At 36.7% G+C, this 72,089-nt stretch overlaps 6 protein-coding genes across 6 annotated transcripts in view; 5 read left to right on the forward strand and 1 right to left on the reverse strand.

The window, feature by feature from the left end:
- Positions 1–1,776, forward strand: part of LOC145039476 (uncharacterized) — a 2,768-nt gene extending 992 nt beyond the window's left edge. The window contains exons 2-3 of the mRNA XM_078987530.1: positions 741–791; positions 1,016–1,776. Coding sequence (XP_078843656.1) covers positions 741–791; positions 1,016–1,776 — 812 coding nt within the window. The remainder of the gene's footprint in view (positions 1–740; positions 792–1,015) is intronic.
- Positions 1,777–3,280: 1,504 nt separating this feature from the next.
- Positions 3,281–4,258, forward strand: LOC145039477 (inositol-tetrakisphosphate 1-kinase 5-like). The gene has a single exon (XM_078987532.1). The coding sequence runs from the start codon at positions 3,281–3,283 to the stop codon at positions 4,256–4,258; it is 978 nt and encodes a 325-aa protein (XP_078843658.1).
- Positions 4,259–18,247: 13,989 nt separating this feature from the next.
- LOC145039478 (hyperosmolality-gated Ca2+ permeable channel 2.5-like) lies at positions 18,248–37,403 on the reverse strand. Its single transcript, XM_078987533.1, has 11 exons — positions 37,313–37,403; positions 21,932–22,073; positions 20,844–21,272; positions 20,425–20,565; positions 20,266–20,329; positions 19,920–20,123; positions 19,546–19,844; positions 19,192–19,471; positions 18,824–19,102; positions 18,486–18,719; positions 18,248–18,403 (listed from the first exon to the last, which is right to left on the reverse strand). The coding sequence occupies exons 1-11, from the start codon at positions 37,401–37,403 to the stop codon at positions 18,248–18,250; spliced, it is 2,319 nt and encodes a 772-aa protein (XP_078843659.1).
- Positions 37,404–44,559: 7,156 nt separating this feature from the next.
- PSAF (photosystem I subunit F) lies at positions 44,560–45,497 on the forward strand. Its single transcript, XM_078989733.1, has 2 exons — positions 44,560–44,982; positions 45,102–45,497. Exons 1-2 carry the CDS (start codon positions 44,606–44,608, stop codon positions 45,409–45,411), a joined length of 687 nt encoding a protein of 228 aa, XP_078845859.1. The 5' UTR covers positions 44,560–44,605; the 3' UTR covers positions 45,412–45,497.
- Positions 45,498–49,180: 3,683 nt separating this feature from the next.
- On the forward strand, positions 49,181–51,267 carry LOC145041597 (phenylacetaldehyde reductase-like). The gene is made up of 6 exons (XM_078989735.1): positions 49,181–49,404; positions 49,781–49,950; positions 50,065–50,256; positions 50,375–50,540; positions 50,675–50,861; positions 50,953–51,267. The coding sequence occupies exons 1-6, from the start codon at positions 49,227–49,229 to the stop codon at positions 51,098–51,100; spliced, it is 1,041 nt and encodes a 346-aa protein (XP_078845861.1). The 5' UTR covers positions 49,181–49,226; the 3' UTR covers positions 51,101–51,267.
- A 19,033-nt stretch (positions 51,268–70,300) lies between these two features.
- Positions 70,301–72,089, forward strand: part of LOC145041599 (phenylacetaldehyde reductase-like) — a 2,282-nt gene continuing 493 nt past the window's right edge. Inside the window, exons 1-5 of the mRNA XM_078989737.1 lie at positions 70,301–70,853; positions 71,159–71,328; positions 71,428–71,619; positions 71,692–71,857; positions 71,977–72,089. The exon at positions 71,977–72,089 is cut by the window's right edge and continues 74 nt beyond it. Coding sequence (XP_078845863.1) covers positions 70,736–70,853; positions 71,159–71,328; positions 71,428–71,619; positions 71,692–71,857; positions 71,977–72,089 — 759 coding nt within the window. The 5' untranslated portion in view covers positions 70,301–70,735. The remainder of the gene's footprint in view (positions 70,854–71,158; positions 71,329–71,427; positions 71,620–71,691; positions 71,858–71,976) is intronic.

Here is a 72,089-nt window from a genome sequence, read left to right on the forward strand (position 1 = left end):
CCAAAATTTTGTAAGACTTTATTTAATAGAGTATCATCAATTTCTCGAGAAAATATTTATCGTACGTTTTTAATAAATTTAATTGAAAAAATCGAAGTTTATTTCCATCTATTTATGTATCAAATTCTTTGATCACAAATTATAATGTTTAGTTATAACTTTGCAATCAAAGTTGTTGGTTTTTATCAAATATGTATATGAATTAATACCATTTTTATTTTTATTTTTTATATAATAATACATAAAAGTTGATCTAGATTCGTTATATATTTATAATAAAGTCGTAAAAATATATAAAAAAATCGCTTTGAAGTTTTAAAAAATCAGTTTATTTAGATTTCAATTTATTTTAATAGCCCGCAGATATTAAAAAAACAAACAGTCTTCTTTTTTCAGACTGCAGACGTTTGGTCCACCTCTTCTACTGCAGAGGTCTACAGATGTGGTCCGCAGACTGCAGACATTTTGCCTCAGAAAAAACAAACAACACCTTAGTGAAGATCGGCTTATGAACTTAACTCTGTACGAGATAGAACAGATTTTACTTCATAACAACAACACTCGCAAAAATTATAAAAACATGCCTTACCCGGACGTTGATTTTGTTTCTTCTTCAAACAATCGACTTATCACCGAGTAGCTAGATTATGACATTTCCATTATAAAGACTGAGTTTGACCGTATGTTTCTTGCATTAACAAATGAGCAACGTGACATTTTCCTTGATATCATGGGTGCAGTTAAAAAAAATAAAGGAGGTGTCTTCTTTGTTTATGGTTATGGTGGAACAGGTAAAACTTTTTTTATGGAAGACAATATCTACAGTGTGATGGTCATATCATTTTAAATGTTGCTTCAAGTGGAATTGCTTCGTTATTATTGTCCGGATGTAGAACAGCCCACTCTCGATTTATAATTCCATTTGAACTTACTGAGGATTCTGTATGTAAAATAAATCGAAGTAGCGAGCTCGCTAGCTTATTGAGAAAAATATCTTTGATAATTTGGGATGAAGCACCTATGGTCCATAAGCATGCATTTGAAGCTTTAGATCAAAGTTTAAAAGATGTATTGAGGTCTGAAAATTCTACCGAGTCGAATATTCCATTTGGAGGGAAAGTTATTGTTTTTGGAGGAGATTTCAGACAAATTTTGTCTGTTATTCCGGGTGGCAGCAGACAAAATATTGTTAACGCTTCTTTAAGTTCTTCATATTTTTGGCAACATTGCAAAATCCATAAGTTAACAAAAAACATGAGGCTAACGGTTGGAAGGGATCAGTCTGTTGTAGAAAAAATAAGAGATTTTGCAGAATGGCTATTGGATATAGGAGAAGGCAAACTTGGTGGTCAGAATGACGGCAAAACGGTTATTGATATTCCGGATGATATTCTCATTAGTGATCTAAATGATCCTATAGGTTCATTAATTGAGTTTGTATATCCTTCGATTTTGGATAATTACAACAATACAAGTTATTTTCAAGAAAGGGCAATACTAACTCCAAAGAATGAAGTGGTTCAGAAAATAAATGATCGTTTGCTATTGAAGTTTCCAGGAGATGAGGTTGAATATTTAAGTTCAGATAGTATATGCCAATCTGAATTTGTCCATGATCAGTTTGATGCAGATTTATACTCACCTGATGTTTTAAATGGTCTCAAAGTTTCGGGTCTACCAAATCATAAGTTAGTTTTAAAAATCGGTGTTCCGGTTATGTTACTAAGAAATATTGATAAAAAAATGGCTTATGTAATGGAACAAGACTCCAAGTGATATCATTAGGCAAACGTGTTATCGAGGCAGGTATCTTATTTGGAACTAATATTGGAAATCGGATGTTTATTCCAAGAATGTCTTTAACGCCATCAGAAAAAAAATTCCATTCAAATTCAAAAGAAGACAATTTCCATTGGTTGTATGTTTTGCTATGACTATTAATAAGATTCAAGGACAGTTGTTATCCAGTGTTGACTTGTACCTCAAAGACCCTGTTTTTTCACATGGGCAATTATATGTTGCATTATCTCGAGTTCAAGGCAGAGAGGGATTAAAATTATTAATTTTAGATAAGGATGGTAAGCTAACCAATAAAACTTTCAATGTTGTTTATAAGGAAGTTTTTGGTAATTTATAATCAATTATTTTGTATCATCTTTTATTTATTTTTAGTATTAATTAATTAAATTATATAACTTGATTTAATTATATTAATATATTGTATTTGATTTATTCATGTTAATTAACTTATAATATTTTATTGTTTTTGCTTTATTCATGTTAATTACATTACTTTAAATAAATTTTTATAATTAAAAATTCATTATTGCTTAAAATTTATAAATTTTAAATACTTACAAATAACAATCTTAATAAAATAAATATACTATTATTATGTATTTATCTTTTTTTCTTAACTATGGTATCTTTCGGTTATTATGTAATCAAAATTATGATTCTATTTAAATTAATCAACCGTGATCTTACATGTTTTACACCTAGTACTAATATACATGGGTTTGGACTTTACAATATTTTATGAATCGTTAAGTTTGACCAATTGTCATACACTCATATGGGAAATTCAAAAGGGCACCTTATGTTAATTGTTATGGCCTTATCATCTTTCATGTACTAGGTAGGAATTTCGTTCTTTGTTAATTATAGAACTAGTAACCACAAAGTTTATTCTCGGTTATATCATTAATCATATATAAGATGTTTTGAGCAAACGTCTCTTACCATTTTACGCAAAATTTCACTCTTAAAACATTTTCCAATAAATTATAAAACATGGAAATCATTGAACGGCAATGGCAAGACGCATGTGTGATAATTATAGACCGATATTCACACGTCTCTTGTAGATATCTTTCTAAACGAATTGATTTGTTAGAGTCCCAATTCATTAATTCAAGGAAGCCCTTAATTATAGACAACTGTATCAACAATACATATATCATGCAACGAAATTTGTTGCCATAAACCAACATCTTCAAGCATCTATTCTATTCATATATGGGTATGTTTATAAATGTTTGCAGCTATTTTATATACGTCTCAGTACCCAAAAGAAAAGACGCGTAGAGATTATGGAGGGTATATATTCGTTTTTGTTATTCAAACGAATATGAGCAGACTTTAAATTTGGCAGAATCTACAATTTTTCATGAATTAAATATGAAGCTTATGAGTATAAAGCGCACCGATTTCATCGAAGAAAACTCATGATTATCGCTCCTTTTCTCGCTGCCTCTCTTCATTCGAAAACGACGAAGAAATGCCAGAAGTTGTAGGAGAAAGTAATCTTTTTTCAGTGGGCTATGCATTGCCTGAAAGAAAGATTGAAGCTTTCATGGTGCCATCATTCATCAACTACGCAAGAGAACGAGGGATTGATTTCATCCCCATTGACGTTTCCAAGCCACTCACCGAACAAGGTCCCTTCGACTGCATCATTCACAAGCTTTACGGGGATGAATGGGACCTCAATCTCAAGGATTTCTCCGACAACAACCCTAACGCCACCGTCATTGACCATCCCTCCGCCATACAACGCCTCCATGACCGCATTTCCATGCTCGAACCCGTCTCTCAACTCAACATACCTCAACTCAACATCCCAAACCAAATCCTTGTTCGAGATTCCGAGTCTTTGAAAAACGTCGAAACTATAAAGGATTTGAGTTTTCCGGTGATCGCGAAATCTCTTATTGCAGACGGGTCTCCCAATGCACATACTATGTCACTAGTGCTCAATCATGAAGGGTTAACCAAAGGGCTGGAAATAGAGCCACCATTGATACTGCAACAGTTTGTTAACCACGGTGGGATCATCTTCAAGACTTACGTAGCCGACGACTACGTGGAATGTGTGAAACGGAGTTCGTTACCGGACATTTCAGAGGAGACCTTGGAGAAGATGGCGTCAGAATCCAATGGCGTCATGAGCTTCTCCAAGATATCAGGTGCTGTAATGGCCTGTGATGACGGATGGAGTAATAACAATTCCGATGAGAAGCTTAAGATGCCGGCGCCTGAGTTTCTTAAAGAGGTGGCGAAAGGCCTGAGACAGGCCCTTGGATTGCACCTGTTTAATTTGGATATGATTAAAGATGATAAAGGAGATGGGTTTCTTGTTGTTGATATTAATTACTTCCCTGGTTACGAGAAATTACCTTCTTATGAAACTGTAATGACTGATTTCTTCTTGAATATAAAAAAGTCACAGGAAGAAAAGAAGATGACCACGAATTGAACAAGCTCGTCGAGGTTGACGAACCACAGGTTTAGAATTATGTTTTTGTGTGGATGATGGAATTCTCAATTAACCACAATCAGCATCTGATTCCAATACACTAGTTTTAGGTTTAATTTTTGGGCTCATTTATGTATCGTAGCGTAAGGGTATGCATGATTATGTACCATATTCGTTCCAGAATTAATCGATTGGAATTTATGTCGTCCGAGTCCCATTGTTTTCATGCTGACACGATCGTTTGAAACAAGCCCGAATCTTAATGGAAGTGGGGGATTCGTAACTAAAATTAATAGGGTTCGTATACATAAAAAGATTAAACAAAAATAAAGCATTAAAAAGTTTTCTGAACGTTTGAGAGTTTTTTGGACCTTTTTTTAGCAAAAATTGTTTAGAAAAGAGGGATTTTGAACAAATTGATGGTGACAAAAGGGATTATTTCGGGTAAATAGAAATATTGGAGAATTTTTTTTTTCCGGTAAATTATGGGGTGGGGTCCATGCACCCAACGTGTTCTATTCTGGCTCCGCCGTTAGAAGCAACCAACACCAAAATCTATGTATCAACCAAACATACGTATTTTTATCCGGACTCATAGGTATTTTTCATATATCATGTGATTTGTGTATTGTTGTAATCAATTTTAAAAAGACAGTTTTAAAAATTAATTTTATTATTTCTATCCCAACAATCATATGATAACACCTAACCCCTTAACTGGTTTACCAAAGAAACAGAGTAACGCCCGATTGAAGATCGGCCCAAATAAGTGAATTGCTATAGCAGGCTTGTTTGGTAATGGGAGGGTAAATCTGTCTTTTATTATTATTATTATTTTATTATTATTATTATTATTATTAGCTAGTATATGTTATGCTTGTGCAACTATCTCAGCCGGGGAAGCTTTTTGAGTGGGGGGACAGCAGCCTTTTGGTTGTCTTGGAATGCTTTTGTTCTCTTCTTCTAGAACCCGGTATTTTAACTATTTAGGGCAGTGAGAATTATATTGTAAAGTTCTTCTAGAAGCTGGAGATTCCCCCCCCCCCCCCCCCCCTCCTATCTTAATTAATTATTATCTGTTATTGTTCCATTGATTTACGTAGCTTTCTGAGGCCTTATTATCATATCATAATTAAAATATAACATCTACTTGTGGTATGGAGTGTTAACTTGAATGGGTTTCTGTATTTGCACCGGCGGATTCAGATCAAACTAAAGGGGTATCCCCGACAAAAAAAATCGTATCATACACAAGAAAAAAAATTCCGAAAAAAATTACACTACTAAATTTTTTTTGAGGGGTATCCTGGGCTACCCCGGGATACATACTAAATCCGCCTATGTGTATTTGTACACAACAAGTAACACAAAGGTATAAAAGCTTTAAGGAGGGAACACACGCAATCTAAGCTTCACGTGTTAGCTTGATTTCTGAATGATAAAAACTAGATGCCAAAAAGGCTTACATCAAAAAGGAAATTGCAGAAAAGAAAAGAAAACTACCCACTAACATCTCTGCCACTAACTAAGGTTTCGTTTGTTTTTCTACAAAAGTACTTTTTGAGCACCTTTCTCTTCTGGCGGGTAGACATTTCACAAGCGCACGTCTTCTTCCGCAAACTTGGACAGAGACAAAAGACATTTAACCACTTCCAAAACAAACAACACCTAAGAAAACTACATATAGATTAGGTCAATAGCTAACTGCAAAGCAAAATACTGCATACAAATAAAATGACAAATTGGAACTAACAAAAGCATGCATAACACATGCATATATCTGTTAGATAATAAACTAGGTGTTGTTCCAATATTCCCTCTCAACACCTGTTTCCACCATGCCTAAAATATTGAAAAATTCGACTAACTTCTGGCTTAATAAGCTTTTTGTAAACAGATATGCAACTTGTTTTTTGGTGTTTACATATTGTAAATCAATTTCTCCTCTAAGAACCTTTTCGCGAATGAAATGATAGTGGGCTTCTATATGCTTGGTCCGGGCATAAAACACAGGATTTTCAGCTAAACAAATTGAGAAGAGATTGTCACATAAAAGTGGAACCTGATACTCCACTTCTTGATTTAGATCTTTTAACAGCAGCAGGAGTGATGTGTGTAAAACTCACTTAGTTTTAATCCTACTTTAATTATCAAATAACACACAAAAGGCAGTGAACCTATCAATTGTGGTATAGCTAAATAAGCAGGGTATCGAACACAGGGAACGGAAAATTAAATTAAAAACTAATTCTATCTAAATTACTTTAGCAAATAAGGGTTTTTCTCTAGTTTTACAAGACTAGAAACTTACTAAACAAAACTAATGCAAGGCTAGAAAAGAGCAAATTAACTAGATTCAATAATGGGAAAGAAACTTCTGTTTAGTTCAACTCGGTTAACTTTATGGTTGCTTTTAAGGTAATAGTGCAATGGATTAATTCTTTCGTTGGTTACCGATTCAAGTGATTAAGTTGTGTTCACTACCCTAATCCTTAGTAAATAAACTAATTCAAACAGTGGCCAATTGCTTAACTTAATTATATTTACTAGATTAATTATTCGGGTTAAGTTAGACTTGCAATAGCTAATTAATTTGTTATTCTTAATTAACCTCTTGTTCGATAGTCATCTTACAAGCTTGCACATGAATTTACTCAATTTACCTATTAATCCTAGTTTCATATTCATTAATCCTAGACATATGATATAGTGGTCACTTATCATATGAGGTTGATAATTAATAGATGTTCATGCTAATTAACTATCTTCCTATTAACAGAAAATAAATTATCATTCATACACAAGGTTCTTTAGCAAGCTAAAATAACAATTAATCACCAACTTAGAATTAATCCTACCAATCAATCAAACCATATTGTCAACTTTGTATCCCCAAACAGAAGTATAAAGAAATTAGTTCATAACTAAGGTGAATAACAGCAAACAAATAAGTTCAAGTTGCTTAATCATATTGACAAAACAAAAGAATTAAGTAGAATGATGAAATTACGCCTCAATTACTCCCGGAATTGGATTCTAGCTTCTTTGGTCGACTTCTAGGGTTCTTCTGGCTTCTTATTCGCAGCTAAACACTTCTGAAACTTCCCAGAATTCTCTCCTTTTCGCATTATAGAGTTATCTTTATATATGCGTTCCGACTCGTCGAGTCATATGGTGACTCGTCGAGTCCCTCTCACATTAGTCGTAACCTGATAACTGTCTTGACTTCCGAATGCTTATCTTTCTGAATCCGCGACCGGACTCATCGAGTCAAGAGACAACTCGACGAGTAGAAGCTTTTTTTTTGGTTGTTTTCTTTCTTCTTTCCACTCTTGAGCTCTTAACCGCTTCTCTTGCTCCCTTTCGCTTCCGAGCTTCATCTTTGGACTGAAAAACATAATTTAACACTTTTAAGTACCTTTTGTCCATAATATGCAACAATTTAGCTAATATATGAATAATAAACTATACTTAATACACACTAAATATGCACATATCAAGGAGCCACACACTCTCTTGAGCTGCCATTGCAGCAACATGGTACTCAGGCTTTAGTAGTAGAGAGGGACACAGTTGGTTGGCGTTTACTGCACCATGACACAACACTTGATCTAATCATGAAAACATAACCAGTAGGGATTTGGTTTTCTTACTCTAGATGATCACCTTATAGGGATTTCGCCATTTGCCTCCACACGATGGAATACGCCTGACGGCCAAGGCTGTTGTGCATGGACTTCAATATTCTCTTCTTCAACCACTGTTTCACTTTCGTCTAGGTTAAGATTAACCTTAGATGAATCTAGATTCTCTTTCAATGTTTCTGATTCTGACAAAGTTTCACAGTTCGTTGACCACCAGGAGGATGTTTCATCAAAAATAACTTTCCTTGAAACATAACATATAGCACTGGTTGGATCACAACATCTCCAACCTTTTCTCTCTTGGTCATATTCCACGAAGATGCAATGAACAACTTTCTTTTCTAGCTTGTGGCGGAGATGACCTGAGACGAAAACATAGCAAACACATCCAAAAACTTGTAGATGACTCATATTTGGCTTCATGTTTAAGAGCTTTTCAACCGGTGACACATACTTTAAACCTTGTTGAGGAATTCGATTAATGACATATGCAACTGTCTTCATAGCCTCTGCCCAAAACCTTCCAGGGACATTAATTTCATGTATCATGCTCCCTGAGATATTAGTTAGATGCCTATTTTTTCTTTCTGAGACCTTATTCTGTTGTGGGGTATCGGGACATGTTAGTTTTCTTCTAATGTTGTGTTCCTTCGAATACTCAACAAAATCAGTATCAAGGTATTCCCCTCCGTTATCAAACCTTAAACAGCAAATGGTCTTCCTGGTTATTCTCTCAACTTCACTCTTGATTCTTTGAATTTACTAAAGGCTTCAGACTTCTCCTTCATAAAATATACCCAAACATGTCTTGAAAAATCATCAATAAAGGTGATCATATACTTCATACCTTGAATAGATGGTTATTTTACAGGACCGAACACATCTAAATGCACCAACTCTAATGGAACCTTAGATTGAAAACTTGATTTTTCATAGGGAAATTGGTAGGCTTTATCGTATTGACAACCAACACAAACGAGACCTTTATTCACCTCAAGTTGTGGTAATCCGTTGACCATCTTCTTTTTCATCATTAGCTCCATTTTGTCATAACTTACATGACTCCAACGCATATGCCAGAGATCCATATGCTGGTTCTTTTTCATCTTATCAACATATGTTGTTTCAACAGACATCACATAAATCGACTCTAAACGATGTCCACATGCTATTAGTTGTGATAGAGTTTTGAAATGTATGTATATCTTCACATCATCAAGGCCAAATAACACGTAGTGACCTGCTCTAGTTAGTTGTGAGACCAAGAGTAAGTTTTTCTTCATCCCGAGTATATGGTACACACCTTGTAACAAAAATTTTTTCTTGTTATCTCCTAGACAAAACTTAACATCACCAACATGAGCAATTAGAAGTTTAGAATCATCTGCAATTTCAACTACCTTGCTGCCTACATACTTTGCTAGACTTTGTATGATCACTTTCTCCCCTGTCATATGGTTAGAACAACCTGAGTTAAAGATCCACTCATCTAGCTTACTCTTTCGTTTTTCAGTTGTAGCTGTTAGAGCTAAAACGGTTTCTTCTTGAGCAAACAATCCCTCTGCATCCCATTCTTCCTCATTTTGAGTAGTCGCTGCATTACCTTCTTCTGGTGAACTTTTGGGACAGTTTCGAGCCATGTGACCTTGAGTACCACAATTGTAACATTTAAACAGAAACCAATTATTTAAATGTGGCTTTTCTTTTCTTCTGATGATTCCTTTTTTTCTCCCTCACATTGCTTCTTATCACCTTCATGATTTCTGTTTTTGTCCCCATATCTTGTTGAAATAGTGTCTAAGGCTGCAACTATATTAGGCAAGTATTTGATCCGGTTGTGCATGGTCCTTTTGGGTTGCCTTCACCATAGCAACTTGATGGATGATTTGTTAAGAGAGAGTAAATATTATAATGAATAATATATGGTTATTTGATTAATATAAGTCATAGATTAATTGGAATTAATTTGGTGACTTAAAGAGATTAATTAAATAAGAGGGTATAAACTGTCAATTGTTTGATAGTTACACTTTAGACTATAAATCCTTATCCATGATAGGATGGACGATTTCTAGGGCTTGGATAAGCCAAAATCGTCCATAGGGTTATCAAGGAAAGGATATGGATCAACTTAAAGTCTAAGTTATCCAATTAGGGTTAAAGCTGTAATCCTTAAGGAGTCTACAAGTATAAATAGACCCTAGGGGTGAGGGAATTCGACACACCATCTAAAGTAGAGATACTCTGGCCGAATTCCTTCCCTCTCCTCTCTCCTAAATCATCTTGCTTGCTATTGGTGTTTGTAAGCCATTAGAGGAGTGACATTTGTGACTCTAGAAGCTCCAAGACAACAAGATCAACAAGGAATCCAAAGGTATGATTCTAGAGGAGTGACATTTGTGACTCTAGAAGCCATTAGAAGTCTTGGACTCAAAGCATGTTTAATTAGAAAGCCTAGATCCGAGCATTAGGGTTTTGCATGCGCACATAGGAAAGTTCTTATGGCTAAAACCCATCAGTGGTATCAGAGACTAGCTTGGTTTTCTTTAAATTGTTGCTTGATTAACTGAAACAAACCTGCAAAATTCGATTTTTGGTTTTCTGAGTCATGGACTCGGCGAGTTCCAAAGTGGACTCGGCGAGTCCCTTTGTGTACTCAGCGAGTCCGGGCGTCAGGATTAGGAAAAACCGGGATTTTTTCATGTTTATCTTATGGAAACTTACCTTAATCATATTAGATCAACCCTAATCCGATTTTTTGATATATATGACTATAAATTTGATCTAATTAAAGATATTTATCATCTAATAAAATATTTAATTTCCTTATATGATAATTGATTAATTATTTTGATAATTATCTTAAAAGAAATCTTGGATAAATCAAATAAAGATAATTAGGACATTAATTGTTAATTGGAATTATTTGTTATTTGATCCTCCATGTTTTAAATGTTTAAAACTTACCCTCAAGTTTTGAAATTTATATTTGTGATTAAAAGGTTTTAATTTAGACAACTTAAATTTCAAAACCTACGTTTTAAAAGGTTTAAAACACAACCTTATACTAATATGATATTACTAGAATAATATATATATATATATATATATATATATATATATATATATATATATATATATATATATATATATATGTATAACTAAATGCTAGTCTTACCGTTAGTAGGCCTCATTCACGAAGCCGATCTATAAGGTGGGCATAAGGTTGCGGCCTATAAAATGGCGCTTAATGGGTGGACACTCACACCCACTGCTTGCTTGATTGGTGGAGGGTCGTTAGCCGAACGGGTAGGATAGGGCAACCTCATCCTCTCATTAAAAGTATAATAAGAAATACAAAGTAACTACACGTTTTAAAAAAATTCACAATCTTAGTTACTTTAGGAAAAGTGAATTGATGAAATCCCATGAAATTACACTTTGCACCCTTGCTAAGAAGTTAGTGGAGCGTGTGTGGTTTACCGGCACACTAATTGGTTCTAAGCAAAGGTGGCAAAGGGTGATTCATTGTTTATCATAGTTCGATGGAGCGTGTGTGGTTTACCGGCACATCAAATAGGTGATCGTTACAATGAAGGCACCATGTGAATTTGCATGGTAATTCACACCCGCTTTGTGATCCTCGGCATCCCAGTCACAAACGAGAGGGGCATATCGAGATTTAAACATGCCATTGAATAGTTTCAATGAATCTCATCCGAACCTAGGAATTCTCAATACACTTAGGACTAATAGTCTAGGTTTTGTAATGGAGAATTAGTGAATCGTCATTCACTTACCTTCAATTTATTTTCATGTTAGATTACGGTATCCCTTTTCTAATATGTAAATGTTATTGTTGGATCCTAACCCTAATTTTTCTTATTGGGTGATAATTAGGGATTCTTATTCTAATCTATCTTTGTCCTTTCTATAGATGTCGAACACAAACAACGCTGCTGCGAGTTCTTTCACGTTGATGAGCCTTTGCCAAAAGGTTACCTTCGATGGAACGAACTTTAGCGAATGGATAAGATACATTCGCACCATTGCTCGCTACAAGGATAAGGAGTATGTCCTCGATGAAAAGCTTGAGAAGATCAACCCCGAAATCGCTACTCCGGCTGAAATCACCGCTTTTGAGACTCATGAGCGAGATGCAACGAAGGTACATTGCATCATGATTGCCACCATGAACTCCGAATTCCAAAAGTCCTACGAGGACATGTATCCATACGAGATGCATCAAGACTTGTTGGAGAGATATCACCAAAACGCGAGACAAGAGCGTTATGAGATTTTCACTAACATGATCTCCGCTAAGATGGGTCATGGAGAATCTCTTACCGTGCACCTGCAAAAGATGCAAAGGTATGTTGATCGCCTTCGCAAGTTAAATGTTGACTTTGGGGAAGACTTAGCGATCGACATGGTGCTTCACTCTTTGCCTCCGATGTACAACCAATTTAGGATGACCTACCACATGAATAAAGAGTAGGTCACCCTAAGCAAACTCCAAGGTCTTTTGAGGGTCGCTGAGAGCAACTTCAAAGACAAGTCTGTTGCACCTACTCCCAATCCGTCTGCTGCTCCTGTCTTGGCAATTGGTCAAGGAAAGGGAAAGAAGAGGAAGGCTTCATCAAAGAACTATCGCAAGGTTAAAGCCCGAGATGGTGCCTCTTCTAGTGGGACCAAAGTTGATCCCTCTAAGCCCTATCCTAACCCGAAGGAGGCAGAGTGCCACCATTGCCACAAGATAGGACATTGGAAGAGAAGCTGCCCAGAATACCTGCAAGCAATCAAAGAAGGAAAGATCAAGCCATCTTTCGCAGGTATATACACAATTAAATCTAACGATTCTAATCATGCTATTTCTTGGGTTCTTGACACCGGTTGTGGTTATCACATTTGTTCAAATGTGCAGGGACTAAGAAGAAGTAGGGATGTGGAGCAATGAAGGATCAATCTAATCATGGGGAACAGAAGATCGTCGCCTGTTACCAAGATTGGAGTGTATTCTTTAGTGCTTAGGAATAATTTGTGTTTAGATTTGAACAATTGTTGCTATTCGCCAGAAATGGCTAGAAACATCATTTCATTTCATGGTTTATATAGACAAGGATTTAGATTTTCTTTTAATAATGAGAATAGTTCTATTATGGCTTATCTAAATAGTGTCTTTTACTTTGAAGCTATACCATGTAATGGAATATATGAAACTGTTATGATTGTTGATAACTTAGCAAAATGATGTTTTGAATATTGATTCTTCCACTAGTTTGGATAAAGCATCCTTGTGGCATTGCCGTCTTGGACATGTCAACAAGAAACGCATAGCCCAACTCCAAAAGGATGGAGTGTTGGAGTCATTCGACCTTAGGGAAGATGACACATGCGAGTCTTGTTTACTTGGAAAGATGACTAAGTCACCCTTCACAAATACTTGTGAAAGGGGTGAGGGGCTATTGGACCTAATACATACCGATGTATGTGGACCCTTTAGATCAACCACGAAGGATGGGAACCGCTTCTATGTGACTTTTACCGATGATTATAGTAGATATGGGTATATCTATTTAATCAAGCAAAAGTCAGAAACCTTTGAAAAGTTCAAAGAGTTCAAGAATGAAGTGGAGAATCAATTGGGCAGGAAAATCAAGATGCTTCGATCCGATTGAGGAGGAGAGTACCTAAGTCTTGAATTCCACGATTATCTCAAAGAGTGTGGAATAGTTTCGCAATTGACGCCTCCTAGGACACCGCAGTTGAATGGTGTGGCAGAAAGGCGTAATCGAACCTTATTGGATATGGTTCGCTCTATGATGAGTCGTGCTTCACTACCTATCTTCTTTTGGGGGTATGCCTTAGAGACTGCCGTCCATATCCTTAACCGAGTCCCTACTAAGAAGGTTGCCAAAACACCTCACGAGATGTGGACGGGGAAAGCTCCCTCGTTGGCACATATCAAGGTTTGGGGTTGCGAGGCTTTCGTAAGATGAGATACTCACGACAAGCTTGAACCTCGAAGTGAGCGATGTATTTTCATCGGCTACCCGCAGACATCCTTTGGATATCTCTTCTATAGACCGAAAGACAATGTTGTCTTTGTTGCGAGGAGAGGAGTTTTCCGAGAGCGAGAACTCATAAGCCAAGGAGACAGTGGGAGGCAAATCGAACTTGAAGAGATTCAAGAGTCGATAGATGAAGGAACCTCTACCGCTGGCATTCAACCCGAGGAGGAAACTCCAGTTGAACAGATTTACGAATCCTTACCTCTTAGACGTTCCGATAGAGTTAAATTTCATCCCCAGTTTTATGGTTTTCATATTACTACCGAAGGGGACACGTATATTATTGATGGTACACTAATAAATCTTGATGAACCTAATAGCTATAAGGAAGCCATGGCAGGCCCGGAGTCTGCGAAATGGAAAGAGGCAATGGATAGCGAGATCCAATCCATGTACGATAACCAAGTTTGGAATTTGGTTGATTATGTGCCCGGACGTAAGACCGTTGGGTGCAAGTGGATCTTCAAGAAGAAGACCGACGTGGATGGAAACGTACACACGTATAAAGCGCGATTGGTTGCGAAGGGCTTTACTCAAACTCCAGGAGTTGACTATGATGAGACCTTCTCACCAGTTGCGAACATTAAATCTATTAGAGTGATGCTAGCAATTGCCGCATTTCATGATTATGAAATTTGGCAAATGGATGTCAAGACCGCCTTCCTTAACGGAAAGTTGGCTGAGGATGTTTACATGGCTCAGCCAGAGGGGTTTGTGAATCCGAAGCATCCAAATAGAGTGTGTAAGCTTGAGAAGTCCATTTATGGACTTAAGCAAGCGTCTCGCAGATGGAATCTTTGCTTCGATGAGAAATTCAAAGAGTTTGGATTTGTATGAAGCGAAGACGAATCTTGTGTATATGTCAAATCCAGTGGGAGTGTAGTAAGCTTTCTCGTTCTATATGTCGATGACATATTACTCATAGGAAACGACATCCCGAATCTGCAGGAAGTCAAGTCCTGGCTCGGGAAGTGTTTCGCTATGAAGGACCTCGGAGAGGCTTCTTACATTTTGGGAATAAGGATAGTAAGAGAAAGAAGTAAGAGACTAATTGGACTTAGTCAGAATACTTACTTAGAGAAGGTACTAAAACGTTTTAGTATGGAAAACTCAAAGAAGGGAGAATTACCGATACAAGGAAATGCCAAGTTGAGTAAGACTCAAAGTCCGAGTACCGAAGCTGAAATACCAGAAATGAGCCGAATACCATATGTTTCCGCAGTTGTCTCAATCATGTACGCTATGACTTGTACTCGCCCTGATGTAGCCTTCGCTTTGAGCATGGTTAGCAGATATCAAGGGAACCCTGGCAAAGCACATTGGATTGCGGTGAAGAACATCCTTAAGTACCTTCGGAGGACGAAAGAATGGTTCTTAGTCCTTGGAGGGAGTGATGACTTGAAGGTGCGAGGGTATAGTGATGCCAGTTTTCAGACCGATAGGGACAACTACCGTTCGCAGTCGGGCTGGGTCTTTACCCTAAACGGAGGAGCAGTAACTTGGAAGAGTTCCAAGCAAGAAACCGTAGCTGATTCAACGTGTGAATCAGAGTATATCGCAGCGAGCGAAGCGTCGAAGGAGGCAATATGGCTAAAGAACTTCATTGGTGATCTTGGAGTTGTGCCGGCCATAAAGGAGCCCATGGAGATTTTCTGTGATAACGAAGGTGCAGTTGCCTTGACCAAGGAACCGAGGGATCATGGTAGATCTCGACATATCGACAGAAAATATTACTTCATTAGACATCGTGTAGAGGAAGGACAACTCAGAGTTAAAAGGATATCATCAGAGGATAACCCAGCAGATCCGCTTACGAAGGGACTGAGTAGGGTTAAGCACTTGCAGCATGCTAGGGGTATTGGGCTGAAGGATGATATTAGTATAGATTAGATAGTATTTAGAAACATATAATAGACAAATGTAATTAACATTTGATGATTAAATAAAGGAGTTTTATTTATAAGTAAAGTTACTATCATATGTTAATTGTTTAACTATTGTTTCACTTTGCATGTTTTGACTTCCAGAATAATTGAGTTTATTAGGAATAATCGAATTATTCAAATTGTCCACAATCGTTCATATGTTGGAAGTAGATATGAATGAAGATTGTCATGAATTGGTGTGTAGATTGTCTAAATGGTGTTAGACATAACAAGGGTTGCTGCAACATTCATGAGTGCTTATGAACTGGTTTTGAGCATTGGAACAAACCCGCGCTTGCTGGAATCACTTTATGGAATACGATATAAAAGGTGATCGCAAGACGATAATATCATATAGTCTTAAAACCTAGATATATGGTTTATTATTTGTTAATTGATTGTACATTGATAATGCGAAAACGCATCAGTAACTTGGTGTTATAAAACGCATTGTTGTGTATAGCTGGTTAATGAATAAGTAAATGCATATAAATCGAAGTTTATCTATAAATTTTATCCTAAGAGGGTAGAAGAGATATCTTGGCCACTCGATGATTTGATTTGACTTATGTGTCGGGCCCGGTCAGAACTGAATTGATGTGTTTGATTAAGTTCTATGTCGAATAAATCGGAGATCGAGAAATCAAATGCTAGACTAACCATTCCATAGGATTTTCAGCATGATATCTAACAGAGGACTGTACGATCCCTTATCTAAAGGACAAGATTGATTAGATCAGAGTTTGATAGCGTCTTTGAGAGCTACGATTGCAAACCGAATTGTACTTGTATAGTTACTAGACTTATCCAAGTGGGAGACTGTTGGAATAGTGTCTAAGGCTGCAACTATATTAGGCAAGTATTTGATCCAGTTGTGCATGGTCCTTTTGGGTTGCCTTCACCATAGCAACTTGATGGATGATTTGTTAAGAGAGAGTAAATATTATAATGAATAATATATGGTTATTTGATTAATATAAGTCATAGATTAATTGGAATTAATTTGGTGACTTAAAGAGATTAATTAAATAAGAGGGTATAAACTGTCAATTGTTTGATAGTTACACTTTAGACTATAAATCCTTATCCATGATAGGATGGACGATTTCTAGGGCTTGGATAAGCCAAAATCGTCCATAGGGTTATCAAGGAAAGGATATGGATCAACTTAAAGTCTAAGTTATCCAATTAGGGTTAAAGCTGTAATCCTTAAGGAGTCTACAAGTATAAATAGACCCTAGGGGTGAGGGAATTCGACACACCATCTAAAGTAGAGATACTCTGACCGAATTCCTTCCCTCTCCTCTCTCCTAAATCATCTTGCTTGCTATTGGTGTTTGTAAGCCATTAGAGGAGTGACATTTGTGAATAATAATTCTTTTCATTCTAGATTCTCCGATTTGGGCTTGAGGATCAAGCTCCAAGATTTCCTGACACACGGTTTTAATCTTGTGAAAATATTGAGGAATTGACATTTCTCGTTGAGACACCGACATCAGTTCGTTCTCAAGGAGTTGCAGCTTTGTATCATTTTTCTTGGAAAACAAAGCAAGTAGTGTATATCATGCTTCATTCGGGGTTACTACATCTCGAATGTGTTCTAATATATCCTCCTTAACTATAGTTTTCATAATAAACATAGCTTTCCCTACCTTGATCTTCCATTTCCTTAACATTCCATTGTTGATTTCAACTTCTGTCTGACTTGTCTCAGTTCCATCTACAACTTCCCAGAGATCTTGGCCCTGCATGTACGACTTGATACAGGTTGACCAGATGTTGTAGTTACCATTCTTGAGTTTCTTAATGCCGCCTACTACTTGAAGATCGCCCATGAGTTAGGCTCTGATACCAGTTTGTTAACTTGAAATGGGTTCCTGTAGTTGTACACAACAAGAAACACACAGGGATAAAAGCTTTGAAGGAACACACACAATCTAAGCTTCAAGTGTTAGCTTGGTTTCTGAATGATAAAAACTAGATGCCAAAAAGGCTTACATCAAAAAGGAAACTGCATAAAAGAAAAGAAAACTTCCTATTAACTTCTCTGAGGCTAACTAAGAAAAGGTCAATAGCTAAACTTCAAAGCAAAATGTTACATAAAAATAAAATGACAAATTGGAACTAACAAAAGCATGCATAACACATGCATATATCCATTAGATAATAAAACTAGGTGTTGCTGTTTCAATATGGAGTTCTTTACATATTTAGTTGAGTTACTAGTAGCTAAAATTGGCATCATCATATTTCTAGAATATTGCTTTATCCAAATCCTTGCATACATAACCCAACGAAGGCTTGCCCCCCCCCCCCCCACCCTAAAAAAATAGAATAAAAAAAATACAACTAAGACATCGATGATAATAAGGGTTGTGTTGATGTTGATTCTTCCATTCCAACATATGCTTGAGGCAAAGAAGGTGGACGATAAGCACATATGGCTTCACGGCAATCAGCATCACTTGGACCATCTTTGTCAAATTCATCATTATCCTTTGCATCCTAACCAAAAAAATAAAAGTACAACATTCATGAGGGCGTTAACGTCTTTTCCACAAACACAGTCCAAGAAATCCAAATGTACCTTTACGGAGCATTTGTTAAACGTAGGAAGAAAACGGAACTTGGAATACTCATTGTAAGCAATAGTGACAACAAGGATTGGTATCGTCGCAAAAGATGCAAAGGGCTTTGACTTTAGTCCAAACAGACCAATCATGGTGATTTGCATGATAATGATGGCTACAACCACATGGTGATGAAGGTGGGGCCAATACTGCCCACATGTCTCGTATGTAGTTTCATACACATCTTGCATCTATATGGATGGATATAATTATAATACACATTATTATATTATAAAATTTTAATCACACCTAAATTGACAAAAATATCATTGTTATTTACAAATAAAGAACAAACCTGATTGATGAATACCACATATCCAAGAAGAAAGTAGATAACTAGAAAAGGAAGAAGCAATGGTGCAATCACAGAGTACACGATTCCAACAAGAAGAAAGAGAGAAACAAATGGAATAACTCTATAATAAGGAAATGAATAAAGATAATTGGATTTCTTTTTTCCTCGACCCCATGTATGCATTTTTAAAATATCCCATGTAAGCAATCCAGGTTGAAGAATCTCAAGAGAAAAACCAGATAAACCACTCGTCAAAATGTATGTCATAAAGAAATCTGCCTGAACATATATAAAAAAACAAATTATTAAATTCATATTCTAAAACAAGAATATAAATCTTGAAAATGTTATTATTATTTATTACTCACCCGAGCAGACACAGCCCTAGCAAGTCGACTTGGTATGTCTTTTGGGTTAATGAAAGATTTCCCGATTTGATCAAGTAAAGAACCAGATAAAACAGTTAAAAAGAAAACATTTCCCATTAAAAAATAAAAAACCATGTTGCTAGCTTTTTGTTCTTGTCGACTTCTTGAAACATATCCTGCTAATCTTGCCATTCCAGACATAACAAAAGGAACAACATAAACAAATCCACTAAGAATCACACTTGGAAGATAACCTGTAATAACTGAGCTCAATCCTGGTCTGTAGAAGTGTAACACAAATTATTTTTTTCAATAAAATGGAAAAAGATTAAATGTATACAAATTAAAACGTACATCAATTGAACAGCCATGGCTGGAGGGAACCATTTTTTAAGTTTTTCAAACTGTGCTATTCCTTGGACTGCAGTTACTGGAATAGCAAAGAATATAGTGAAAAGAATTTGTGTGACAAATACTCCAATTCTATAAAGTACCAAATGTTTATAAGGAATTGAAAGATTCTTCCACAATACATCTCTAGGTTCTGGAGCCATTTGAGTGATCCACATTAATGGATTTGGATGTTGCTGTGTTTGGGAGGCAAGGGCAGCATCCCAACGTGACCTAAATGTAACAAAAGCAACAGGTAGCTCCTACAAAGTAGAAAGTAAACGGGGGTTAATATTGTAAATTTTTTGTATGTGAGAGTAAATTACGAAAATTAGTACCTCAAGGTGGTTTCCAGCATATAGAATTTGATAGGAATGAAATGCATTAGGGTGGTATTTGGAGAAGAAATGATCAACATTGCAACTAAATGCTTTGTGTTCATCGCATAAAGGAACTCGGCGAACAAGAACAGTGAGTTGACTCGGTTGATCCCTTAGGTTACGAAGTTGCTGAATTCTTTTCATAAGGACAACCTTGTATTCCTAGAGATCACATGGGTAGGAAGGAGGTCACCTGTTATGAATTTCAACCTCACAAAAATATTCAAATGAAATAAAAAGTTTTGAACTTTATAATTCCACTAGTACAACATAGGTAAAAAAGAAAGTAAATGAGTGAGTGTACCTTGTGAAGCAGATATATTCCCAAAAAAGATATAAAGCATAATGATGAAAAGTGCACCCAAAGCCTGTGGAACAAAAAGAAGTGAATTATATGCATTTCTTGAATAATAATAATAATAATAATTTGGGGTCAGATAGTACTTAAGTGATTAAGTCATACCTATTTGATCCTTTAGGTATGTTGGAAATAGTGAAAGAGTCCATGGAACGAGCATTTGAAGATGGTCCATGGGAGACAGAACAGTTGAGTGGTAGAAGAACCATCAATCCAACAGCAGAGCATACCACAAAAAACTTTATCCTGTCGAGTGAATTCATGCAACAATTTTAATACATTAAGATCAGTAGTCTTGAGTGACATGAATATTTTATTTGAATTTTAACACTTAAAAGGTTACTAACAAAGAAGCAACGATTACTCATCAGTGACAGTTAGATACTAAATCTGATTTCAGATGCAAACTAAAAAAAAAAAAAAAGAAACATCGAAGAAATTATTCTAAATTTTGTGATCAACGCCAACAATTTACAAAAAGACAAAAAAAAAAAGGTGGGGAAAGGAAAGGTAGTTTTGGTTACCCGAGTTTAAAGAATCTTATGAGAACGAGTGCATCAAGGCCGAGGCTACAAAGGATTTCGTCCTCCGTCACTTTAACAGCATCGCGGATCCAATCAAGCGACGGGAAGAATCGGGTGAAGGAATGATCGAAGGAAATTGTATGTTGATGGCGAAGAGAGAGACGACGAGGGTAGTATATGTTGGCATTGGAATGGTGTTTCCGGAAGATGGAGAAGAGACAGATGATGACAAGTGCAAGGCCTATGTTGATGGTCGCCGATGCAATTAAGCTCTCCGCGTTCCTTTCATTGATTTTCCGGCTGTTCGACTGGAGGATGAGGATGAGGATGACGGAAGAAAATTGCAGGCTGAGACTGAGATCTGAGGTCTGAGGTATGAGGCCTGAGCGTGTATGGGGTGCTTGCCACCTTTGATACCACGTGGCGAAGCTTAAGCGAGTATTAATCAATGTTTTTTTTTCTTTTATTTTTATACAGAAATGATTTCATATTACGTTTTTAGTCATTTACATATATGTAATCTGGTAATCTCCATTGAGATCAATATTCTTATGTTATTGCGTTTGATTTTTATCAGTTAGGGATGATTGCGTTTTGCAACGGTTTTACTCATTTAATTTTTTGATATTATTTTTTATCAGTTAGGGATGATTGCGTTTTGCAACGGTTTTATTCATTTAATTTTTCGATATTATTTTTGTGGGTAAGTTAAACAAATGGTTCTTATGGTTTTGGGTAGTCTGTACGTTTGATCCCTAGAAAGAATTTTTAACTTGAACCATCCTTGATTTTTTTTGTTGGTTGCAATTTTGGTTCCCAACCAATATGAAAAGACCAATATACACTTATTCATTATTTTAGCTTATTGTTTATTATTAACTAAATTATTATAAGATTGTTTTTATATGTGTGGGTCTCACTTGTTCTTTTCTTCCTTCCTCATCGCCTCAGGAACTTCATCATCGACACCCCCTCCTTCCCCAACTACCGCCCCCCGTCGTACAACTTTGATCCTTTTTGTTTCCGATGATTACATACACAACACAAGGCTTTGAAGCAAAACTGGATTTCAAGCTCTATTCTCAAACCTGCAAATCTCACATCCTCTCCGTCCAATAGATCCCAACACCACATCACTTCTACTCATCATCTCCACCACAACCTGTCGGCACTGGCAACTTCTACCATTGCACCCGATGCCACCTGAACATCGTCTATCGTCACCAAAACCTGCAAAAACAACATAATATTATTGAAAAACTCTGCCACTTGCAGATCCGATAGTTTAGTAAAATAAATCAAAATCCAAACAATTTAGGGAAACTTGGTGATTAAAGGATTGCGAACATATCATGATTCATGTGCATCTCGATCTCTCTTATGTCCTTCTGCCATCTGGGAAATTGAATTGAACGAGTGGCGAGAATCAATTTTCAGAAAATCCACCAACCATCGATAGGTTTGCCTTCGTCCTGCCTTCTACTTTCATTATGTTTCATATTAGTTTGGTTCTCAACTGGGTTGAGTTTCAAAACGGGTTATCAAATTGAACGATTGAGTATGAACGAACGATTGGAGAGGGTATGAGGAGGAGAAAGATCGGGTCACCAGAATCTAGAACAGAAAAGAGACGAAGAGAATGAGAGGTAGAGATAGAGGGATATGAAGTTATGGAGGGAGGTGAAGCATGAAGAACTGGGAGAAGGAACGATTAGCTTTAGGGTTTTTATTCTTTATTATTTTCTTTTATATTATATTTAGTTTATTTATAAATAATCAATAAATAAAAAAATATTAAAATAGTTAAAAAGTATAAAGGCATAATAGTCATTTTAGAACGGACAACGACTAATTGTGCAATAATAATATAAACTAGGGATGGTCCGAATTAAAAAAAAAAAAAAAAAAAAAGTTGTTAGGGACCAAACGTCGAGATTACCGTAAACCACAGGGACCATTCGTGTAATTTACCCTATTTTTGTAATATTGATTTATACGTGGTCAATGGGAGCATTACTATGATATTGTCTTACACATAGAGCGTTGGATAATGTGTCAAAATCAATAATTATATTTGGTATATACTTGATCCAGTGCAACATGGTTCATTTGGGTTGCATTTTACCGGAACAATTTGTGGGAATGGACTTTTGAGAAGAGATTATTTATGTTTTATTAATATATTATAATTTCTAATATATTAATATGAAATCATATTATTTAATTAGCATTGATCAAGAATTAATTTGGAATTAATTTTGTGATTAAAAGAGACTAATTAAATATATGGAGATTGATTGTGTAAATCATTTATTCTTATATAGTGTGCTTGTGATCCATAGTTCTCTATGTTGGGCTAAACCCATGTGGTGATCCATGGATACTCCATGGAGGTTAAAACCCATGGAACCTAAGGAATGTGGGAAGTCATGCACATTAGGGTTTGCATGGTGTAACCCTAATCATGACATACTATATAAGAGATCCTCTAGCACATAAAATCGGCACTAGTGAGTCTTTAGAAGAGCATATCTGATTTTGTGAGTAAGAAATATTCTCTCAAGTCCTCCAAATTATTCGTGGTGATTTGTGGTTCCATTTAAGTTATTCACATTATTGGTGCTAGGCTCTTAAAGCTTCAAGGTTTCAAAGCTACAACAAAGGTATGTCATCTAACTAGAATTTTGTAGTATAGATACTCCCTTGTATGCTAGTTAGGATGATGCTTTGGAAAATTGAAAATTTTCATGTATATTAGAGAAAACATAGATCCAAAGCATCTAGGGTTACATGTACACCATAGGAGTGTTAGAATGCTCAAAACCTATCAGTGGTATCAAAGCCTAGGATTGTTTTCCAATATACTTGATGCTACTTGCTTTCTAATACTTCAAAAATTGATTTCCCGCTTTCTGGACAGTGGACGCGCCGAGTCCACTGGGGAACTCGTTGAGTCCCCTCACAAATCTGGCCAACTCGCCAAGTCAGTTCATGCACTCGACGAGTTGGTGCTCCAGAGTGCAGGTTTTTGATTTTTAAGGCTGGATCTGGACTAAGATCATTACCCTAAACTGTTTTTGAACTTATAAACGTATTTTTGATGTGGTAATGATCATGCTAATCCAATTTAAAAGATAATTGTCAAAGTTTCATGTTTTGTATTAGTTTATATGGTTAGGCTAATTACATGAAATTTGTTTGATATGAATTGTCTTGTTTATATGAGTTTAATCTAGATCATGGACATTACTTGGCATGCTTGTTAGTTTAATTGATGATCTTAATGGCATTTGATGTGCTCCATAACCTGTCCTTAAGTTATGAAAAATGAAAAGTCGCTTCTTTAAGAGGCATTAAAACTCATAGGTTATGGACTTGAAAAGTTTTGACAAGTTTCAAAACTTGCCCTCAAGTTTTGGAATTTGTAGAGTCACTTTAGAATACTTTAATTCCAAACCCTAGAATTTTAATAATTTAAAATTGACAAAACTGCAAAATTGGTCCTTTTGGTTTTGCAAAAATTGTGGATAGAAAGAAAAAAGTTTCCAACTTGGATAGAAGGTCCAAAATCAACAATTTTTTGTGGTTTTAGTCCTAAAATTAAGAAATTCAAGTGGTTTTAGTCCATGGAAAACCTAAAAGGATGATTTTGCCCTTTTGATTTATTTTATACATTTTTTATATTTATTTTAACATTTTTTAATTGAAAAATAAGAAATAAAAAATTAGCCAAACCCATCCTCCTCTCTCTTTAACTTTTCATTCTCTCTCGTCCTTCTTCTTTTTCTTCTTGAACCACCAAGTTGCAGCAAAGAACACACATATCTCGCATACCTGCAACTCAAAAACATTTCTTTCTTAATCTCCATCTTATATCTTTATCCCACCTTGCAAACTAAAACCCAGGAACTTACATACCCAATAAAACCCACCACCTAGAAAATCGGTGTCTCAAAAACCCCATAGCGATCCATGAAATTGATCGCTCAAAAAACGCATATGTATGAATCGATTTTCAATCCATCCTTATGTAGGATCGTGGTGGTGCCTATTCATCTATATGACAAATCGATTTTCAACCCATCTGTATCATTTTCTTCGTCCCTATCCACTAGCCACCTGTGTCGACCTGTATCATCTTCTTGGGTTTTGTAGATTCTACAAGATTTTGTAAACATATGGTTTGACAATGAACAAGAAATTATCTAACAACCTATTGATTGGAAATTGACATCTATCTGCAAATTAGAAAACAAAATTGAAATTAGGGTTCCATGGATAACACTTGATGGCATGGAAATCTACGGTGGTGATGGAGCAAAACCAAACGACGGTGATGATGGAACAAAACCAAACGACACCCAACTGGATTTATATTTTTATGGAGATGTAGGACGATGACTGTCAGATCGATTGTGAAAAAAATCATGTTTTACGATCCTGTGAACAACAATGGAAGAAGATCTAAAGAGATTATAGAGCTCGAGTAGAGAGAGAAGTCTTTTTTCCGTGAGATCTCATAGATTTCTCGGTGAAATCTCTTTGTTTTTCCGACAAGGATTCCAAGCTGTGAAACGACATGTGGGTCTCCAATAGTGGTTACTAGAATCTCCGGTGGTGATGAAGGGAATGTTACAATGATGCTACGTCAGACTAGTAAAGATTACACATTCTCGTTCTTCTCTTGTCAAAAACTCTTATTAACCATGAAGAGACTGTGGTTGCGAGTTTGCTCGCGAGAATAGGATTCTGGCGATCTGAGAACGATTGATTATTTTCGACGAACCAACAATATTGATTTCAAGATTTGAAATTGATGAGTGAGAGAGATAAAGAGAGTCAAAGAGAAAGAAAGAAAGTAAGATGGGGTGTGGGGTTGGCTATTTTTTATTTCTTATTTTTTAATTAAAAATATTTAAATAAATATAAAAAATACAAAAAAAGGAATTAAATGGCAAATTGGTCTTTTTAAATTTTTTAGGACCAAAATCACGGAAAATTCTTGATTTTGGATCTTCTATGCAAGTCGAAAACTTTTTGGACCATATCCACAGATTTTCGCAAACCACGGGGACTAATTTTGCAGTTTTGTCTTTAAAATTCAATCATTATACTTTATAGTATTATAAGTTTATATATATATATATATATATATATATATATATATGTGTGTGTGTGGGGGGGGGGGGTGTATAAGGGGGGGGGGGGGTTATATATAAAATCAAGTCAGTCTTACCGTTAGTAGGCCTCATTCACGAAGTCGGTCTATAAGGGGGGTATAAGGTTATCGCCTATAAAATGGCAGTTTAATGGGTTTCCACTCTCACCCACCGCTTCCTTGACTGGTGGAGAGTTGTTAGCCGAACGGGTAGGATAAGACTATAATTCTCATTAAGTATACTGATAATAAAGTAACTAAATGTTTTATTAAATTCCCGATCTTAGTTACTTTAGGAAAATGTGAAATTGATGCTAATCCATGAAAATTGTACTTTGCACCTTACCAAATCGTTGATGGAGTGTATGTGGTTAACAAGCACATTAACTTGGACTAGTAAGGGTGGAAAAGGGCGGATCGATGTTTATCATAAGATCAATGGAGTGTGTGTGGTTAACTGACATATTTGATTGGGTGATAAAGTTGAGAGTGCTAAGCACACATTTTGCATGGTTATTCACACATTGTTTGTGATCCTCGGTATCCCAGTCACAAACCTGAAGGGCATAATCGAGATTTAAACATGACATTGAATTAATCTCAAAGGATCTAGGAGTTTCAATCCAATTAAAACTTAATAAATATTTCGTTTTTCATGGTGGAAATTGGTAAATCGTCATCTACATACCTTCAAATATTTTCCAAGTTGGATTACGACATCCCTCTTCCAATTTGTAAAATGTTGTGTTGGGTCCTTGCCTTAATATTTCATTTGAGTGTTTTATTAAGGACTCTTTATATAATCTAAACTTGTCTTTCTTTCTTTTCAGATGTCTTCCAACACTGCTTCTGGCTCAAACCCAACTGGCTCCTTCTCTCTCATGAACTTTTGTGGGAGAGTCATCTTTGATGGTTCCAACCTCAATGATTAGATTACGAAAATCAGGATGGTCACTCCCTATGAGGATAAGGAATATATCCTAGAGAAGGATCTTAAGGAAATTGATGAGTCTTCTACTACTCTTGAGGAGATTGTTGAGTTTAGGTTACATGAGAAGGATGCCACCAAGGTAGCTTGTATCATGCTTGTCACTATGTCAGCTGAACTCCAAAAGTCCTATGTAGACTTTTACCCTTTTGAGATGCACCAGGATCTGATAGAAAGATACCATCAAAGTGCTCGTCAAGAGAGGTATGAAATCATCTCTTCCATGATAACAACCAGGATGAAGGATGGTGAACCCATCACAGGCCACTTGCAGAAAATGCAAAGGCTTGTGGACTAGTTGCTAAAGTTAAATGTGAACCTTCGTGAGGAGCTAGCTATAGATATCATTCTACACTCCTTACCTCCATGTTATGATCAGTTCCGAATGACCTATCATATGAACAAGGAGGAGGTCACACTTAGCAAACTTCAAGGGCTTTTGAGGACTACCGAAAGTGGTGTCAAAGGTAAATCGGTTGTTACTACTCCTACCACCGCCCCTGTTCTGGCAATTGGACAAGTGGAAGGGAAGAAGAGGAAGGCTCCCTCAAAGAGCTGCAAGGGAAAGTCTCTTAATGGATCCTCTTCAAGTGGGACCAAGGTTGGTTCTGTTGCTCCCATTTCCATTCCTAAAGAAGCAGAGTGTTTATACTGTCATGAAAAAGGGCACTGGAAGCGAAGCTGCCCTAAATACTTGCAGGATGTCAAGGATGTGAAGATTAAACCCACCCATGCAGGTATTTATACTATTCTATCTAAAAACTCATCATATACTAACTCTTAGGTGCTTGACACAGTTTGTGGATTTCACATTTGTTCTGATGTGTAGGGCCTAAAAAGAAGTAAGGATGTGGAGCACGGGAAGATAAACTTGATCATGGGGAATAGGAAGGTTTCACCTATCACCAAGATTGAAGTTGACTCTTTATTGCTTAGTAGTGGGTTAGAAATAGATTTGAATAATTGTTACTACTCATCGGATATGGCAAGAAATATTATTTCCTTTCATGGTTTGTACAAACAAGGATATAGTTTTTCATTTGATAATGAAATTGGTGCTATAAATGCTTATTATAATTATGTTTTTTATTTTAAAGCATTACCTTGTAATGGTGTATATGAAACCATGAATGTTGTAGACAACTTAGGAAATGATGTGTTGCATATCGATTCTTCTAATGAATTAGATAAAGCATGCTTGTGGCATTGTCGTCTTGGACATGTCAGCAACAAGCGCATAGACCAACTCCAAAAGGCTAGAGTTTTAGAGTCATTCGACTTAAGGTCAGATGACACTTGTGAATCTTGCTTACTTGGAAAGATGACTAAATCACCCTTCACTGGTACTTGTGAAATGAGTGAAGGTTTATTGGATCTCATACACACCGATGTGTGTGGTCCCTTCAAAACCGCCATAAAGGATGCTAACCGCTTCTATGTGACTTTTACTGATGATTACAGTAGATATGGCTATATCTACTTAATCTAATATAAGTTAGAAACTTTTGAAAGATTTAAAGAGTTTAAGCAAGAAGTGGAGAATCAGCTGGGCAGGAAGATAAAGATGCTCTGATCTGATCGAGGTGGTGAGTATCATAGTATTGAGTTCCTAGACTATCTTAAGGAGTGTGGAATTGTTTCACAGTTGATGCCACCTAGGACACCACAGCTTAATGGTGTGGATGAGAGGCACAACCGAACCTTGTTGGACATGGTTCGTTCCATGATGAGTTGAGCTTCATTACCGATCTCATTTTGGGGGGTATGCCTTAGAGACTACCGCCCATATCCTTAATCTAGTCCCAATTAAGAAGGTTGCCAAACACATCATGAGATGTGGACTGAGAAGGCTCCCACATTAGACCACATCAAGGTTTGGGGTTGCAAGGCTTTCTTGAGATGCGAGACTCACGACAAGCTTGAACCTCGGAGTGAGTGGTGTATTTTCATCGGCCACCCACAGAAATCCTTTGTTTCTCTCTTCTACGGACCGAGTGATAATGGTGTCTTCGTTGCGAGGAGAGGAGTCTTTCGTGAGAGAGAGCTCATAGGCCAAGGAGAAAGTGGGAGGCAAATTAACCTTGAAGAGATTCAACCTTCAAGCGGTGAAAGAACCTCAAACACTAGCGATCAACCTGAGGAGGAAAATAATGTTGAACCAATCGAAAAGTTCGTACCTCTGAGGCATTCCAGTAGAGTTAGTGTTCCACCCGAGTTCTATGGTTTCCATATTACTGTAGAAGGTGATACGTTTACCAGTGATAGCACACTGGTAAATTTGGATGAACCTAACAACTACAAGGAATCCATGGCGGGCCCCGAGTCCGCTAAATGGAAAGATGCGATGGACAACGAGATTCGGTCTATGTATGACAATAAATTTTGGAACTTGGTTGACAATGTATCGGGTCGTAAGACAGTCGGGTGCAAATGGATCTTTAAGAAGAAGACCGACATTGATGGAAAGGTACACACTTATAAGGCGTGATTGGTTGCGAAGGGCATTACTCAAACTCCGGGAGTTGACTATGATGAGACCTTCTCGCCAGTAACGAAGATTAAGTCTATTATGGTTATGCTAGCCATTGTTGCATTTCATGACTATGAAAGATGGAAAATGGATGTCAAAACCGCTTTCCTTAATGGAAAGTTGGTTGAGGATGTTTACATGAGTCAGCAAAGGGTTTTGTTGATGCTAAGTACCCTAATAGAGTGTATAAGCTTGAGAAATCCATTTATGGATTTAAACAAGCATCTCGCAGATGGAATATTTGTTTTGATGAGAAAGTCAAAGAGTTTGGCTTTTCAAGAAGTGAGGATGATTCTTGTGTATATGTCAGAGCTAGTAGGACTATAGTTAGCCTTCTGGTACTGTATGTGGACGACATACTACTCATAAAAAATGACATCCCAACCTTGCAGGAGGTTAAGTCCTGGCTTGGGAAGTGTTTCGCTATGAAGGACCTCGGAGAAACTGTCTATATTCTTGGGATAAGGATATTGAGAGACAGGATTAAGAGACTAACTGTCTATATTCTTGGGATAAGGATATTGAGAGACAGGATTAAGAGACTAATTGGACTTAGTCAAAGTACCTACTTGGATAAAGTGTTGAAAAGGTTCAACATGCATAATTCCAAGAAATGTTACTTACCGATCCAGAGCAATGTCAAACTGAGCAAGGCTCAGAGTCCGAGTACAGAGGTTGAGATAGCTGAGATGAGTCGAATACCATATGCTTCCGTTGTTGGCTCAATCATGTATGTTATGACTTGTACTCACCCTAATGTGGGCTTTTATTTGAGCATGGTCAGCAGATATCAAGGGAATCCTGACAAGGCTCACTGGACTGCAGTGAAAAACATTCTCAAGTACATGCGGAGGACTAAGGATTGGGTCCTTACCCTCGGTGGGAGTGATGACTTGAGAGTGGTAGGGTATAATGACGCCAAATTTCAAACCGACATAGATAATTTCCCTCTCAGTCGGGTTGGGTGTTTACCCTGAATAGAGGAGCAATTACTTGGAAAAGTTACAAGAAATAGATTGTAGCTAATTTAATGTGCAAATCAGAGTACATAGCAGCAAGTGAAGTGACAAAGGAGGCGATATGGCTGAAGAATTTCATCAGAGAGCTTGGAGTTGTACCAGCTATAAATGAGCATGTGGAGATTTTATGTGACAGGGATAGTGCGGTTGCTTAGCCAAGGAACCGAGGGATCATGGCAAGTCCAGACACATGAACATGAAATATCACTTCATAAGACACAAGATAAAAGAAGGACTCCTCGTGGCAAAGAGGGTATCATCAGATGAGAACCCGACAGATCCCCTCACAAAGGGACTGAGTAGGGTTAATCATTTAAAACATGTGAGGCACATTGGGCTGAGGGATGATAATAGTTTTAATGATTAGATAGCTTTCAAAACTTTTAATAGTTGAAATGTAATTGACATTTGATGCTTAAATAAAAGGTGTTTTTTATTTACTAGTATGGCACTGTCTTGTGTCAATCATTTACTATTGTTTCACTTTGCATGTTTTGACTTCCAGAATAATTATATTATTCAAACTATCCACAGTCGATCATACGTTGGAAGTAGGTATTGAATCAAGGCTATCATGAATTTGGTTTGTAGATTTGTCTGAATGGTATTAGACATAGCAAAGCTTGTTGCAACATTCATGAGTGCTCATAAGGTCTGAGTATTGGATTAAACCCATGCTCACTTGTATCACTTCATGGAATTCATCTTGAGTGATCGTGAGACGATAATATCATATAATTCTTCAAAACTAGATATATGAGTTGTTGACTATGAGTTGGTTGTACATTTATAGTACAAAAACGCATCGGTAACTCGATGTTATAAAATGTGTTGTTGTGTATGATTTAATAAATAGTTAGTACAAGCATATACTGTCGAAGTTAATATGTTCCTTTTAGTCCTTGGAGGATTAAAAGTGATATCTTCGGCCCCTCAATGATTTTGTTTTGACTTATGTGTCGGGCCCGATCAGAACTATATTGATGTGTTCGATTAAGTTCTATGTTAAAAAAATCGGAAATCGGGAAACAAACTGTTGGATAATAAGATTGATTGTGTTCCATGTGTTTGTCCGACTGATATCTTGAGAACAGATGATTATATGATCACTTATCTAAAATGGTACGTCTAAGTTCGACAAAGGCATTTAAGAGCCACGATTGCTAGTCGGATCCTGAAGTTAAACTTACAACTATAGTTATTAGACTTATCCAAGTGGGAGACTGTTGGATAAGATGTCTAAGTCCATAACTATATTTGGTAAAACTTGACCCAAGAGTAGCATGGTCCATTTTGGTTGCATTTCACCGGAACAATTTGTGAGGATGGACTTTTGAGAAGAGGTTATTTATGATTTATCAATATATTATAAGTTCTAATATATTAATATGAAATCATATTATTTAATTAGTATTGATCAAGAATTAATTTGGAATTAATTTTGTGATCAAAAGAGACTAATTAAATATATAGGGATTGATTGTGTAAATCATTCATTCTTATATAGTAGGCTTGTGATCCATAGTTCTCTATGTTGGGCTAAACCCATGTGGTGACCCATGGATACTCTATGAGGTTAAAACCCATGGAGACTAAGGAATGTGGGAAGTCATGCACATTAGGGTTTGCATGGTGTAACCCTAATCATGACACACTATATAAGAGATCCTCCAGCACATGAAATCGGCACTAGTGAGTCTTTAGAAGACCATATCCGATTTTTTAGCAAGAAATATTCTCTCAAGTCCTCCAAATTGTTGGTGGTGATTTGTGGTTCCATTTGAGGCATTCACATTATTGGTGCTAGGCTCTTAAAGCTTCAAGGTTTCAAAGCTACAACAAAGGTATGTCATCTAACTAGAATTTTGTAGTATAGATACTCAATTGTATGCTAGTTAGGATGATGCTTTGGAAAATTGAAAGTTTGCATTTATATTAGAGAAAACATAGATCCAAAGCATCTAGGGTTGCATGTACACCATAGGAGTGTTAGAATGCTCAAAACCCATCATAGAGAAGATCATTTCTATAACTTTGTCTTACACACAGGTCAAATTGTAAATTTAATTTTTATAAGGACAATTTCTATAATTTCACTGTTAGACACTCTTATACTTAAGACCATTACATAATGTTGTTTACACATGTAATGACCATTTCTATAATATGTTTTGTAAAATCTTATTACATTTTGGTTCTTATAATGAAATACTTGTGGGTGGGAGGGGAAAATATTGCCACTTTTGGATTTATAGGGCGGAGCCACATACGTTGGGCGTACATTTTGTGTAAGCAGGGCGTACGGGGTAAAGTCCCAAACCCTAATATTTAGGGTTTGGACCCTATTTATTCATCTTTATCTATCAACATTGGTTCTTTTCATCAGCCTCCATCCTCTCAAAATGTATTTGTAGCCCTCATCCACCTTGTGAAGCATTTCTAAGCTTGAGTGTGTGTGTTTTTTGCCTTTAAGGAAGAAGGAAAAGAAGTAGAGACCATCTTGGAGGAGTGAAGCACTTTAGATCCAAAATCCCATAATCATTTGGCATCACTTAGAGGTATAAAGTTCTTAACTTGGTGAAGTTATACTTAGATCTTGTTTTAAGCTTGATTTTATGTTCTTTTGGTCCCATAAGCTTGGTAATATGAGTAGGGGTTACTCTAATCCATTAGAGTTGTCCTTGTAGAGGTTTTGGAGCCTCTTGAGTCATAAAAATGTAATCTTGGACTCTACTTTCTTCTCATGCATGGTCTTAATGGATTAAGAGGTTAGGATCTTTGGTGTTGGGCACTTATTAGCCATGCAATACCATAAAGTTGGAAACTTTATGGTCAAAGACATCATTTTGGACTTGGATCTGTAAAATAGACTTAAGGGCTTAAGGATTAAGCTCTTACTGAGGTGAGATAGAAGCTAGTTGCGTACGTTGGGCATATAAAGGCATACCCTACACGTATGTGGTCAATAGGCTCGTGCCTGGTCAAACATCATAGCTGAGTATGTTGGGCGTACTTAGTAGGGTTGACTCGGTTGACTTTTTGGGAATTTTTACTTTTACCTGATTTTGACCAAATTTGACCAAGGGGTATTTTGCGTATTTTGGATTATGTTTGAGAATTGGTCATTTGGATGGATAAGTGACAGTTAGAGCTAAGATTTGGAGTCAGGACCTCATCATCTATTGTTCAGATCGAGATGTGAGTTTTCCTTACTGTAGTTTCGGGTCGAAGGCACCAAGTTCGGCCTATTGGATTGATATCCTGGTTTTTAGTATGTTGCTATGTCGTAGTGACATGTTAGGTTTGTATCCTAGTTATAGGATGTTGCTATGTGGTAGTGATTTGTGGATCTGCTTATTTTCCTGTTGACTGGTTATATGTTTATCTATTATGTATATGTCGACATATTATGTTGGGTTGAGGTTGTACTGCTTTGTGTTATAGCCAACAAACACAAGATAGACTGAAGTCCCAATGGGGTGTACCAGTCAAGCGAAGGCCTGGAGAACGGTCCAGACAGGCTGAAGGCCCGGTAGAGCGGACCAGACATGCTGAAGGTTCTAAGAGTGGGTCAAACAAACTGAAGGCCCTGTGAGGGCGGTCCAGTCATATTGTAGACTCTATATGCATGTTGTTTGTTATGATATTGTTATTGTTTGTATGGAGTTTGTATTTTGGGGGAACTCACTAAGCTTCGGGCTTACCGTTTTGGATTTTTTTGAGGTACTTCGGATGATCACGGGAAGGCAAAGGATTGATCGTGCACCTCCTCACATTTTATGATTTTGATTTTTGGGATACTTTGATATGAAATTATTTTGAAAATATTTTGTAATAAATAATGGTTTTTGGATGCTTGAAAAAGTTTTAAATTTTCATGAATTTTATGGATGTTAAACAGACGTTGGGTGTACGAGTTGAGTACTCCCTGCATACTCAGCAGATGGACGTTGGACTTATCCATTCTTGGTATTGGGCCATAGTTTGGGCCTTGTTGGGCAATTAGACTTCTATTTTGGGCTACTGTCTAATATATTGGACTCCTTTGGATTTAGTCCCATAACGGGTTTTGGGCCTAATTTGAAAGATTGGGCCATATTTGGGATTTGGGTTGCCATGTAGGATTTGGGCCTTTTTAGTAGTTGAGTTGGGCCTTGGATTTTGGCCAAGCTAGATAAAGGGTAAAAATGCTCTTTTACCCTAGTTATGGGCTAAGTAGTTTTGTTGGATAAGGTGTCTAAGTCCATAACTATTTTTGGTATGTACCTGACCCGACCCGACATGGTCCATTTGGGTTGCATGGAACCATGCATTGGATAAACTAAATGAGAGAAATAATACTTATGGTTTATTAATATATTATAAGTTTTAATATATTAATAATATTATTTAATTAGTTTGATCAAGAATTAATTTAGAATTAATTGAGTGATCAAAAGATAACTAATCAAATATATGGGTTGATTATGTAAATCATCCATAACTTATATAGTAGGATAATAGGCTCCATGGATTATCAAGTTGGGTTCTACCCATAGGATGCTCCATGGAGTTAATCCATGGATCATGGAAATGAAGAGTCATGTTACATTAGGGTTTTACCTAATGCAACACACTATATAAACCATGTGACATCTCCCAAAATCGGCTATGCATGCATACTTGGGGCTAGAGCCGATTTTGAGTGTTATACTTTCTCTCCAAGTTTACTCCATAGCATTTGGTGTTGTGTGAAGCATTTGAGGCATCACACTTGGGGTGCTAGGCTCACAAGGTTTCAAGGAATCAAAATCAACAACATGGTATGTTATTCTATCTATCATTTAAGTTAAAATGTTCCCCATGCATGCTAGATAGGATCATGAACCTTGGAAATAAATTTTGCATGAATCTTAGACAAACATAGATCCAAGGTTTATTAGGGTTGCATGTACACTTAGGAAGTGTTATAATGCTCAAAACCATCAAGTTTAGACTCTTGATTATGGGTCGAGATCCAATTACTAATTGGATGTTATTTTGATGATGATAGCACGGGGATTTTCCAGACCAGCAGACAGAGATTCATTTAAGTGATTTAGTAGCTAGAGGTGAGTTTCTTCATAGTCTTTAGTGGGTCGAAGGCATCAATTTTGGCATATGGTTTATTATGTTAGGATACTAGATGTCTGCGTGACTCTTGCATGTGTTGTGTGCTTGTATGTTTACCGGAGAGGGTCTGATGACCATTCTGTATGCTATTTATCTTTGTGATTATTGCATGTGTTATGTGTTTATCTGTTTATATGTTTATATGTATGTCGGGTGGGTCCCGATGACTTACAGATCTATATACCGAGCGGGGTTCGATGTTGGGCGGGTCCTGATGTCGGGCGGGGTCTGTTATGTGTTTATTATGTATGGTATGTGGTATTTTGGGGAGCTCACTAAGTTTTTTGCTTACAGGTTTTAGTTTATGTTTTCAAGTACTTATGGTTCGAAGGGGAAGATCCCGGGATGACTGCAGTGCACACACCACCTCATTCTACATTTTGTGATTACTTTGATGTTTTATGATGTGTTTGATATACTTTGTTTCACCATGGTTTTATGATGATGTTTGGATAATAGTTTTATTAATTTAAAAACGAAAATTTTTGGTCTTAATTTTGGGACGTTACAAGTTGGTATCAGAGCCTTAGTTTGAGGGATTCGGGCATACTCTTAGGTGTGTCTGAACTCAAACTAGGATTTGGTATAATTTTTCAAAACGGAAAATGTTTTATAAAGAGGGTTTTGTAATAAAAGAATAGGGTGTGGTGCATGCAATTGACCGAGATCAAGTAAGGTTTCCCAAAATACTCATACATGATTTATGATATGCTTTGATTAATGAAACAGTGAATCACATGCTGGTTAAGGCTAAGGATCTGCTAAGGATTTGCATGATAAAATGCTAGGAGAGATGCCTTTATATGCCTACTATATGAGCTTGTATACTTGCATGCTAGTACTGATCAGTTAGTGATAGGATTGCCTGATTAGGTTATGCTTGATTCCGATTACTTAATGATCGAATGTTGCTTGCTTTGTGCTTTTTAGGAGTTCTCACTAACTTCAGCTAACTAGTAATCAAATATAATAAGTTACATATTAAGGAAACTAAATAATTTTAGAAGGTTAGGTTTTAACTCTATTGGCAGCTCTTGTTTGAGTCCAACCGTTGTAGTGAGAGACCTTTCATTCGAAGAATTATCTAGTGTCAGTAATATGTAACTTTATCCATGAGCTAATTAGAGGGTGTTAGTAAGAGTTCCTTCTGCAGCTCATGGCAGAGAGTGGCATGGTGGTTGCCCTAGGAGAACCTAGGAAGAGATTTAGTGATGGGAGCCTTGTCTAATTGAGGAGTGTATGTATGTGGATAAGGAGTGACTTACAGGATTCAAAGCAATCCTTGAGGAAAGTATGGATAGATATGGAAGGTAGTACATGCATGTACTACTAGAAGCAGATGATCTGTACTCGAGTCAAGGAGAACTGTGATGAAACAGGGAAACTTGTAGAGTTTGAGACTCCTCGATATATATATATATATATATATATATATATGTATATATATATGTGTGTGTGTATGTGTGTGTGTGTGTTATGATGGTTTATATAGTTTATTTTCAGTACGGTGACTCTTCGAGTCAGACCCGTTGGTGGTTCTGGTGCCGGCGAGGGTTCAGGCTCAGGTTTTGGACTCGGACAGTTGGATGATCATAAGCAAGAGTTCATTTTGTCTGAGATTACCTGCATCATACTTAAGCAGACTCTTGTGATCTTTGGTACGATCAATGAGGGTATCATGAAGGTGTTGGAAGAGTGCTTTGGCTCCATCCATTTAAGATGGTAGCTTTGATTGGGGCACGTTCACTGACCTCCAAGGAGTTTAGGGCATGTGGGGATCCAGATTACTACGGGGAGAAGGACCCGATCGCGAGCAGGCGTTGGTTAACGGATGTCGCTAATGCCTTCCATACTAGCAGTTGTCCCAATGGGGAAAAGGTCAAACTTGCTTTTTGTATTTTGAAAGACAGGGCTCGAGACTGGTGGGAGGATGTTGGGCGCTTGGTTGGTAATGAGGTTGTTGATTCGATGAGATGGGATGATTTTATGAACCGATTCCAAGCTGAGTTCGCACCAGTGATTGACGTGCAACAGTTGGCGAGGGAGTTCCAGGACCTTTGCCATACTACTGAGACAGTGACTGAGATCATTTTGATGTTTGATGATAGGGCGTTGTTTGTTCTGTAGTATGTGGCAGATGAGGAGATGAAGAAGGCAAGATACCATGAGATTCTGATGAGTGATATTCGGCAGTTTGTGAGCCAATCTAGTTGTAGGATACTGGAAGATATGATTGCGAGAATTAGAGAGAGGGAGATTGATCTTAAGATGGAGAGGAAGAGGAAATCGGATCAGGTTCAGGTTTGAGGGGGTTCGGGAAAAAGGCCCAAGGTATTTGATTCCAGGTCGAGAGGCCAATAGGGTCGGAGCCGTTGTGGCAAGTGCAGCAATACGCATGATGTGGCGCGCAGGGTGGGTGGTTCTGGATACTTCAAGTACGGCCAGATGGGTCATATTAATAGGGATTGCACTGCTACTACCACCACCACCCTATTATCTGATCGGATTTGTTTCCATTACAATCAGAGGGTCCACAAGAAGGCCTCTTGTCCGAGTTTGGCAGCAACGAGACCAGTGGTAGCACCCGCTCCAGTGACGCTGAGGATCACCGATGGCTGCCAGGACAAGGCGGATGCGCCTGTGGTGAATAGCATGGCTTTTCAGATGACGGCCGAGGAGGCTCGTACAGGACCTGATGTGGTGATGAGTATGTATCTTCTCCTTATCTATTTATTTATATTGAATTGTCTGGTTATATTTATGTGTTTTATTTTAGGATCGTTCCTCGTGAATGATATTTCTGCCTTGGTATTGTTTGATTTGTGGGGTTACCTGATCTTTTTTCATCGCTTATGCTTAGCAAGAGGTTTGTTGGAGCTCCAGGGGAGCTGTATCATCCTTTAGATGTCGAGATTGTAGAAGATCGATATGTTCTGGTATCGAGGATTCATCAGGGTTCTTTCCTTCATATGTTCAGCAAGCAATATCCGATTGATTTGGTTCCTATTCCTCTATGCGGGAACAAGGTTATCGTAGGGATGGACTGGTTCGAGGATCATTTGGTGCATATCCGGATCCCAAGGGGGAAGGTTGGTGGTTCGAGGAGAAAAAGCTCATCTTGATGCGATTTTATGTCTAGCGGCTAGGGTAAGACGCTATCTTCATCAGGGTTGTTTCGGATTTTTTGCCTATGTTATGGGTACCCGGGATAAGGGTAGGGCGACCATGGATGATGTGTCGATTGTTCGGGAGTACTCGGATGTGTTTCCGAAGGATTTTCCTGGGGTGCCTCCGGAGAGGCAGGTGGAGTTTAGGATTGACCTGGTTTTTGGTGTGGCTACGACAGCCAAGGCACCATGTCGGTTAGCTCCTACAGAGATGTAGTGTAACGCCCGTAGATCCGGGCTAGTCAATTTAAAGACGATAAGCATCAAAAACAACTTTTTTATGAAGATTATTTAGAAGGAATAATCTTAACCAAGTTGCAGTATATGTCACAAGGTTTCCGTGCATATAAAGAACGCCAAAATCCAAGTTATAACGAAGAAGTTATGACCTGTCGAAGTTTCGCGACAAAACCGGCACGACGCTGAATGACGTAAAAAGTGAATTTACGTTAGAGTGATATTTAGCCTTAGCAATCTAAATGAAAGTCGTAGAGTTCGTTAAGCCATGAGCGTGCATAAAAAGAACGTCCAAATCTGACTTCGTATGAGGAATTTATGATTTTTCTAAGTTTCGATTTAGCGGTATGCAACCCGAATAGTCGATTTGAGATCGAGCGGTTTTTAGCCGAAACAATCTAAACGAGAATCAAAGATCTCGTTAATAGTAGTGAAACGATAAAAAGATAGGTGAAAATGGACATCGGATGACGAAGTTATGAATTTATAACGGAGTTTTCCTGTCCCGGCCTACTAAAAATAAATAATAAAAATAAATTCAAAGTTAGCTGACGGAGTCTAAACGAAAGTTGTAGATCGTAGTCTCACCTACGTGGGGATATAAAGAACGTCGAAAACGGAGCTCGTATGAGGAAGATATGAATTTTTGAAGTTTATTAAATAATTAAAGTATTTAATTTATATAAAAAAATCGGATATTATCCAAGAGGGGGGGGGGGGGGGGGGGGGAGTCACCGGGCTTATCCAAAATTACGCCCAGCGTAATTCGAGTTTCAGCCGCCTATAAAAGGATGTCGAGGGCAGTCGATTCTTTTGCTCATTTCTTCCCTCTTTCTCGCGTTTTTGCATCGTTTTTCGTGCAAGAATTATCCCGAAGCCCCGGTATCATTCCGGAGCCCTGAGGCCCCGAAGATCTCGAGAAGTGTAATTCCCGAGCCGAAGCTCTGCCCGCGAAAAGTCCGGTTTTTGTGAAAATCTTCCAGATCTACCGAAGAATACTACTTCTACAAGCTGTGGTGATGTCTGATCATCTTCTGATCAAGTGAGTGTGTAGTTACCTTCTTCTAACGCATAAATATTAAGTGTTTTCTATGAAATACGTGCTATGTGTATAATATAAAGTTGTTTATATGTGTGGGTGTATAGTCCCTTTCATAAACACGGGTATAATACAAGTATTGTTTGAATGTATTGAGTATATGTTTGGGTGAATGTGTAGTTACTTTCTTCTAACACATAAATATGAAGTATTTGTTATAAAATACGTGCTATGTGTTTATATATTGTTGTTTATTTGAGATGAGTGTGGAATGGATGTTTTATATAGTTTTTAAATGAGTTAAACTGTATATGTATTTTATATCTACAAATATGTTGGGTAGAACATGGGTAGATGAGATAGTTGGTATGTGATAAAATGATGAGGTATGAAAGATGCGCTTAAGAATAATATCGGTAGATGCACCAAGTAGTGAATGTCGTAATCCTGGTAGATGCACTTGTAGGATAATGTCGGCAGATACGCCAAATAGAGAATGTCATAATACTAGCAGATGCGCTTATAGGATAATCCTGGCAGATGCGCTTATAGGATAATGCCGGCAGATGTGCCTCAAAGAGAATGTCATAAACCTGGCAGTCACGCCTCATAGTGTATGACGTAATCCTGGCAGAGGCACTTAAAGGATGATGTTGGTAGATGCGCCTTATGTAGCAATAGATTTTGTGCTAATTCCTTAGGTCAATCCTTAGGAATGAATGAATGACGGGTAGTTGAATTCTTAGGGTAAAATCCTAAGAAATAAACAAGATAATGGGGATGGGTAATTGGGTTGATTATTTGCTGGTTGAATATAATAATTATATTATTGTGGGTTGAAAACCCTATATGCTCACCAGGCTCTCAAGCCTGACCCACTCAATTTTCTTTGTATCACAGGTATCGATACGAAGATATATTTCACGGAGAGATTAAAGGAGATGTAAAATCTTTAGTGTAAATAATGTAAGTTCTGTTTATGCTTATGTGTCTGTATCGGAACATGACATCCCGAGATTTTGTTATATAATGAAAATACATTTCTTTAAAGAAATGCTTTGATAATTTTTATCATATTTTGTTTTGGGAACAAATTCCGCAACTGTTTTCTTTAAAAGATTACTCTGATTTTAAAAACAAAGCATAAACAAATCGGTCTTTTCAGGCCGAGAAATTGGGGATGTCACATGTAGGAGTTATCTACATAGGTACAAGAGCTGTTAGACAAGGGGTTCATTCGACCGAGCAGTTCGCCATGGGGAGCACCGATCCTGTTTGTGAAGAAGAATGATGGGTATCATTGGATGTGTATTGATTACCAGGAGTTGAATAAGCTAACTGTGAAGAACTGTTATCCACTCCTGAGGATTGATGATTTTTTTGACCAGCTTCAAGGTGCTTCTTGGTATTCCAAGATTGATCTGCATTCGGGTTACCATCAGATGAGGGTCAGATATGAGGAGGTGCAGAAGACGACCTTCCAGACTCGTTATGATCATTACGGGTTTGTGGTGATGCCCTTTGGGCTCACCAATGCTCCAGCTGCATTCATAGACCTCATGAACCGCGTATGCAGGCCGATGTTGGATCGGTCTATGATTGTATTCATTGATGATATCCTGGTTTATTCCAAGACCCAGGAACTGCATGAGGAGCACTTGAGAGAGGTTTTGGAGACTTTAAGGAAGGAGAGACTTTTTGTGAAGTTCTCCAAGTATGAGTTCTAGTTGTGTGAGGTGCAATTTATGGGCCACCTTGTCAACCATAACGGTATTCTAGTCAATCTGACCAAGGTCGAGGCTGTGATGAGATGGGAGGTTCCGAGGTCTCCATCTGAGATTCAGAGTTTCCTTGGGTTAGCAGGTTACTATCGGAGATTCATCCATGGTTTCTCCAAGATAGCGATTCCTATGACTCAGTTGACGAAGAAGACCGTCACTTTTCACTAAGGGCCTAAGTAGCAGGCAACTTTTGAGACCCTGAGGCAGAGATTGTGTGAGGTGCTGATTTTAACCGTGTCGGAGGGTGTTGAGGACTTCGTGGTTTATTGTGATACGCCAATCACGGGTTTAGGTGTAGTTCTAATGTAGAGAGGTTGCGTGATCACTTAGACTTTAGGTATTAAGTGCTTAATATGGATTTTGGGCTTTAGGGGAGTACGTTGAGCGTAACCTCTGGGTATGCTCAACGGAGCGTGTTTAGCCCCGACTTCCTTTGTTGTTAAGGCTTGTACACTGGGCATAATGGGGTGGTACGCTTGGCATACTTACCAAAAGGTATTTGGGCCATTGTTGGGCCTTAGATCTTTATGGGTTTGGGCCATGGTTAGATGGGTTAATTAAGAGAAGGGTAAAATGGTCTTTTACCCTTAGCATATTAGATTATAATTTGTACCATTTCTTATGTGTTATTAACATGATTATTTATTAGGGTTAATTTTGGATACGTTCAATGTGAGGAGTCGTGGTAGCAACAGCCCAGGAATGTGATTTGTTCATCTTCATAGTGAGGTGAGTTTCCTCACTGTGCTTATAGGTCAAAGGCACCAATGTCGACCTACTGGATTATGTTGCAGGATAGTAGTGGTCTTTGTGACACTTACTAATATGCTTGTATGTGCTTGTTGTCTTCGTGACTCTTGCTAGTATGACTATATGCTTAGCTGTAGGAATGAAATATTCTCGTACCCGTTGAAAGATACTGAAGGAGTCGGAAGGGACTCAGGGAGTCGGAAGGGACTCATGGGTGAAATAGACTCGTATATGTTATAGTATGATATGTATGTATCATGTATGATATGTGGTATTTAGGGAACTCAATAAGCTTTATACTTACGGTTTAAGTTTATGTTTCAGGCACTTCCGGTTCGAAGGGGAAGGGCCCGACCCGATCGCAGCGCATCCACCAATGTTTAGCATTATTACGATTTTGGGATTGTACTCTAATAACTCTTTTCACATTGACATACTTTTGATGGTTTGATATGAATATTTGATGGATTTTTGTTGACTTAAAAATGAAATTTTTACTTATGATTTTTGGGATGTTACATGTACACTATTGAATTTTACTATTATAGTTAACGAATGGAAAAAATAAATCATAAATTTAATTATAAAATAAATATATAAATCATAAAATTAAATATAAAAGAATTAAGGTTGTGCTTGACGCACCACAGCTAGCTGATAAAATAACTTATTTTTCGAGTTTTTTTAAGTTGTCATGTTTAACAAGCTAAAAAGTAGCCTATAAACTAGTTTTTTAAAAAACTATTTAGACTAACATTTTATAAGTTTTTTAAAAAATTTCCAAACATATCCGTTAATAATTATAAAAATACATTATTTTAAATCTCATTTTATATTTTTCAATTAGTTTACCAAATGTCATTTTTTATCGGTTAGTTTTTCAGTTATCAATTAGTTTTTTATTTAACAACTATTTTTTCAATTATCACACAACTAACAGCTAACTTTTCAATTAATACGTCAAATATAACATAAAAGTAACGCAATAATCTTTTTATGTAGAATATGGAAACAACAAATTTGACATTTAAGACTTTACAAATGGTATATCCGAATTAAAGACTAAATGTGCAAGTAGACCACTCATGCGGCTTACTCCATAACATATAAGTAGTACTCGTTGAAGTAATTAATCTTAAAAAAACCTTAGGCACCGTGGAATCCACACGACTGCAACTATCTGATTCAATATCATAATGAGACGTATATAAAACTGAACGCCTGAAATGGTTGCCATTGAACATTCAAGGCTTGTGGGAATCACACAACTCTCAACTCCCATCATGCCCTTGCTGATATTTAATTAAGAAAAACATAAAAATAAAAAAATCTAGATAAACATTAGTGTTAATATAATTAATGAATAATAAATTGTTTTTATTAGAAAATATTATTGTTTTAAAAATGTGTCATGAATGTGTGATGAGACACTTTTTTTTCCGCATAATACTACTAAACACATATTAAAATAATGGTATTTTGTAAGTATAAAGTTCAGTTATTTATCTTCATATATTATATTTATAAAATAATGGTATTTTACGAAAAGGAAAATTTGTTATCTATTTACAATATTAATCATTATTATTTTAAATATTTTAGCATAACTGGTTTTCTGTAAAATGTGGCTACCACCATGATGAAAAAAGAGTTATTACATATTTTTTTTAAACAGAAACCATTAAACATTTTATTATAAAGATATATTTTCCAAAATACAAAATGATTTAACATATTTTTTTTGCATGATCTCTTCAACAAAATATACACAATGGATTACGAGCCACCCACAACCACTAACAACACAATCATTAACCAATAAAAATCCGCCACCTCATCTTCACATCTTATCCAACGGATTCCACTCCACCATCCATTTCTATTTCTTCATACTAATTCCATCATCATTCTCTCAAGCATTTCAACAAACAGATCGGAGGAGATGGCTTTCACAATCTCCACAAGCTTCTTCCAACCACTCGAAATCTCCAAATCCTCGCAGTTCGGATCCAAATTGAAGGTGATCACCAGCAACAACATCGTCTGTTCTGGTGCCACAGAAGACAAAAGCAATGAAAAGGGATCGTTAAAAGCTTGGTCAGCAGCTCTCGCTCTCTCTTCCATCTTGGTTTCGTCGACTATCCCGGCGCTTCCAGCCTCCGCCGACATCTCCGGACTCACTCCATGTAAAGAGTCCAAACAGTTCGCCAAGAGAGAGAAGCAGTCACTGAAGAAGCTTGAAAGCTCTCTCAAGCTTTACGCCCCCGAGAGTGCTCCTGCACTTGCTATTAAGGCTACCATGGAAAAGACCAAGCGCAGGTAAGTTGTGTACATTTTATAACAACTTTTATGTTTCTTAAGTTAGATTTCTTACTTCAATTCGAATATTAGCACAGTCGATTTCTTAATTGGGGATGAAATTGTTTGTTTGAGTGTAGATTTGACAACTATGGAAAGCAAGGATTGTTGTGTGGATCTGATGGGCTTCCACACTTGATAGTGAGTGGAGATCAAAGGCATTGGGGAGAGTTCATTACACCAGGGATTCTGTTTCTGTACATTGCTGGATGGATTGGGTGGGTTGGAAGGAGTTATTTGATTGCAATTAGGGATGAGAAGAAGCCTACAATGAAAGAGATCATCATCGATGTTCCATTGGCTTCAAGTTTGGTATTCCGTGGGTTTATTTGGCCAGTTGCTGCTTATCGTGAGTTGTTGAATGGCGAACTTATTGACCCATCTGTCTAACTTCTTTGCTACAACTTTATATGTATCTAATGTTATGTATCTTGTGTTACTTTGATTTTTGTTAAATTTAAAGGACAATTTCGCAACTTGAAGTGTACATTTTTTTTGTATTGATTGAAAGTTTGGAACATTAAATAGTAGTTTTGAGTGTCCATAATCGTTTGCACTTTGAATTGATTGAAAGTTTGGAACATCAAATTTATTTATGAAACCTTTTTTTGGAGGAAGATTTTAAGTAATTCAAAATTTCTTTTAGTTTTTAGTTTATAAAATTAACTTGAAAAAGAACAAGAAGTTTTAAATCCAAAAGCTACATACGGTTTCAAAAGTATGCATTTATTTATATCCAATACTCATATATATATATATATATATATATATATATATATATATATATATATATATATATATATATATATATATATATATATATATATATAGGGTTAGGTTCATTTGAGACCACCTATATTTTGTGAGACCGTGAGACGTATTTTTTTATTTTTTTTTAGTTAATACATGTTCCGAAAATAATATTTAAAAAAAGAATTTTTTGATTTTTCCATTTATTTTGCATTTTAAAATTATTTTTAGAATATGTACAGTGTAATATTCTATTTAGAATATTTCATGTATTTTAAAAAAAATAGATTTTTTTTAATTTTTTTTAGTTAATTTAAGTTTCGAAAATAATATGTAAAAAAAGAATTTTTAGATTTTTACATTTATTTTGCATTTTAAAATTATTTTTTAGAATATGTCAGTGTAATATTCTATTTAGAATATTTTACGTATTTTTCAAAAAAAAAAAAACGGAATTTTTTTTATTTATTTTTATTTATTTTTATATTTTTTTATATTTTTTTTAGTTAATTCAAGTTCCGAAAATAATATTTAAAAAAAGAATTTTTGGATTTTTCTATTTATTTTGCATTTTAAAATTATTTTTAGATTTGGTCTCACGGTCTCACAAAATTAGAATGGTCTCAAATGAACCTGAACATATATATATATATATATATATATATATATATATATATATATATATATATATATATATATATATATATATATATATAAGTAAAAACTATAGTTTTATAAGTCCTAAGGAGTGTTAGTGTCAACTTTTATAAGTAAATATAATTTCTTGAATAAACCCCAAACATATAAAAAAAAATACTTTGATTTATATAAGGGTTATTGTCATTGTGGCCCAATAAATTTTCGTATATTGGTTTAAATGGTCCCTCGTGACTATTTTTTACATTTAAGGGGCACGTACTTGTGTTTTACAGTTTGAAAATGTCCTTTTACCATTTTAGCCGGTATTCCTGCCTAGTCACTTGTCAAGTAAGCAAGTTAGTGAATACATATAACCCAGTGAGTCAACATAGACTCACTAATGAGTCGACTCAATGATAGACTTATAGGAACACGGTCAACCATCCACATCTCTTTGACCCTTTCTTCTTAACCTATACATACACGTTTCTTTGTTCTAATGACCTTTTTTCTTCTTCGTGTGAATATACACATGGAGTGTTTGAATCATGGCTTCATCCATGACGAGAAAATTCATAGGTACAAAGACCATCAAGTGCAAAACATGATTAGGGTTTTAATTTTGCTCATAGGGTGGAAGACCTCCAGCCAGTGTACGCTTCTACCTGATCAACTCTTCCTTCTCCAAAATCAAGATATGTTACTATTAATTTAATGGAAATGGGTTTGATGAGCCCATTGGCGCTTGGTTCAACTCCACTGATGTCCCTTCTAACATCTCCGATGTGGCGGAACAAGGTGAATCATGTGACGCCGTTGGCGCTGCAATTTCCGGAGAGTAGGTTGAAGACGGTTCCGGCTATGGGTTTGATTTGTCGATGGCAGTTGCTCAGGCAGACATTGACGCAGATCAATCCCCCAACAAACCTCCACCTTTTCCGAATGGGGTTCGTCAGGGATGACATGCATTGACACTGGAATGCCATCATTTTGCTCTGATTACTTTGTAAGCGAAGGAATCGGTGAATTCGATCTTGAAACTTGAGAAATCTCTATACGTTCTCCATGATTTCTCTTTCCGATTCCGAAATCTCCATGTGACATCACATTCATTTGGATTTGGGGTGTTGACTAGTGTTTGATAGTCGAGAAACATTATTGATTTGATGTGTTTTAGGTTGCATTTCTTGATAGCCATCAAAACTCCCCTATCAGAACAGTTTACTAACCTCGTATCATCGCAAGCACCAAATCTCAAGCTCAAATTCGTATCATCGCAAGCACCAACGACAAAAGCGAACCCCAATAGGGCGTTTCCTCTTCTTTTCATAGCCGATACCCCTCAACTGTGCCTGAAATTCACGAACTTCCACTGAAAACCGCCACACTTCCACTACCACTGTTGGGTTTGGTTCTCTATGGTACAGTAATGTCGGCGATTAACCCAGTCACAGTCACCACAGTTGCAAATTAGGTGGAGGGAGATAGTAAAATCTGGAGCGTGAGATGTGGAGAAGGGAACAAGAGTACCAATTCGCTCCAAGATAGGATGGTCCAAATGAAAAACCAGGGTAAACATTATCACATCTACGTGACAATGGCATGGACTTATTTAATCTAGATGACAATGACTTGGAATTGACAAAATGCAAGATAGGTTGGGTGTCACCGGATGACCCCTTCAAAATTTTCAAAATGGCCTTTTAAAACATAAACACACAAGTACATGCCCCTCAAAAAAAAAGTCACGAGGAACTCTTTAAACCAATGTACTAAAGTTTGTTGGGCAACAATGATAATAACCTTTAATATAAAAAAAATAGTTACAAAACAATATTATTCACACAAAATTGCAAAGATAGATACAAATAATTGTAGATATGGAATATGTAAAAGTTCAAGGAAAAAGGAGTAACACACGTAGTTGTAATGTTTGACTTTTACACAAAGTTTAATCAACTTCCACGATGATACCCTCTTCATGTCCATCAGTTTTACCATTAAATGTTGATTCATTAAAGACCTTGAATCTTTAAAGATAGACTTGAAACAATATGTACATGATCGACAGTCTCAACTTCAGAACTCTAATGTAAGAGAAGTATATGGATCTAACTCACACTAAACTCAAATACCTACAACACAAATAATTCCTACATCAAACCAAGATAATACGTGAAACAATTTTAACAAAACTGTAGGTGCACCCTATTTAGTCAACAATAATTCTCAACTTCTGGTTGGCTTAATTGACTAATCTATACGCATGTCAAAGTTGAAACAAGTTTGCATAATTTTCACTATAAGCTTATTACGAATTTTCAAACAATTTACCTAAACTTATACCGCTTTCCAAGAGCAATCAAGTGAAATAGCACATGACCATGTAAGAACTATCATAAAATTTCTATTACTTTTAACTTTGGGAAACTAAATCTAGCTTAAGAAACCAAATTAAACGCATATGAATTTTATTATATACTATATACACGTAGGTATCCCAGAATAATTCTTACACAAACACATATATCAATTAGGTTTTACACAAGAATCCTAAAGTTATATTTCAAACAAAAAGCTCTTGAATACAAATAATGTATTTGTAATTACTATTTACTATTCTGCATACAAATAATGTATTTACATTTATTTTTTAGAGCTTGATCTGTTTTATCCAAAGTGTTACATATGAACGCCACGTGGATCATTTTGGACTCTTTCCTTACTTGTCCAGACGTCCCTTGGACTCTATTATATTGATTCTTCCAAACCATACACAAAAATACAAAGCATCACTCTCCACTCTCATACTTATTATGCTCCAGTGTCCAACACCTATCAGGCTATCACCTACCAAACTCGTTGATTTCATAGAGATGAGCGGAGAAGGCAAGGTAGTTTGTGTTACTGGGGCTTCGGGATACATAGCTTCATGGATCGTTAAGCTCTTGCTTCAGCGTCGCTACACTGTTCATGCCACCGTTCGCTCCCTTGGTCAGTATCTCCTTCTTTCGTGATTAGACTTTTAATCTGCTATCTTTCATTTATCGATCAAATTCTTTGTTTATGTAACCTACATCGGAGCCGTTTTAGGTCTAGTGAGCCTAATTCGCTATTGAAGTTTAATATTATTCTCTAAGTTCGAGACCAATGGCTGTTACATTGATTTTCCCTAAAAACTGACTGATTTCCATCTAGCAATTCCTATAATTGTTTGAATTTATCGGAAAATTTTGTGATAACTGCAATTGCAATGCTCAAGATAACATAAACTCGACTGATTCCCAACGACTTTGACCTCAAAACTATATATCGATCGGACTTTGGCTTTGCATCATAATTAAACTGGTTTCATTCAAATATGCTACAGATGATCCTAAAAAGACTGAACACCTACGTGCTCTTGATGGAGCTAAGGAAAGGTTATCTCTGTTTGAAGCTAACTTGACTGAAGAAGGATCTTTCGAGTCTGCTGTTAATGGCTGCGATTGTGTCTTTCATACAGCATCTCCTGTTCTGCTTTTAGTGTCTGAACCACAGGTTTTTTTACCCTTTCTTTTGCTCTCAAATTTCCATCCCTACATTTTGTTAGGATATATTGCATGTTCCTAACTTATCATTTGGTTCAAACTGGTATAACTTTTTCTCAAATAGGCTCAATTGTTAGAACCTGCAGTGAAGGGGACACTTAATGTCCTTAAATCAGCTGCAAAAGTTCCATCTCTCAAAAGAGTGGTCTTGACATCTTCCATGGCTGCAGTTATGTTTCCCGCAAAACCTCTGCAGCTTGGTGATGTGATGGATGAAACCTGGTTTTCAGATCCAGAAACATGTGAGCAAAAAAAGGTACAAGTCTTTTAAAAACTTTCATGTGCTTCAAGTTATCATCAAAGATTTAGTAAACCTAACTAACTTTTCAAGAAAACATATCTTTACATTTCCTTTTCCCTTTTGCATTTTACAGTCATGGTATGCCCTTTCAAAGACCCTGGCTGAGGATGCTGCTGTAAAATTTTGTAAAGAGAAAGGTTTGGAGTTGGTGGCTATAAACCCTGGCTATGTCATCGGTCCTATCTTACAACCAACTCTTAACCTCACTTCTGAGGGCATTATGGGCATGATTGAATCCGGTAATTATATCCTACAACTAATATTTATATGCATGATCAATTCTTTTCTGTACATAAAGTTTCTAAACAAACTCAAATCTTTGAAATGTACATTTGCTATGGATACATGATACATAGAGACATAATATATGCAGGAAAGGAAGTATTCCCAGATGGAATTTATAGACTTGTTGATGTGAGAGATGTTGCTAATGCTCATATTTTAGCATTTGAAAACCCTGAAGCAAATGGTAGATACTGTTTGGTAGGTGAAGTGATTCGCTCTTCTGAGATCATGAAGATTTTAAATAAACACTACCCTGTTCTTGGCCATTCTGAAAAGTAAGTATCTAATCCTATGAATATACATATAAAGTTATAAATAATCTATTTAGGGTCAATAATTTTGTTTTTTTTATTTAACTTTTGATAGGTATAAAGATGGAAATGGTGGTGAGCCTGTACCTTACACTGTATCGAGGGCAAAAGCGGAAAGTTTAGGCGTTGAATTTACTCCATTGGAGGTAAGTATCAAGGACACTGTTGAAAGCCTGAAAGAGAAGAACTTTCTGAGCTTCTAAAACACATGATGATGTTCATGAAGACTTGGATTCTTTTTAAAGGAAACCCGCAATGGAGAACTTGTAGTCTTTTGATCCTCTAGCATATTAATGTGTAAACGTTTGACTTATCAGTGACTCCATAAGTTTGTGAAAAATATTTGATAAAAATCATCTTTTTGCATTCACTCAAGCTAACAATTGATGCATGTATAACATTCTCAGACATTCACTCAAATAGACAGCCAATTTCAACAATTAATTTTTGAAAAAACTATCAACAAGGAATGTTATTACTTACAAACATGCACCAAACAAGACCAAGTGGTTCATAAAGGAATTCATAAATGAATGTCAGAATTATTGACTTGCAACACCGCTTGCATGCATTCGTTCACCATGCATATCTTTATCTTTAAGTTTATGTCCTAATGCATGTTTAATGTTTCAATTTTCTGACTTCATATTGTAAGTAGTGGGTAGTATAGATAGTAGTAGAAGTCATGTGGCACTAGAAAGAATGTCAAGACTAAGCATTCGTTGCTTGCAATCAAACAATGGGAGGAATATGTTGCTACTATGCTCTCGTAAATTACTTACAAGAGCACAAGAATGGTAGACAATTGATGTGTCCAAATACCCATTAGCAAAACGGAGTCTCTAAAGAAAGAACCATCACTTGGCTGATGTATGTGATAGTATGATATCTGAAAACAATATTTTTGGAGGTTTCTAGGCAGAAACTATGAGAACCGCTGCATATGTGATTGATAGGATTCCTCAACAAGGCTAATATGTGTCACCATTTGAAAATGTGTTGAACATCAAACCCAATGTAAGGCACCTTCGTGCAGGGTCGGAAGGGGGGCAACCTATGTAAGAACCCAAAATTTAGAGAGATTTGACATTGAGTCAAATATTGACCAAGTTGGCAATTTGATCATTTAGAAGAATTTTATAAGTTTGTGAAGTTGTAACTTCATAAAATTAGCCAAGATAAGTTTAAGTAATTTTATGAGATAGGATAAGTGAGTTTAGGAGAAGGAATGCAAGAAAAGATGCATTTATGCCAAAAGGGTAAAATGGAAATTTTATGCTTTTTGGGCCAAGTTTGTAACTTAATAGATTAAGACTCGTAATAAGTCAGTAAGAAGTGATTTAATGTTGTTGTAGAACTCATCCCCACCTTCACATGATTATAACGATCATAGAAAACGGGTTTAAGATGAAGAAGTTATGCATGTTAGAAGTTTGAAGAAAAACCATCCCAAGCTGGAAGGGAATCAGTCATGAAGGCTATTGTTATACAGCTATCGCAGCGTGGTGAAGACTTTGCCACAACAAAATGACATGCGGCGGTGATTCAAACGAAAGTCTCGTTGTAAATAGAGGGAAATGTACTTTACAACCATAGCATAGTATATGGGTACTTGCAGCAAGGTGGAGAAGGTAGGATGTTGCAAGGATAAGACATCGTCGCTCGGTTAGAGGCCTAATAACACGCACCATAGCGCGTTATACATACCACCATGGGCAGTTTCTCTATCAGAGAACAAATTTAATAGAGTTAAGAGCTCATACTCAACCAATTTCTCTTGGAATCGGTTAGAAAGCTTGGAGAATGCGATTTTGATGCCAAAATCATGCCAAGAAGAGTTAGTATAACACTCTAAATCAGGTACACCTTTGGAACCCTTGAAAATGAATTAATTGGCAAAAATGGTCCCTATCGTACGCTGGGCGTATCTAAGGGTACGCTTAGCGTACTATGGGAGAAGGATTGCGAAGGAACCTTGCGTACGTGGGGCGTACGTAAGGGTATGTCGAGCGTACGCAACAGAGGGTGAAAACCCTAAATCTCAGACTTGACACTTATTTAAATACCTTTTAGCCTCTTGGACCAAACACTATTAGTCTCTTTAGCCTCATTTCGTCCACCTACAACTGAGATATTGTGTGAGAGGGTTTTAAGCTTAAGGAGTGGGTTTTTGTGGCCACTTTAGAGTTCATTCAAGAAGAGGGAATTGCTAAGCAAGCTTAGGGTGGTTTGGTGCTTCAAGAATCTGCATCTAGTTCACTTTGCAAAGCTTCAGGAGGTATAAAGATATGACATTGCCATCTTATTCATTTGATTTAGCTAGTGTTTTCTAGTTTTGTCCCTTTGGTTGATTTTGGACCTCCTCTTGTGAGTTAAGCAACTCCAAAAGATGGAAATGAAAGATCTGAGGTCCCTTGGTCCTTTTGCAACATAAAAATGAAGTTTTGGTGGGTGTTTTGACCTCATGCATGGATTAAGAACCTTAGAAAGGTCTTAATGGGGGTGTTGGGAACATATGAGGCATGCAAAGGCATAAAGTTACCAACTTTATGCCCTAGGTCGTCTTAATAAGCGTAGATCTGACTTTTGGACGTAAAAGAATCGAGTATTAAGCACTTAATGGAAAAAGTGCTTAATCTGTTAGTACACTGGGCGTAACCCAGTGTACGGTGCACGTAAGTCCCAGAGCCTTAATACATTGCGCATACCAGGGTGGTACGTTAAGCGTACGCATCACAAATGGGCTTGAATCTGTTTTGGGCCTTTGAACTGTTGGGGCTCATTTGGTTATTGGACTTGGTTACATTCTGAGAATAGTGGGCCATTTTATCTGTATTGGGCCATTGGTGTTATGGAAGGGTCTTAATGGGCCAAGAGGCTCATTAATAATTTTGGACAATGGACTTTGGGCTTATTAACAAAGAAAGGATAATTAGGCCTTTTTGGAAGGACTTGGGGTTGGGTTCCCTTTTGATTAAGTAAAGTCCTAACATCGATTAATATTATTATTCAGCATGGAAGGTTATAGACTGTTAGGAGAGCAACTTTCACATTCAGTTGCAGAGGTGAGTCTTCTCACCATACCCATGGGTCTAAGGCACCAAGGTCGTCCCATTATGTGATTATGGTATATGTGTTAGTCATTTCTATGATTTGATATGCTATGTGATTGTGTGTTATTGCATGGAAGACCCCAGGGGGAGCCCGTGGCATTGGATGTAAGACCATGTGGGGTAGCCCATGGCATTCCTAGGTAAGACCATGTGGGGTAGCCCATGGCATTGGATGTAAGACTATGTGGGGTAGCCCATGGCATTCCTATGTAAAGACCATGTGGGGTAGCACATGGCACAAAGGTGTAAGACCCTAGGGGAGCCCATGGCATCCTTAAAGGTTTATGTATGCATGGATTATGTGATATAGGTTGCTTTTATAGCTAACGGGATATGTGATATGTGGATTGTGTGTGTGGTGTGCTCTAGGAAACTCACTAAGAATTAGCTTACATGTTGTGGATTTGTTTCAGTTACTTCAGATCCCAAAGGCAAGGGCAATGCGTGATGGCGCGACATGCACTCTCTTTCAGGCATTTTCACGGGACACTCTGATGTTTGGAATAAAAGTTGTATTTGACTTATGATTTGAAAAAAATTATAACTGGATTTCTTGATATTGGAAATGTGTTTGTTTATTCAAAAATGAATATTTTCTTTGTAAAAACCGGGTCGTTACAAGTTAGAGATGGTGGGTTGTAAAGATTAACATCCTTTTCCCCTAAAGGTAATGATTGTCCCTTAGATTAGGCTTTGAGCTTAAATGGTGAAATTGTTAGATTGGTTAGAATGGTTGAATTGATCAAACCTATAGCTTGATTATGATGTTATTGAGAGTGTTTAGAAGCTTTAATATTGTAACGCCCAGTTTTTCATACCAAGTACACCCCAAAAATTTCTTTTCTCATTTAAAATTTACAACAATTTTGGTGTGCATTAGCACTCTGGAATACAAGTAGTTATCATTAAGGATTTTATTGGCCTTAAGTACAAGATCGAACCGGGCGTCACAATAATCTACCTGCAAAAAGTGATGCAGCTCAGTGGTATCTTCCTTGCTTTATGAGTTGGTGGTGTTGGGTTCGACTCCCCTTACCACCCAATTTTCCTTATCAGTTTGATAATTAAGGAATAAAGCAACTATACGCCATGTCAGACACGGCTAACACATTACCAAGTCCTTCCAACTCATCATCCACGTGGCGTGCCAGCAATACAGGTTACCAACTTAACCTGTAAAAAGGGCAAAACCAAAATTTATTTTACAAATTTACGGTATAAATGAACCAAAATTCTGTCAAAGGGTAAAATCGCAAATCCCTGAAAAACTCAAGGGTTTTTATGCATTTTGCCATTAAAATTCATCATAGATTTGTCCTACTCACTAAGGATAAAATATACAAGACAAAAGACACTTCAAATGACTCTGAATGCATCCCTATTTCTACTTGAGGGATCAAACTTAAAACCCTAATGGGGCAAGCTCATTGGCCCATAGGCCCATGAATGGTGACAACTAATCATATTCTGCTATGCATCATCTTCTAGAACATTCTTCCATTTCATATAAACCATGATCATCAACAACGCATGTAACATTCTGTTTATTTAATAAATAAATAGATAAATTGATGAACAAATAGTCGCACTAAATCCATATTATTTAGTGGATTGTTGGTTTTGGGGAGCCGATTGTAATAATTTGGATTATTTGGGGATTAAAGTGTAATTTTGGGACTTGTTTCGCAAAGGATTTTAGAAGTCAGGGGGCGTTTGGTATTATTGGGACTTAATATGTAAGGATTTATGGATGCATGGGCTGATTGGTAACATTTTGGACTTGATTTGGAAAGGTTTTCAGAAGGCAGGGTTAAAAGGGTAAATTTTGGCCTTGCTTTGAAAGAATGCGATGACTGAAGGGCCATTCCTGCCATTATGGCAATAATTTGTAGGACATGGGTATATAACCCTTATGGGAATCCTAACCCTAATGGAAGCAATCAGTCGCCACCACCACCTTATACCTCCCATCCAGCTCCACACCACCTCATGTCTCCCACCACCGAAGCTACCATCACAACCCGTTGATGCCGGCGAGATGGTGCGCTACTGCTATTTCTTTACTAATGATGACAAGGACCACCAAAGGATATTCCTTCATCTACTGCCACTGCTACAACTCGCGTCGTCGTCATATGGATCGTTTATGTGCTCCGGTCATCGGTTGCCATCCCGAAGGGATATCACACCTGTGTGTCACTGCTATCCTCCGAACCATTGCTGCTGTCGACGATGTTGGTTGTAGGCGCAACCATTGCCGTCGTTCTTGCCTCGTCTTCCACTGTATGCCGTTCGTGAGCATGTTGACATGTTGCCGGGCAGAAGACTAAAGGAAACCACCGCCACCATCGTGAGGTGGTGGCTGTCATCGCAAAAACGCCGTTGCTTTCAGTGATAGAATCAACCGGCTACAGATGACTGGAGAGTATTTATTTTACTCTCATTCTCGTGTTTTATCGAGACCCTTCATACATCTAGGGAGAGCATGCGAAACTCTTGGTATCCGACACTCTCCATCCAGATGATTTATTTATTTTTGATATTCGGTCATTGGTTATCAAAAATAGGGAGAGAATATTATGTTATAATCTGTATATGTTCTTATGATTGTTTGAGTTTGGATTTTTAAGACTTCTAAAGAAGATGATTTATTTAGTGATGCGATGTGGCACTGGTTTTTGGTCTTCACAGATCAAACTTTTGGCATTACTAGATGTTTTTCGAATCCAGGTTATTTATTATTCAGACTCTACCACAGGATGTATCATTTGTGTTTGCATCCGGATAAGATCTTATGATTTCTCGAGTTTAAATTTCCAATATTTTGAAGACGAATATTATTTTGGCGATGTGATGTGGCACTTATTTTTGATCTTTCGATCAAATTTTTGGCATTACTATACCATGTCTTCAGACTCACATTATTTATTATTCGTACTTCACTTTTGGATGTTTCATATTTTTAGCAGGTTATTCTTTTGAAGAATTTTGGATGTATTATGATTCGAGAACTAGAGATGTTTCTGACTTCTTGAAGCCAAAGTGTTTTTCTGATTGGGTCTTCTACTTGAGCATTGGGCTTGTGATGAGTTTGAAGAATTGGATGTTATTTTTTTGTCTCGAGAGTGATGACCTTGAAGCCGAAGACCTTTACCGATTAGAGATTCATGGCCAAAATCAGAGATCACAAACACTTCAGAGTTTCAGAGACATTTTAGCATTTGTTTCTTGTTATGTTTCATTTTCATTACCACACTTGCTAGTGGGTTACTGTGTATTTTAGCCCTTTATCACTTATTTGTATCATTCATCATTTGTGAGCATTTAGGGAGAGATTGTTGGAGCATAGAAATTCTCTACAAATTATGAGTGATAAGTTAGGTTATTTTATTCTCTTTATTGTATTTTAAGGTGTCTCTCTCTCTCTATTTATAGTGTCACACCCCCAAACCGAATTGGCGGAAACATTCGGGGGCGAAGGACGTCATATAAAGTATCATAACAATGCATAATAGTAAACAAGCAAAAACATCATCCATTGCATTAATAGTATAATTCAATACAAGTGTGTTCTGTGCAATAATAATAAGACACCAAAAATGAATAATCAAAATAAAGACGAGTCTGGAAGTGCTCCGTCTTCTCAAAACCTATTATTTGTACATGTCTATTGGTGACCTGAGAATACAAGTTATTTTGAAAGAGATTATCAATATTTAAGCTGGTGAGTTCATAAGTATTTAGTATCAAATGTTTGTATAAGAAAGTGTTTATACATGTTTTTAAATGATTGTTGTAAAAGTTGTTGTAAATGTTTCTAGTAAATGTTTGTGTCACCTAGAAAATCCTATATTTTCTACTAGAAATGTAGCCTTCTACCAAAACCCGAACGTTCAGAATGTTGTTTGTTTGTAAAGTGTGCATTTTTCCCAAGTATGACTATCATTACCAAAATATAGTTTTACATTACCGTTTATGTGTGAAGGTCACAATGTGAAGCAATGGGAAAATAATAAAGTATTGTAGTATTGTATATAGTAACTACTGTTGTACTAACTACGTTAAACCAATTGTTAAATAAGGTATAATGTGATATGATTGTAACCATGCTTGATCGACTAGTAGTAAACACGACGCTCAAAGAAGTCTAAATGTTATGACATTCGTCACCCATAGACCTGCAGCTCCCACTGCAGCTAGCAGCAAGGTATAGGATGGTCAATCTAGTATAGATCTATACACAAATTCACGCTCTCCCTCCAGGAGACTCTGGTTACAAAACATGACACAGTAGTAAGATGCCATGCCATGAAGTAGTGGCTCACATTAATGTTATAGTGTTCTGTATTTGTATGGTATGCTCAATCTGTATAGTGTATAGTATGTTCTCTTTATATAGTGTATAGTATGCTCCTCCTTGTTTCTCATTATTGTATGTTTGAACTGACTCTTGTATGTTTCATTGTACTATAAATAGTGAATAGTAAATCTCCTAAACTATACCTATTATAGTCTACTAGTGATGGTGTGTGTATAATTGAGTATGTTTGTACACCTTTGAATACTCAAAGGCATTGAACTGATGTAAGAAACTTTTATATCTACACAGATATATATATATATATATATATATATATATATATATACACACTACTAGAAAAAAGGCCTTTTACGACGCTCATTGCGCGTCGTAAAACGCTCAGACGACGCGCAAATGCGTGTCAAGGAAGGCCATGTCATAAAGAGAGACGGCGCGCTTTTGCGCGTCGTCTATAGACGACGCGCATTTACGACGCTCATTTACGACACGCAATTACGACGCGCGTTTACGACACGCAATGCGTATCAAGGAAGGCCCTGTCATAAAGGAAGACGACACGCATTCGCGTGTCATAACCTTACGACGCGCGTGTTAATGACACGCATTGCATATCAAGAAAGACCCTGTCAAGAAAGGCCATGTCATAAATGAAGATGACACACATTTTTGCGTATCATAATTTTAAATGTTAAAAAAATTATTATTTATAGATTTACTAATTTTCAAATTAAATTTGTGTTTAATATCTCATAATAGAAAATAAAATATCATATACAAAAAATACAATCTATTACATAAAATTTAATATCATACAAATAATCGTTCCATGGAAAGATTAAACAAATTAATAGAAGTTGTTACAAAAATTTACAAACTAATTAGATACAAGAAATATAAAAAATAATATACCCTCAAATGCTTTTCAAAGTCTAATCTCCATGTCAGCTCTTCAACTCACTTCTCTAGTTTGTCCTTAGCTTCTCTAAGGGCTCCAACATCTCTTCAACTCACTTCTCTAGTTTGTCCTTTACCTGACAAGCCATTTGTTCAAGGAAGCAAGCCATTTTTTCCAAAAGATTTCCAAGTTATAGTCGTGTGTAATGTAATTACTTTACTATATTGTATTTAAAAAAAATGGGGATTTACATTTACTTACCAGTTCCCAAAATCGGAAGTAACGCCATATGAGGAAAATTTTGAGCCACATGAAGTTTAGGACCTATATGTGGTAAATGATGCAGGCAACATAAGACAGTGAATTTATGTATGAATAAGTGAGCAGGTTGTGAAAATAAGTCTCACCCCATATCCAATAATGAAGAGAGACATAAGGATTATGATCTGAGGAATAGTAGTCATACTGAAAGCTTATCATGCGTAAAACAACTGCCAGAAAGGAATAAAAGGAAATTGTGTGAGAAAAGAAAAAAGTAGCTCAAATAAGGTCATTGGACTATAAAAAGGAAATGGAAGTGTTATGCTATTTCTGTGGCATTTTTGGTAAAAATAAAGAAATCCAAATGTTCTTTGTTATGGAAGTAGCAATAAGCACAAGCATGTGGAATTTCTAAAAGTGTATAGAGCTAGAAAGAGGCAGATAGAGAGAGAGAGAGAGAGAGAGAGAGAGAGGTAATACCAAAGTTAAAGCAGATATGCCATCTAAAGGTACCCCTAAATTTGTCCAAGTAAGCTCAATGGTCTCTACAAGTGCATTCCTAAAATAAATACAAATCCATACATGATAACACAGCACAGAGTGATTAAAATTTTAAATGAAGCTACAAATGAGAAATTAACCCACCCAAAACTGGAAAATGAGTATCCCTCATAAACACGTTTACAAAGAAGAAATGATAAGTTTAAGACCCAAAGTATAAATGAGAAGTATTTTGTGCGTCCAAAAGGTTAGCTACCTCCCAAATAGATATAAGGGTAAAATGGTCATTTTCAAATTCTTTTAAATTAAACCACCATATCCATGGTAATCAGCAAAGCATTGGGACCTAGATTTTTTTTATATTATAATAAGTAAATACAATATATAGTTCTGACTCTACTGTGTCCGAAAGGTTAGCTACCTGCCAATATATAGTTCTGACTCTACTGGATTTGCAGACTCACTAGAGCTTTCAGCAGCCCTGAACACCACCAAATCAATAAATTCAGCTGTAGATTCATTCAATAGGAAAGATTCATTGATCAAAGACGTCAAGGCAGACAATTTTAAAGATTCCCAAAACATGGAAATATAATATGGGCCTTGTAAAGAAACTTAATCTTCCTACAAACTTTGGGTTTCATTGAAAACTAGCGATCTCCAAAAGCAAACGATGAGATGTACATCATATGATCAACAAGAGAACACCAAGTAAATTGCTGTCAGGAGGCCAAACCAAAGAAACCTTATTCATAAACCCCTGTACTAACATCTATCTAGAAGAAAATGCCCAAAGAAAAACCTTCCTTTGACCAACAAACCCCAATATCAATCAATGATCAGTAATTCAACGTACCTTTTTTTTAGCAGAACCGATCTTCATCTCCATGAGCATATCATCAGATCTTTCTTTGTTCTTCTTTTGTTATGCAGAAGAAACATTATTAGGCCCTGCACCAGTGTTGCCCACCAACTTCATTAACTCTTTGTCGTTGTTGAAATACCTAGCTTCTTTCTTGGTCAACACATCCCAGTAAAAAAGAACAAATGTTCAAAGAACATATATTCTTCCATGGCATCTTCATTATGCATGGCATGTGGAGATTGAAATAACTATACAAATAAAAGCACCGCATAAGATCAAGAAACAGTAAAAAAGAACAAATGTTCAAAGAAAAGCAAAAATTAAGTATCTGAGGCACCTTCCATATGGGTCCAGTCACTACTATCCAAGCACTTGACAAGGGTATGCAAAAACTTCATTACCAACCACAATTTATTCGATTACCAAGGGAATTTTGGTTGGGTAGCTCTGCATCAACAAATATGATTTATTACAAAAACGAATCAATCAACAATGATTAGAAAATATTGAAATAGATAATTGATTACCTGTATTAGTTTTAGGGCTTGTGTTCCCGTTTCTCTTATGCATTTTATACATGAGATTCATCCCAAATTAAGAGATTCGTGAAGATACTTTGAAACAACAAATCCAAAGTGAACAGGCTGCAATAATTTTTTTTAAATAGTAAAATTGGTGAGCAGAAAAGATCAAGTTCTTGGAGATTTCAAAAATATCAAATTTGAGAATTTGCAATGCTTAATGGCCATTGTTCATCGTCAATCTAGAATTTGCAATGTTCATTCAACGCAGTGCTAAGAACCTCAATATTAAACGCCTCTGTTGACTTCAAATTTCCACCCGATGCAGCAGTTGCAGATGCCATTACTGCAGGAATGTTGGCAGTTTTTTTACCCTTCCAACAATCCGTTTTCCCTGTTCCTATTTTTATTTCAGATAAAAGAGAGACAACGTCTGTAGTGGGCTGTGCTTTTTGCCATGTGTTTGCTTTACAAAGTTGCTCCTGAAATGTTTATGTTTGGACACAGTCAGTTTGTTAGACTTAATAAACTACAACAAAGTGAACCTTTTGAGACTACAGGCTTGTTTCTTTTTTTACTTAAACTGGACAGAATGACTTAACGAGTTAAATTTAAAATTGATGAATATTGTGAAATTTGTTTTTTTGGAATACAAGGGTAATATGGTCATTAAGTCTCATTTAAAAGGCTTGTTCAGTCTAGAATATAAGGGTAATATGGTCATTAACGTCACAAACCTGAAGAAGACCTTGGGTGGTGCATGGAGCATAGGATAGCGAATCAACAATCCACTCCTTGACAACGCTTTGGTACAAAGAGCGAACAGAAACTACTGAAGCAGGATCATTCACGAGAGATGAAGGTGGATCACCATTCACAGAGAACAAAAGAGAATCCAAACAAGATGATTTCCACAGAATCTGCACCCAATAGAATGTTACTTAAAGTAAAGGGCAAATCATTTACTCTTTTTACCATTATAGGTAATGTAATTTATTTTTTACAGGAGATAGCATATAAAAGCTCATAAATTTGTAATACAGGTCAACAGTTTACCTGTGGAAATCTCTCTCTCAATTGAGACAACAGATTAACAGATACATCCCGAATGTGTTCTTCTCTAACAGACAAACTCTTTATGAGAAAACAAGCATGGACAACCAGAGTTGACTCTCTGACCTCAGCAGCATCTCCTGTCTCGCATATTTGAGCCTCCTGCATCCATTACAAGATTCACCTAACATTCCACACATAAAAATAAAAATGCATAATATAAAGGAATTCATAAGAAAAAGAATCACCAGCCATGATAATGCAGTCTCAAAAGCACGATGAACAATTGCCATTAAGCATTCCAAGACAGCTGGCATAAGATTTGGGTTCATTCACGTGGAATCTTTCCAGTATGTTACATTTTCAGGTGGAATCACAACCAAAAACCTAAAAGACTTCATCATTACTAGCAAGTTCCTGCTACTTCCATGATCAAATAAGCAGTAATAGTGTAATAAAGCAACAAATTTATCCACATTAGAATTGACAAAAACTTTAGTTAACAGGTGAAATCATAAACACAAGTTCATAAGTACAAGTCAACAACTTTGACTGGAATATTATATTGAAATGTCTACATACAATTTAGGATGAACACGTTTTGGAGGGATGAGCTATAATTGCAACAAATACTCATACAAAAGGTAATTATGCATTGTTTCAGCAACAATGTTTGCAACCTGTACATATTTTTCATAGATAGTAAGTTCAAGTCTCCTCATTAGATTTGACAAAAACTTAAGTTAACAGGTGAGTGAATTGGACTATGTTTTAAAAAAGTTGTTTGAAGAAAGCTATCCTAATTCTCAGGATTTCGCCAAACTGTTTGAAGAAAGCTGCATAAACAGTGGAATAATTGAATCAATTTCAAGTTATAATAGATTTCCATAGAGCTCCTTTGAGGCATAAGATGTATAATTTGCTTGTGTATATATGAACACAAGTTAAAATGGCCATTTACACATACACACAGAGAATCAAATTACACATACACACGCAAAGATATCTGTTCATACCTGGTTTGGATTGAAGAAGGCCATGGTTCAGGGGAAGGGGCAAGCAGATAATGCAACAAATGTATCATACAGGGAGGAATGCTTAATTCCATTCCTTCACACACAATCACATTTAGGGCTTCACGCCCATAAACTGCCTCTCAATATTCAACATGTCCTTATCTTCACTATCTAGATGCGAGATTTAGACTTGTTGTTCATAGGTCTGGAGCAGTTGATGGTATCGTAGAGGCAGTGATCGACAATCTGTTGAACGGATGAAGCATAGAAGTCGTCGACAGATGCTCCTAGGTTGGGGAAAAGGGAAGGGTAGGGCTGGTCAAAGAAGGCAACAATGGCGACCACCGGAGAGGAAGGGAGGAGAAAGAATACCGATAAGAAAAGGAAGAGGAAGAAAAGAAAATTTGTACGTACCGTAGGTTTCTTGAGAGAAAAAGTGGTCTGAGGGTTGCGTTTTGCCCTGATTAGCTCCCAATTACCGTAAAGGGTTTGGGTTATGCTATTTATTTGAATCCCCTGGTTTAAGAATGTTGTATTTTACACACCATAAACTCTCTCTCTAGCTCCACCATCGACTGTGAGAACGTGGGTGAAGGCGGAGGCCCTAGGGCTTCTTCTTGCTAATTCAAAGATCAACATCGATGGTAGAAGGTGGAGGCATCAGTAGAGGGAACAATCTAAAAAGAGAGGAGATCGAACCATTTAGTGTGAGGTTCGATTTGGAAGAAATCTCAAACCCTTAACCTTAAACATGATGTGAAGCGATTGATCCATAATTTTCTTCGTCTACGTCAATTCATTGGGCTCGCATAATCGGATGATGGTCATAAATTTAGCATTCTTCGAGAAGGAAGGTGCATCGCCATAGTTTAAGTCTGGAAGAGGCAATGAGGATTGGAGGTAGTGGATGTGGACGAGGGGTGGAGACGAGGGAGAAGAAGGTGGGGTTTAAAAATTTTGGGGATTTCATTTTCCCACCGAGACGCGCGTTTCTTAAAAGAAAATATAAAACGACACTCACATACGGCGCACAAGTACCTTCCGTTTTTTTAATATTTTTACATGAGACACTAATTTAAGGGCACTCAGTAATGCGCGACCTAAATCCTTAAATTTTTTGAAGAGATGACACTTTTTTAAGGTCGCTCTCTAATGCGTAACATAAATCAAAGAGCGTCGTGTTTTGCTCATCGTAAAAGGCTTTTTTTCTAGTAGTGATATATATATATATATATATATATATATATATATATATATATATATATATATATATATATATATAACTAAGATTCAAACGACCTTCAGACAGACAACTGATACCCTAAGTCTACAACCAAACAAGGAACAAGAAATAAAGCGAGTTATTAGTCCTAAGTCCTTTCAATCTTATTTATATAACTATATCTTAATAGACATGATTTTGACAATATATAAGTTTAACAGAGCTTGATAAAGAATTTAGCATATAAAAGAGTTTGATAAAAGGGGTTGAAATAGTTTGTTTGATAACATAGTTTTGATGTATAAGAAATCCATATGTTTGATAGTTATTAATCATATGTGATTAATATAATAACTATAATGTTTCAACTTGTATCCCCCCCCCCCCATAAAATAATTTAAAATCATTTAAAAGGTAAGTTAGGGGTATGAACTCACCTGTAGTGAGTGGTTCGAATGTATGATCGGAAGAGGATGCTGAGTGCTAAGTGAAATCCCGAGCACAAACGGATCTTAATAAGCATATAATGACACATATATTGATATACTTAGTGTATAAGCAACTAATCAAGCAAGCAAACCACCTTAGGGACTAGGAAACATTTATATTGAAGTGTTACAATCACAAAGGATTGCATCAAAGGGTTTACGACCACACATTGGAGTTTACATTCATTGTGTTTATGGTCTAAGTGGTATGCGGTCATGGAGTGTATGGTCAAGGAGTTTACGGTCATACACTCATGGGGGAACTTGCAAACGAGGTGTTTTATGGCCCTAACAAGCATTCCCTAAGTGTTCACGATCCTAGGTTCGGACTTAAATGAGTTTGAGGCCAAAACATGCACCAACACAAGAGTTTACGGCCATACAAGGGTTTACGGTTGTAAACTCTTGATGTTCATGTATTTATTATGTTTCAAGGTTAGGAATCCAGTGTTTATCAAGCCTAACTAGGAGATAGAAGAGATATTCACGTTTTTTAGGCTTGGGAAGGGATTCACGGTCTAAGAACTAGTATATGTTCTTGGTGAAAGTGAAGAAGACTTGAAGATCTACCCAAAAGATGAATTTCATGGATGAAATCAAAGGGTGATACAAGATCAAGAATGATAACAACAAATAAAATAGAAGGATTGCTTACATTTTGGAAGATCAAGGTGAAAACTTGATGATTATTGAGAGAAAATTCGAGTTCTTGAGTTGATGGGGGGAAAGTGGTGAAGAATAAAGGAATATTATCTTATTTAAGGGATGAGATCATGGCCAAGGAGGTGTTTACGACCGTAAACTCTTGTTTACAGCCATAAACTCCTTATGATGGAGTTTCAGCTTGTATGCTGCACACTAAACTCTATATGATACTTCCTAACACTCATTCCTTGAAGGTACTATGTTTAGAACACTCAAACAGACCCTTAGCAATGCTAAAAGATAGCAAAACAAGTCTGACTTTGATTGAGTTGAATGGCTTGTACAAGATAGACATTTCGAGTTGTCACAGATAGTCATGTATTATTGTAAGTGTGCACCAAAATGTAGTTCTCTAGTGAGAGAGATTGTGGTGGGATTTCTACCACCAAGTGTTCTTGTATTGTCATATTTTATTACTCTCTTTTCTAGTAAAATTATCAGATTACTCATCTCTTTCGTGTTCTTCATATTTTATCATTAAATCTCAAGATGTTCTTTTTATTCCACACAAGCTGATCGTCAAAATGGGCAACAACATTATTTTTGAGGGAGCCAACTCTTCTCGAATCGACTGATTGTGATGTGTTTATTTTTAGTCTTGGTTAGTAGGCGTGATTTTGACATTGGGGGAGTCTCCGCTCAGATTTGGCATACGACCCGGTTTTGCAAATCTTTGGGTTTTAGTCATAGTTTTGGGCATCCGATGTGGCAATTGCTCAAGAAAAAAGTGATTGGTCTTCGAAGATCTCTCGAAAGGATTCGGAGGAAGGCCTATCGTAGAATGATTGGTAAGGATATATTTCGAGGACGAAATTTAATTTAAGTTGGGAGAATTGTAAACCCATTTTTTGGATTGGATCAGTGTGAGGAATTAAGAAGTCAGAGGCATGATTTTGGGAAAAGTCATGGGTCGTGACATGACTATATGGAGTTCACAACGTGACGAGCCAAATCAGGTCACGACATGACACTTAGCTGGTCACGACATGAAGAGGGCTGCAGCCCAATCCCATGATCTTTTAGAGTTTGCTTCGTAGTTAAGCACACTTAACTTGATTTTAGGGTTTATTTCTCAGTCTTTCTTTCTTTAAACCTTAGAAATCCTAACCCTAGTTCTTCATGGTGGCTTTAGGGCTCATTTGGGTGATTTTAGCTCTTTGATGAAGAAGAAGGTTTCTTTGGTGTATTGTTTTGGCAAGAAAGTCTTATCTTCACCATTTTGTGTTGCTCCTAGACCTTGGTAAGTCCTGAAGTTCTTGCCTTTCTCATTTAAGCATGCTAGATGTAAGTTTTACCCTCTTTTCCCCATGTATGGGTTGAGTAGAATGCATGAAATCCATAAAGTTGGAAACCTTATGGATCTTTCGGGTCTTTTGTTGTGCTTATGTCTGAGATCTAAGGATTAGTGGTGGTTTGGACCCCAAGTTTTAATCCTGGCCTTATTCTCCTTGTTTTGAGCTAGCTAGTGCTCAAGTCATGCATTGGACACGCATGACTAAAAAGATGTGATTTTTATAGTCCTTAGGGTTGAGGTTTGGAAAGTCTCAAGCAATGGCTTAATGGATTAAGAGCTTAATGCTTAAAGCTGTCTAGAATGGATCTCACAGCCCGAGGAATAACATGTCACGTCGTGAGACTTTTTTTTTTGTCCAGGTTCGGTCACGACGTGACTTATAGGTGGTCACGAGGTGACCATTGATGAATTTTTTACCATGGTCGACTTTTGGTCAAACTAAGGGTTTTGGAGTGTAGACTGAGAGGGTACTCTTTATAGTTGTTAGGCATCTTGTTGCTCCTATCTACCCTGTGTGTGAGAGTTATCGTATTCCTGGATGTTATTTGTAAGGTGAGTCCTCTCACTATACTTGCATGTATGGTAGTGTGTGAATGTTAACCGACTAGGTCTTAATTGTTGATAGGTATTATATGTGAACTGAGTTGTTGATAACTCTTGGGTTGTTGTAAGTCCATGGAATTGCTGCTAGTTCCTATGGTTGCTAATAACCTGTGAGGTGTGCTGTTAATCCACATGGTGTGCTGTTAGCCCACTAGGACTGTTGATAGTTCCTAGGGTTACTGAGAACCCATAATTGTTATATTGTAGTTGTTATACTTTGTGTTGTTTGTGATATTCGAAACTACTGATAGTTCCAACGTTGTTGTTATATGTTGTGATGTATGAGATATTTGAGGAACTCACTAAGTTTTGTATTTATAGTTTTGGATTAAATATTTTCCGGGTACTTATCAGATTGCGAAGACATGACTGTACACACATACCAACAACATTATGATATGAGATTCCGTATTGTCTTCATTACAACTCTAATTTCTGAATAATGGTTTATGAAGATATGATTTATCCTGAATTTAACTTTATTGAAAATGGATGTCATATTATTTTAAAAATGGAAATTTGAACTTTAGGTTTTTAGGATGTTATATTTGAAAACATCATTTTTTTTGCATATAAACTTGAGAAATACATATATAAACTGAAACTATTATCTAAAACTCATAAAAGTAGAGTTTTTTTTTAGATTCAAGTTAAATTGGGAGCTTTTGATACCGATAAAGACATTGGTAATTTTCTTACCCAGTGTCATAACCATCACACTTCAGGTACATCATGACATTTAGTTGCCACACATATATCCAATTGATGAAGTATATAATGTTCTAAGCCTTTTCATATTATGTGGAGATTATGCTCCTAGTAAGTTAAGAAGCATCTAGTAACACCTAGAAAGTTCAATACCTACATTATACTTTCAAAATACTACTTAGTTATAATGGTTTCATTCAAATTCAAACCAATTTTGAATACCTATGAACAGATTCCAATTACCATCATATTGTTTGTTTCATCCCAAAGACTTGTAGAGCATAAGAAGAAACCTCAAACATGCAAATCACTCATAGAAATAGAGAATGACATAGATTTGTCTGATATCATAGCCAATAAACGAAATCAACTTAAGAAACAAAAGACATTGAAAGTTAGAGGCGGCCTATCCTTCTCTAATGGTGTTGATGTCACTGTTTTTGTCCAACTATGAATCAAATTTAGGAAGAGATGGAGATAACAGGAAGACGGTGGGAAGCACAACGGTATGTAGAAGAAATCAAGTGGAAGACGATAGGCAGTGCCTAGAAGCAAATTCGGCTAATTGGTTCCAAACCAACCGCTAAGCACCAGAAATCAGTCGTATGAATCCAAGCCAGAAACCACCCTACTCAATACTTGGCATTGTTCATTATCGCAACGCATATTAATATGTATATAATATGGTATCAAAATTATACATATTGGAAATTCTTTAAGAATACCTCGTTTTTTTTTTTGTTGATTTTGTTGATTATTGTATCCATATTCATAAGACTTATCATATACTACATCATATTGGAAATTCTTTACAAATATATCCATTCTCTTGGTATATTTGACCTTTTTATCAATCTATTAAAACAATATCAAAATCTTACAATTTTGTTCCAATTTTACAATTTCACACAAACAATTTATGAGTTTGATTTTGATCTAAAATCTCTCCTTTATAGTACTTTTTTGACATTTTTCAATATGAAGATTTAAGTCTTATAATATCGCATTGATGTCACCTTTCGGTTTGACAAATTTAACGAAGTCAAAATCTTAAAGGCGAAAACTCGTTAGTACAAAAATTACCTCTGTTAAAAAACAAATTTAACAAAGTCAAAATCTTAAAGTCATTTTCTTTACAAGATTAGAAAGAGCTCGTTAAGCTCTTGCTTCAGCGTCGCTATACCGTTCATGCTACCGTCCGCTCCCTCGGTCAGCCTCTCCGGCCTTCTTTCCAATTTTGACTTTTCATCTCTGAGTTCGATTCAATATCAGTAATAGGTTGATTGTGTAAGTAATTAATCACAGATTGTTCATCAATAACAAAATACGCTGCAAAAGAAAAACTCACCTGGTTGACTTTTTTTCATCCTCGAGATTTGTTTTTGTTTTCCTCTAATCGCTACCAGTTCCTGTAATTCATATATGGTGCAGATGATCCAAACAAGACACAACACCTACTTGCCCTTGATGGAGCTAAGGAAAGGCTGTCTTTGTTTGAAGCTAACTTGACTGAAGAAGGATCTTTCGAGTCCGCAGTTAATGGCTGTGAATGTGTCTTTCATATGGCAACTCCTGTTATACCTTCAGTTTCAGTTTCTGATCCAAAAGCAAAACTCATAGATCCTGCAGTGAAGGGAACGCTTAATGTTCTCAAATCAGCTGCAAAAGTTTCATCTCTCAAAAGAGTGGTTTTGACATCTTCCATGAGTGCGGTTATGTTTCGTGTAGAACCTCGGGAGTTTGGTGCTGTGGTGGATGAAACATGGTTTTCAGATCCAAAAACTTGCGAACAGAAAAAGTTATGTATATATATAATTGTGTTAAAACTTTGATTTTGTTATTAATTAATCAAAAAGCTTATAATTTACAGTTATGGTATCCGCTTTCGAAGACCCTGGGTGAGGATGCTGGTGTGACATTGTGAAACCATGAGGAGCATCCGTAGCAACTTTTCAAAATTTGGCACAAAACTGCAGATGAAGTCCAACTATAGGGACCAAAACTGTAATTTACTCAAAAAATAATAAATAAATAAAGGTGTCTTCCAGGTGACTTGATATAATCGATTCTTTCATAGGACAACGAGCAACGAGGCATGTATTTTTTTTTTCATGAAGGCACAAATGGGGTCAATGGTCAATGGTGGTGGCACTTCCCAATTCCCATTGGCCATTCCCGATCCAATTGATTCTCCCATAAACAAAATTAACAATCGTCACTCTTTCAGTCTCCATCTGCTCAGTTTCCAACAGAGCTCCCCGGTTTCAGAGAGATGATCGGAGAAGGAAAGGTAGTCTGTGTTACAGGAGCTTCGGGATTCATAGCTTCATGGCTCGTCAAGCTCTTGCTTCAGCGTGGCTACACTGTTCATGCTACTGTCCGATCCCTCGGTTAGCCTCTCCTTTCTACGTTGACTTTTAATTAGCTACCATTTCAAAATATTCTGAACCTACATTTCTACTCTCCTAAGGGATTAAATTCGTTGTTTATGCTATTTTCTGCGTTCGAATCCAATCCAAATACTAGCTTTATTGAACAATTAATCAGAGTCAGATTGTTTGATCTCTGACCATAGTAAGTTATATAATCAATCCGACTTTGCATCAACTGCTTGACCTTTTTCATTCATGGGATTTCTTTATGTTTGATTTGATCTGATAGCATTAGCTAAGGGTTCCATTGAAATATGGTGCAGATGATCCAAAAAAGACGCAACACCTACGTGCTCTTGATGGAGCTCCGGAAAGGCTTTCTTTGTTTGAAGCAAACTTGGGTGAAGAAGGATCTTTCGAGTCTGCTGTTAATGGTTGCCAATGTGTCTTCCATACAGCCTCTCCTGTTATATTTTCAGTTTCTGACCCAAAGGTTTGTTTTCTTTCTTTTACTTTTAATAAACTTTCCCATATGTTATCAACACAAATATGATACAATTCCTGATTGTTTTTTTTTCTTAATTTCTATTAGGCACAATTGCTAGATCCTGCAGTGAAGGGGACACTTAATGTTCTTAAATCAGCTGCAAAAGTTCCATCTCTCAAAAGAGTGGTGTTAACATCTTCCATAGCTGCAGTTCTAGTTGGTGTAAAACCTCCCGAGTTTGGTGCTGTGGTGGATGAAACCTGGTTTTCAGATCCTGAAACTTGTGAGCAAAAAGAGGTATAACTGTTTTAAAACTTTAATATTTAGGTCTCATTTTTATACTAATCAAATACTATTTTAATTTTACAGTTATGGTATCCCCTTTCAAAGACCCTAGCTGAGGATGCTGCAGTAAAATTTTCTGAAAATAATGGTCTTGAGTTGGTGGTTATAAATCCCGGGTTTGTCATCGGCCCTATTTTACAACCAACTATCAACATCACTTCTAAGGGATTTATTGGTTTGATTGAAACTGGTAATTGTCTCCTACAACTAATATCCATATGCATGATTCATTGATTCATTTAAACTTATTGCATACTCAAATCTTGATTATATTTGTTAAGGTGTGAATGATGTGTTATGTATATGCAGGAAAGGAAGTATTTCCAGATGGAATCTATAGACTTGTTGATGTGAGAGATGTTGCTAATGCTCATATTTTAGCATTTGAGAACCCTGAAGCAAGTGGAAGATACATTATGGTT

Source organism: Lactuca saligna, chromosome 4 (assembly GCF_052625555.1).
Source record: "Lactuca saligna cultivar CGN05327 chromosome 4, ASM5262555v1, whole genome shotgun sequence".
Lineage (NCBI taxonomy): Eukaryota > Viridiplantae > Streptophyta > Magnoliopsida > Asterales > Asteraceae > Lactuca > Lactuca saligna.

Excerpts from the sequence above, each read along its gene's own strand:
- PSAF (XM_078989733.1), top strand. The coding sequence starts at position 44,606 with ATGGCTTTCACAATCTCCACAAGCTTCTTCCAACCACTCGAAATCTCC. Across the intron at positions 44,983-45,101 it reads ATGGAAAAGACCAAGCGCAG|ATTTGACAACTATGGAAAGC; the intron begins GTAAGTTGTGTA and ends GTTTGAGTGTAG.
- LOC145041597 (XM_078989735.1), top strand. The coding sequence starts at position 49,227 with ATGCTCCAGTGTCCAACACCTATCAGGCTATCACCTACCAAACTCGTT. Across the intron at positions 49,405-49,780 it reads TGCCACCGTTCGCTCCCTTG|ATGATCCTAAAAAGACTGAA; the intron begins GTCAGTATCTCC and ends AATATGCTACAG. Across the intron at positions 50,862-50,952 it reads GTTCTTGGCCATTCTGAAAA|GTATAAAGATGGAAATGGTG; the intron begins GTAAGTATCTAA and ends AACTTTTGATAG.
- LOC145039478 (XM_078987533.1), bottom strand. The coding sequence starts at position 37,403 with ATGGATGGAGCCAAAGCACTCTTCCAACACCTTCATGATACCCTCATT. Across the intron at positions 21,273-21,931 it reads AGAGGATGTGAGATTTGCAG|CTTCGCCACGTGGTATCAAA; the intron begins GTTTGAGAATAG and ends TACTCGCTTAAG. Across the intron at positions 18,720-18,823 it reads ATGTGGTATTCATCAATCAG|ATGCAAGATGTGTATGAAAC; the intron begins GTTTGTTCTTTA and ends CCATCCATATAG.
- LOC145039477 (XM_078987532.1), top strand. The coding sequence starts at position 3,281 with ATGCCAGAAGTTGTAGGAGAAAGTAATCTTTTTTCAGTGGGCTATGCA.